Genomic DNA, 72,089 nt, shown 5'->3' with positions numbered 1-72,089 from the left:
TAAGTGTTTACTGGATAAAGAAAGGAATAGGAATGATCACTTAGGTCACCGTTTCCCACTTCCTTTTATCACTGCAATCTTTATGTGTTTTTTTTAAGATTTACTTATTTATTTGAGAGAAAGGAAGCACATGCATAGGCAGGAGTTGGGGCGGGGGAAGGGCAGAGGAAGAAGGAGAGAGAGAATCCTCAAGCAGACTCCCTGCTCAGTGTGGAGCCCAGCAATGACCTCCATCCCAGGCTCCATCCCAGGACCCTGAGATCGTGACCTGCGCAGAAACTGAGAGCTGGCCACCTAGCCGACCTAGCCACCCTGGCACCCCAGATTCCTTTTTTTAATCAGCCATCAAGTATGTTAATGAGCATTTCTCCTATAGATATTTTAATCATAGTTTTCTCTAAGTCTTCTTTAGAGGGATTAGCTTTAGTACGCTTATAACAATATGAATTTAACTAATAGTAAAACGACGTGTGTCTTAATGAGGGTGCGACTTCTTTCTGTCAATATTGAAAAGAAAGCATCAGATCTTGAACTCGCATACAATTGCCTCAAAGTCTTGAAAACAGCAGAAGCTCCTCCAAGCAGCACAGACCCTCTTGGGTGTTCACTTGTACTACTCTGGCAACCACGTCCATGGACATTACATAGTAAGCAGTACTCACAGCCCTGCTGCCTACTGCCTTGTTGGCAAAAAATTTTGTAATTCTGGAGGTACCATGCCCAGAAGAAGCTAGACCTTAGTTGCAATGGGAAGCACTGGGAATTCCTAAATCTGAGAAAAGAGATTAGATCCACCTTATTGAGAAACCACTTACCAAACAGGAATTAAATATTTTTTAAGATTTTATATGTTTATTTGACAAACAGAGCAAGAGAGAACAAGCAAAAGGAGCCATAGAAGGAGAGGGAGAAGCAGGCTCCCTGCTCAGCAGGGAGCCCAATGTGGGGCTCCATCCCAGGACTCTGGGATCAAGATCTGATCCGAAGGCAGATGCTTAACCATATGAACCACCCAGGCATTCCCACAAGTTGTTTTTTTTTTTTTTTTAAACACTTGGGGCTCTCTAGTTATTCATAACTCTCACAAAAAATTTGGGGTCTTTTTTTCCCAACAGATACAAATAAATTAGCCTGTGGCATTTTAAGAAAGAGTGTATCAAAACATTCAACATTTATAATTTAATTGTTTTTGTGTGTGTGTGTTTTCATGCTTTGAGACTATAAAGAATTTCACAACACATAAAATATAATAGTCAAAAATAAAATCAAAAGTAGGACCAGATAAAATAAAAGTAAAGTGCAAACACACACTATTCCCACACCCCTACATAATTGACTATGGGTGGCACACAAATTTGGCTTTGAGCTTCCTAGAAAACACAGCCTATGAGAAAAGTCAGCTGCATAGAATTTATTGCCCAAAAGAAGTTAACTTAAGAGTTTCTAAGGCCAACCAAAGACTTTATAGCACACAGTTCTGAAAGAAATTACCCAGTGGACTGCATGTAAGGAACACTAAAAGATATAGAGATATAGTACATAATGACCTCAGTCATATCTTTGTAGCAAATATAGATATCAATTTCATAAGGCTACTTGTTGTTGTGTCTTCCCCCCAAAATCAATTTCATGATAGTAAAAAGCAACTCAGAGAGACCAGTTTCCTGTGAATCATAGTGGTGCCCAAGGATGTTGTTTTCTTAGATTTTAGTTCAAACCCTGAATAAAATCTGCATTAAAAAAAATCAGAACTGATGAATTACTTCACCTTAGATCATTCTCTCTCAATAGGTACAGATACAAAGTTACATTAATTGATAGAGGTCCCAGCCGAATACTTGAAGCCGAATACCCACGAGATAGTTGGTGCTGATATTCTTTAATAAAATCCAGGGTTAAACTAATGTATCCTGATGAGCTGCATGCATCCTACCATGGCTGCATGCAAGTTAGAAGGTTGTTCAAGCAACAATTTGCAGGCTACATTTGAACCAAATTGTTTAAAATACAGTTTTAAACATAAGGAATAGCATGGAGGACTTTAGGAGAAGGAAGGGAGAAATGAAGGTGGGGGTGGAAATCAGAGCGGGAGAGGACCCATGACAGACTATGGACCCTGGGAAACAAACTGAGGGTTTTGGAAGGGAGGGAGCTGGGGGAGATGGGTGAGCCTGGTGACGGGTATTCAGGAGGGCACGTATTGCATGAAGCACTGGGTGTACTACACAAACAATGACTCATGGAACACTACATCAAAAAACTAATGATGTACTGTATGATGACTAACATAACATAATACAAAAATTAAAAAAATAAAACAAGATATAGTTTTAAGGGTGTCACATTATAACACCTGACAATGGTAAAAGGTAAACCTCTAACCAAATGGGACAAAAACATTTCAAAATTATCCAATGAATGATAGCATTTGGACTAAAAATAAGTTTGCTAAAAGTTAGCTTCCATGGGTGACAATAGGCTTTGGCTAAGTTGATCAGTATCTCTGAGTTTATTCCCATTTGGAAAAACAGGAATATATAACTAAAGATCAAAGATCAAATGCCATAACTAACTTGAAAGGGCATTGTACATTGTAAAATACCAAGCAAATGTGTAAGATTATTATGATATCTGTTAACATTTTGTTAAGGACCATAAGAACTTTGTTTAGACTAAATGTTCCAATTATAACCCTACTAATTTCCCCCTAAAATTCTTTACCTATTCAGTTTAACAAATATTTATGAGTACTTAACCAAATGCTGTTGGTGGGATAACATGAAAATGTGGCCCCTTAATACACAGGGGTTAGAAGGCAACCTCTAGAACAGTGTGCTATTAAATGATGCAGCCAGTGTCCCTGCCAAGAACTTCTCTGCCTGTTGATATCTGTCAGAGCTGAGAGCAGCACGGGGGGCCTGGGAAACCTCTCAAAGCAACAAGACACCATGAAGTCTTAAGCCCTCTGTGATCTTGTCATACAGTTTTCATTAATACGTACCTAATAACTGATAAAATGTTCAAAGAAGAATTTTTTAAAATGGTCCCAGGGTTGCGAGCTGTATTCCAGTTTCCATATGAGATTAAATTTTATTACCTGAGGCTCAGATCTTAAAAGATAATGAAGTTTGATGAGTTCAGATGTTACATGCTAGCCAAGAATGATCTTTTCGAGTGTTTTCTGAAAGCAACAATGCACAGCGTAGATTGTTTGGGCATCTCTTAGTTCCTCTCCTGTCTCCAGCAGAACACTGGCCTCTACAATCCTGCTGATCCATAGGCCACTTGAAACCAGTTATTCATAGTATAAACTGTTTAATGCTTATTTATGTGTTCCACAACCATCCTGTAATTGTTAACGTCAAATAAATTAAGTAGGAGTGTGTCACGGCCTTGCTACAAAAGAGAGTTCTTTGTTCTTTATGCAACCAACTCTTGCCTAAACAGCACCGAGGGAACGAAACCCCTAACTCACGTAGGCGAAGACCAAGTGATAATTATAATGAATGTTTATATCCACTTCATCACAATAGTGTGTCAAGCTATTGATAATTAAAAACAAAAAGTGATGTTCAGTAGGATGCTTTGAAAAATCCAACTGGTACAACTAAATATACAGGCCTTAAATCAGTACGTGTAATAAATACATACGTAAACATTTTTTGTTTATTTCCCACTTAATGTCTGAAGTGATTTTCTGGGCTTGTTCACAGTTGAATAGAAGGTAGAAAAAAGGAGCTGGCCAAATGTGTCAACACCACAGATAATAAGGTATGTATGAGAATGTTTAATCGAGTTAAGATAATTTAAGGCACGAGACTTTAGTAGCCTCATCTAATTGCATTCACTGGTGTTTGATGTGTCAATTATATATGAATTATTTTTAAAAGTTCAACTCTTTTGGTTACTATTGTACGTGAAGGTAAGAAAGCAACATTTCCTTGAATGCTTTCATAATTCACACTTTTCACTCCGACTGGCCTTCCTCCAAGTTAGTGTGAATTGGTGAGCTGTTACTGCATGTGGATTTTTCCATTTGTCCTAAGCCAAGGAAGGCATCGCATTTACATGGGAAGTGAAAATCCATTAAATTTAGCTACTCACCTGCAAGAGTTATTTAGGTAAAGCTGGTCAGTACACACTATTTTCTTCCCTTTACTCAAGTATATAATTATTTATGAGAAAATAAACACCAGGGACGCCTGGGTGGCTCAGTGGGTTAAGCCGCTGCCTTCGGCTCAGGTCATGATCTCAGGGTCCTGGGATCGAGTCCCGCATCGGGCTCTCTGCTCAGCAGGGAGCCTGCTTCCTTCTCTCTCTCTCTCTGCCTGCCTCTCAGTGTACTTGTAATTTCTCTCTGTCAAATAAATAAATAAAATCTTTAAAAAAAAAAAAAAAAAAAAGAAAATAAACACCAGTTACTGAATTTAATTTCTCAAAGAAAATTATTTTTAACTACTATAAAACAAAAACATAAAGTAAAGAAAAAGACATAAATTTGCAACACATTTGAGCAAAAAAAGACCGACAGTCTTAATATAAAAGGAGCTTTTAAAAGTCATTAAGGAGGAAAAAAAAAAAAGAGAGGGACGCCTGGGTGGCTCAGACTGTTAAGCTCTTGATTTCCACTCAGATCAGGGTTGTGAGATCCAGCCCTCTGCACTGGGCCCCACACTGGGCATAGGGCCTGCTTAAGATTCTCTCTCTCTCTCTCTCACCCCTTCCCTCTGACCCCAAGCCCCCGCTCACATGCTTGCATGCTCTGACTCTAAAATGAGAGAGAAAAGAGAACAAAAGATGGAAAAGGAACTTGATGAATTTAAAGAATAAATATTAAATACATATGGCAGTTGAATAAATTTTGGGTAATGAGAGCCAAGTTTCTTGCTGTTCAAAAAGGGAGTTACAGATAAGGAAAAACAGAAGGTTTGATTGAATTCTTGAATTCAGTGGGATTAGATTGGAGCATTAGTACAATCCTGTACATTTAATTGGTAAAAACTTGTGATTTTTATAATATTTTCAGATGGACAGATACAGGAATAAGTGGTGTGTGTCTGTATGTGTGTGCATGAGTGTGTATATGTGTGTGTGTGTATATACACTTATTTCTTAGCTCAATGAGGTGAAAGAGCCCAGAGGGGCAATGATTTCTCAGTACCAATGGGCACTACTAGCACACATCTTGGTTTCCACAGACCATTCTAAAATAAAAGTACCCAGGGCTCCTTGGACTAATGGACAGGATAATAGCAGGAAAATACAAAATGAAGTATAAGATGAACCTGGCATGTCTTGTGGTTCCAGAAAGGAAATGCTCAATAAATGTGGGATCCATGGAACCAAAAGTACAAGAGTCAGCTTAAAACATTGGCTAAGGGGTGCCTGGATGGCTCAGTGGGTTAAAGCCTCTGCCTTCAGCTCGGGTCATGATCCCAGGGTCCTGGGATCGAGCCCCGCATCGGGCTCTCTGCTAGGCAGGGAGCCTGCTTCCCCCTCCCTCTCTGCTTGCCTTTCTGCCTACTTGTGATCTCTGTCAAATAAATAAATAAAATCTTTTAAAAAATTGGCTAAATCTGGGGTAATCTGAGCAACAAAATAAATAATAATAATGTCTTAGCTCAGGCAGCTATAACAAAATACCATGAGTGGCTTAAACAATAGACATTTATTTCTCACAGTTCTGAAGTCCAATATCAAGCAAAGTAGATTCCATTCTGAGGCTTTTCTTGGCTTGTGGTTGCTGTTACCATCTCAGTGTGGTATCACATGACCTTTTTCAGCATGTGTGCGGACAGAGCAAGCTTTCCAGTGTCTCTTCTTATAAGGGCAATAATCCCCTTATGAGGGCCCCACCTTCATGACCTCATCTAAACCTAGTTACTCCCCAAAGTCTCCTATCTACAAATGCCATCCTCCTGGAGATGAGGGCTTCAAAATACGAATTTTGGGGGGACTGCAAACATTCAATCTATAATGGGTAATGGATTATAACCCATAATGTAAGAATCCATCAGTCCATGGTGATATAAATAATTGAGTAACTAAACAAGTGGGAAAGAAATTAAAGTTCTTCCTTAGAATAGAATTCTAAATAATATATGTAAAAAGAAGTTGGAAATAAAGAACTACCATTTGGCAAATATCATGGTAGTCAATGTAGTCATTCTTGACTCAATATAGTCAAGAATTACCAATGGATACTAAACTTTAATGGGTCAAAGTTGAAAAAACAGGATGGTAGTCAAGTATCACCCCCCAAGATTCTTACTAATTACAAAGAGAAGAATAGCAGCTGGACAGTGGAGGAAATTGGCAGATGCTACTTTAGCCAAGTGGTTCAAGTCAACATCCATAGTACTGTTATTGGCAATTGACATCACATGTTTTCTACTACGATATATTGGAGAGGATACAACATTGCTTTTGTGGTATTCTTACAAAAATGCAAAACTTGAATTCAATCAGAGGAAACCTCATAAAATCTAAAATGAGAAACCCTAAAAGTCTAAAGTTTACAAATGACAAAAACTAAAGAACTATACCAAGTTAAGAGAGATTAAAGAGAAAAGTTCATGCAATCTGGGATCCTAGATTCATCTTGAGTTAAGGGCCGTGTTCATATATTATACTTCTGGGTCCCACATAAAAAAGAGCATAGAAGCAAGCAATGATTTTTAGTAAATACTTGCTGATTATTTACCAAGGAATCTAGATGAATAGATTCCTCTGCCTTCATCAGCTCCCCTCTCTCTGAGTAAAAATATGTTCTCTGAACCATCCATAGAGTATAGGTGTAAAAAGTGGACAGTTGCCTTGAAACTGCTAGACTCTGCCAAGTAAAAATGTATCATGATCTCAGAGGTGACTCTGACTCATTTGTTCTTGATTCTGGAGAACTAGAGAGCCAGGCATCCTTGCTTATTTGTCCTTAGTCCACATCTTAGAATGTCCACTGCTCTTTGAAAGGAAGATAATATACAAAACCACCTTCAAAAGCCACAGGAGCCATAAGAACAAAGGAAAAGCCATTAAGTCCAGCTTGCCAAGAAATTGTTTATTAAAGGGACTTACAAACAGAAGCTTGTCTTGGGTGGCCACAAGATGAGTAGACCTCCACAACCCCATCTCTTGGAAGACCTGCTGGGAGACTACCCAGGAGGAAATATTTGAGAATCATAGTCCTATCTCCAGAGTAGATCAAAGATACTGTGCTCCCAAGGTGTTCTTCAGGGTATGACTAAACCATAAAAAGTAATGGGCTGGGGACTGTGCTCAGGAAGATTTTAGGTCCCAAAGTGGTCATGGTGGGTTTGTCCAAGATGGCCTTAGTTTGGTTGACATGTCTGTCCAGAGAGTGGATAACTTTTCTATTTCCCTTTTGAAAATGTCATTGGAAAGATCAAAAATGAAAATTCCCACTGTAATTTTCCTGAGTGCTCTCAAAAAACCACCTGCAGACCTCCAGTTTTCAAGAATGGTAGCCTAGGTTATTGAAATCATTTCTCTTAATGAAAACAATTAAAAATAATGGGCAAAACTCACTTCGAAGAAGTGGTGACCCAACATGACAGTAAAGAACTGTGAGGCTAAAATTCAAAAAGAGAATGGGAACCTCAAGGAGTAAGCTAGAGCAGAAGCTGCTTTTGTTCTGGGGCCTTTGACAGTTCTGATAAATTTTAACTTTTGTTTTGACAGCCTCCTCTTCAATTCTGAACTTTATATATGCCCTGAGTTTTGATTTACATCTACTTCAGTCTACGGGACTGTCACTAAGATACTTTTGACTTTAATCCCAAAGGGAGAGGAGAGAGAATATGAGGCACAGTATGAGACATGAACACATAAAAATGGTGATAAATTTTCAACAATTGATAATATTAATCTACAGATTCAAGAAGCCTAGCAGATCTAGGGAAGATATATAGAAATCCACAGCTAGATAAAGCACACTGACATTACAGAAAGCCAAAGTCAAAAAGAAGAATCTTAAAAATGACTAGACAAATACCCTCCTTCCTCAAGAAATGCCTTAATGGGGGCGCCTGGGTGGCTCAGTGGGTTAAAGCCTCTGCCTTCGGCTCAGGTCATGATCTCAGGGTCCTGGGATCAAGCCCTGCATCAGGCTCTTTGCTCAGCAGGGAGCCTGCCCCCGCCCCGCCTGCTTCTCTACCTGATTGTGATCTCTGTCAAATAAATAAATAAAATCTTTAAAAAAAAAAAAAAAAAAAGAAATGCCTTAACGGAAATTTACATTAATTAGTCCCAGTGCTTTAGCCCAGATATTTTATTAAAAACAAAACAAAAGAAAGCAAAACAAACAAAAACCTTACCATCTCTTAAATTAACACACTTTTGGTTTCCTTTAACAATTACAAGGAATCGATACTCAGTGCCAATTAATGTGCAGACACCCTAAAATTCTTCAGCAAAAAATAAAATTTTGCTCTTAATTTTTGTTCAGTTTCTAGAGAAGTTAGACTTTGAGGTTATTCATCATTTGATAGAACAAATAACAAGAAAGCAAATACTAAAACATAAAATAAAAACTTGGTTTGATTCTCTGGATTTGGGTAAAGAACATGATGAGTTTTTCTAGAGATTCTTTGTCAATTTTTTGAGTGTGTGTTTCCCTACTAATCAGGCTTAGTGTATGGAAAAAGCTGAACATCCCTTTAATCCTTTAAAAGCTATAGGGTGACTGCCTCACTCACAAGAATGAAGAAGTCTTAACGGTGGAGAGAGATGGCACACAGAAGCAGGAATAACAGTAGAAGAATCCAAAAACGTGGATTCTGGTCTCAGTTTACATTTGCTTAGTTGCGTGGTTTGGACAAGCAACTTTATCTCAGGGGTCACAGTTATTTTATATGTCTATCAATCTATGTTCTGGACTTCATTTTTCTCGGAGTAAATCGGTATCCCAATAATGTGATCTAGCTCTCTGGCTCCAGTCTGTACCTTCAGTGCAAGACAGTAAGTCCCTAAACTCCTTCTAGATGTCTCCCAGAGTTGGCTCATGTGCTCCTGAATCTACTGATTTTAGTTCTCTGTGATTTCTTTCTTTTTTTTTTTCTCCCTATTTTAGACTCTCTTTAGTATGTAGCTGCAGCCATCAAAAATGGAACTTAAATATCTTCCCTTGACTCCAAAGCTATATAGTTCAGGGTCCCATTGGACACTGTGTGATATCTTTGGAGACCCCAGGGGACCAAAGTGGGTAGAGCTCCCAAGCTCCCGCATTTGAGTTATCCTCTGTCATCTGGTGGGATGTGGCCTTGAGCTCCCTCTGCTCCTAGAGAGATCAATAATGTCATACTTTGACATTTTGTTTTCTATAGCCTCCCAACTGCCAGGAGCACTGCTTCAGGTCTGGCTAGGTGAAGAGAGAGAGGAAGACAGAGAGGAGGAGATTATAAACATGTAGTCATGAAGCAACATGAAGCAACATGAGTCAGACTTTCCAAGTAAACCTTTTTTGGTGGCCACCCAATTTTCTTGGACTTCTGGTGTGCCTCAAAAGGTTAGGAGAGTCATCATCCTGAGATATGACTGGGTAACTTACCCAGGAATCATCCAGTGTAAACTGTTCCATAAACTCAAAGTGTTCCAGGAGCAAGCCCATCTTTGCTGCATTGGGCTTAAAAAGTCTGGGCAATGTACCTTAAAATCATTCCCCTAGACATTCAGTTCTTTGAATTTTGTGTATTTTCCAGTCCTGTATAATAGTGCTAGGAAGCCCAGGCTTCATGGAGTCTTTCTTATTTGTTAGCTGGCTAAGGAAAAGTTCATGTAGAAATGGGTCATAGTTTGGAGCCTTAGAAAGAGGAAAAAGGAGGGGTGCCTGGGTGGCTCAGTGCGTTAAAGCCTCTGCCTTTGGCTCAGGTCATGATCCCAGTGTCCTGGGATCAAGTCCCGCATCAGGCTCTCTGCTCAGTGGGGAGCCTGCTTCCTCCTCTCTCTCTGCCTGCCTCTCTGCCTACTTATGATCTCTGTCTGTCAAATAAATAAATAAAATCTTAAAAAAAAAAAAAAGAAAGAGGAAAAAGGATAGAATATGAGTGATGTCATTTTTTGATTCATCTCATCATGCAATTTGCTTATTCACCTTCCTTCATTATTGTAAAAGCATTCATTGAGGAGAGTAAAGGGTTGAATTGTATTTCCCCCAAAAGATATGTTGCAGTCCCAGTCTCTAGCACCCCAGAATGTGGCCCTATTTGGAAATGGTGTCATTGCAGTTGTAATTTGTGAAGATGAGCTCATCCTGGACTAGGATAGGCCCTGTGCTCTTATAAAAAGATGGGCGTGTGAAAACACACTGACACAGGGAGAATGCCAGGTCAAGATGGAGGATTAGCGTGACGCATCTACAAAACAAGGAATAGCGAAGATTGCTGAAATACCACCAGAACCTAGGAAGAGGCAAGGAAGACCTCCCTTATTGGTTTCAGGAGGAGTATGATTCTGTGACACCTGGATGGCAGACTGCTAGTCTCCAGAATTCTGAGACAATGGATTTATGCTTTCTTAAATCATCCAGTTTGTCGTATTTTGTTATCATAGCTGTAATAAACTAAGACGAGGGCCCATGTGCCAAATCTCATCCTCATGGCTTTGGATCATAGTCAAATAAGATGTGGTCCCATCCTCAAGGAAATATCAGATAGAATTTTTAAAAAGACAGAGAAAGAGATTGGTTAAGAGGTTTGTATTGTTAGGAAAAGGGATTAAACAACATTACCTATAGAGCATATATGATATATATGTATATTCTAAAATAAACAAAAGAGTTGGGCTGGGAAAAGTGGGGCTCTGAGGGGATGATGTAGGTAAGAGGGCCCCTGTCTTCTTCCTTTAGAAGTCCTGATATGACAACTTCTGAGACTGAAAAGATGGTTTGTGTCTATAGCAAGAAGGAAGCAGGGATCACCAGACCTCATGATGTTTTCCAAGAATAGTACCTGTCAGGGTTGATTCATTACTTTGACAGGGAAGTCAGACTAGTAGATGACAAAATGTAGCAGACAAAGGTTGGCAAGAATTCATAGACATACCTGGTAGTTTTCCCTATGGTGCCCTTATGGACAATGGTCAAGTGAGTTGAGTGAACAGCTATGTATGGATGGATAATTAATGGAGCTATGCTCATCTGAGCTGAGGTTTCCAGGGGAATGCCAAGGAACTATTACGTAAGTGCTGCCTTGTTCAACATTTTTATCAGAAGTTGGAAAAGCCAAGCATTACCCATTTTGTCTTTGATGAGCCAGACTGACTCTGTCTATGCCTAGATGTGTGTGCTTGGTTCTGCACAGAGCCACATATTTAAGGAGGGCAGAGGGAGGTCAGAAGATGTTTTGAAGAGAGTGACCGGGTGGTAACCTGAAGGAGAATAATAGTCACATAACAGAAAAAAACCAAGTTAAGTATCTGGAATATTCCAGCTAACCAACAGAGGACCCAAGAAAGACATGGCAGTCAAAGATAGTATGTTTCACTTGGTTTGAAGGGTTGTGATCAATGGATCAATTAGGAAGACAATCTCAGCTTGATAGAAGAAGAGGAACTTTCAAGATGTTAGAGTACAAAAACATGCTGAAATTTGAAGGAAAGCAAATCTCTGTGGATTAACCTGCAAATTTAGTAAAAATTCTGGCAGAATTCTTTTTTTAGGAACCTAGTAACTTATTCTAAATATATAGAAGAAGAGAGGCCTATAGGTAGCTGAATTGGTTTTGAAAATGAAGAACAAAAATGTTATTCTTGGCCAAAGACTGGGAAGATACACCACACAACCATGACAATAAAACAGTGTAGGCCTGGTGCTGCCACAGGAAGTCAACCCATGCAACAGAAGAAAGAACCCAGTGACAGACTCATGCTTTTAGGGGAAGCTGACACGTGAAGGACACACAGCTCAGTGAAGAACAAATGGACCACTCAGAGGTTACTGTGGAAACTGGAGGACTACATGGGAAAATAGAGTTGGAGGATTTACACGGTGTAAGAGTGGATGTAGAACGAAATATGAAAGAAACTGAAGCAAACAGAAAAAATATAGAAATCCGTATTTGTGATTTGGGGGCAGGAGGGACTGAAATGAAACTGCCAGAACACAAAGCACAAGGGGGAAACAGTCAATTATCCACTTCAAAATGAAAGATTTTGAGTGATAACATATACAAAATTATGAGATTAAATACTGACAGATTGGAAAGTTATTTGCAACACGAACACCATAAGAAGTTGAAGCTTCACTATACAAAATACCACAAGTAAATATCTAGGATATACAGACAAATTCACAAGTGAAAATAAGAAGCCTCGTTAGAAAATGGTCCTATAAAACGGACTGGGGAGTCCTTGGTTTCCCCATTCTCTCTTTCAATAGGTATTTATTGAGTAGGAACACACAATATTGAGTGGGAACAGGGCTGTTCTCAGCTCTTGGGAATGATACAGCCGACAAAATTCCTAGCCCTTATGACATTTAAATACTCCACAATATTCTCTTTCATCAATAGGAAAAAGGCATTAGATTCAACTCAAGGAATTCTTTCCTTAAATGCCAATGTTATCACTTTAAAGTTGGAGGAATTTTTAGGATGCATCTCTCTTAAATCCATAATTTTTCCTGATGATAAACAATATCCAGGGACCCACAGATTGGACGGGTACAGAGACCTGACACTTCGCCCGTGTTTGGACTATAAACCTAATGGTTAGATGGACCCAGAATGCCAGTGACTCACAGCTCTTCCCCTACCACCTGTTGGCATCAGGCAACTTCTCTGAGCTTCAGTTTCTTTACCAGTAAAAATGGAACTAACAGTTAGACCTGCTATAAATTGGTCTAAGACGTGTGCCTGGGTGGCTTGGTAGGTTAAGCATTTGCCTTCGGTTCAGGACCAAGCCCCACGTTGGGCTCCCCACTCAGCGGGGAGTCTGTTTCTCCCTCTCCCTCTGCCTGCTGTTCCCCCTGCTTGTGCTCTCTCTCTCTCTCTCTCAAAGAAATAAATAAAAATGTCTTTAGAAAAAGTAAAATAAAATGGGTCTAAGGATTCAATGAGATCATATCAAAGAATAGCCTCTGGCACATGAAAAAACTTAACGTTGGCGATTTTTACCTCTGATTCTGATATTACGATCCCAAGAATTGTCATTTTCCCTGCACACTGTATTTCAAAATTCGTACGGTAACATCTTTGGGTTCTTAGTCAGGTCATTCTTTTTTTTCTTTTCTTTTCTTTTTTTTTTCAGTAATAATGAGAAAAGGAAATCCTATGCTTTCCTGGATACTATATGCTGGTGATGTAGGAGGCGTGTCTCATGGATTAGCGATTAATCCCAATGTGTGAGACCTGCTCTGGGCTGCAGGGTTGGAAGGGATGTGAGAGACCGACTCACCAGGCCCAGCCCTATTCCACACTGGATTCAAAGGCCTCAAGGAGGTGGAGCCCTGCCCTGCAGTTCCACAGCTGGAACCATGACACTACGTATGTGGTTATGATTAGTTGATTGTGGTTAGAAAAGATTATCCTGCTTAGGAAATCGAGGCTGTGGTTAGGAAAGATTCTAGTCGTCCAGCTGACTTTGTAAAATGGAAGTGAGCTGGTGACATGAATAAGCTCCCTTAATTAGAGATCTAGACTCAAAAGACTCGTGGTTATTCCAGGTATGAAGAATTTGCAAGACTTCAGCCTGACTGTGTTTCAGTGCAGGGGGTGGAGCCATCCTTCCTAATTAGAATAAGGTAAACAGATTCAGCCCAGTTATAAATGGAAAAAAGATGTGCCCTCGGTCACTGAGGGCTGCAGAGAGTGGTGTCTGGCTGGAGAGCTCGGGGCAACGGAGAGAAGGGGCCAGAGCATGAGTTCCAAGTCAAAATTTGTAGGGGTCATTGGCGTGCCTTTCTCAAAGGGCCAGGTGAGTACCAAATGTGTTCTTGAATAATTGAAATTCATAACAAAGTCTCGGACTTCAGAATTAGTAAGGTAAGGTGTTAATGTTAATGTCTGCTAAGCTCTGTTCCCTCGGACAACTGGGCCTGAAATTTATATATATATTTTAAAGTCCTTTTACCATTTTGCAATGTTGGAGAATTAGGGTCACAAACTCACTTATTCTTGTGGCTCCTAATCTCAGCCGCAGCCAGTTGTATTTGAATTTACTACATTTTTTTTTTGATTCTTTGAGAGAACATATTTTTATTTGAATGGAAATGGACTGTGTCTGTATTATAGCTACTCATTGAAATTCCCATGTTCTCGTTGCTTTGGGTTTCATAGTGCCTATGCAGAAGCGAGAGAATTTTAAGAAAACGCATTGGTTTAGTCATCTGTTAATGCCTGGAAACCTCTCATGGATTGGCAGCAATTTTCAGACTTCTTTTAGTCTGCATAACCTAAATGTGATTGCTTTATGCAACTTGGTGAATGATTCGTGTTATTTGAGGGCTTTCACAATCCTATGAAAGTGTTAGTTCATGCAATAGGTAGAAAACTTTATGTATCTCTTTTTGAGAGAGGAAAAAAGAAAAAGAAAAGAAAAGAAAATCCAACTGGAAGTTGGCAACATTGAAGGGACTAATGCATTTATGAAATCCCCAGATTGCCAACACTTTCCAGCAGCCTTGAACTTTGCAGCCTTTTCTTCTGGGGAGTGTACTCATTCTGGAAAACATAGTGTGATTAGAGACCTCAGCCTTCAGCAGGTGTCTGTGCTTAAAGGGGGAAAACAAGGAACAAAAACAAAGCAAGTAAAACTCTGAGGGTTGATATTTTGTCATTGTGGTTGTTTCAAACGGGGTCGTCTCCGTCTTCCAGAATTCTCTTTGCCCATCTGGGCAGCAGTTCACTCCTCTTAGTTTTGAGCTCATGCTTGGCACTCCGGTGTGTTATTGCAAAATAGATCGGGAGAGGTCAGAGGGTAGAGACCCAAATTGCATTTGGACTATCAGTAAACACTGCTGCACCTCTCCTGGTCATCCTTCAAAGCTCTCTTCTGGAACACAGGGACATTTTGCCGACATGGAAGTGTCTAGTGCTCAGATTAATCGTAAAAACCACAATATACTCACCTCTTCTTGCAACAGGTTCTAAAGAAGGCAGAGTGAAAATAACTGACTGAAAGGAAGGAAGGAGGAAGGAAAATAAAAATTTAAGAAGGAAGAAAGGGAGGCAGAAGGGAGGAAGTGGGGGAGGTAGCGAGGCAGGAAGGCAAGCACAGCCTGAATATACCCTGGCCCTTGGTCCTCACCAGAAGATTTTATGCTACGATAATAATGGCCCTTTGAAAGGATAGTATTTTGAAACACAGCCTGACACTATTTTCTATTCTTAGTATTTCTTTTCCTCTACAGCTCTTCCTCTATTAAAACTTGCTCCTGTGAGAAAGCAGCTTATGGTCTCCTGACAGGAAGGGCTCGAGAGAGGGGTTTCTACACTAAGCCGTAGCATGGGAGAAAATGGCGGCCAACGTGTTAGCATCTCTCCTCACCTAAAGGAGGCAGAGGTTTACAAATAGGCAAAGGAGAGGATTAAGGGCATATGGCTTAGAAGGTTGGGTCTGAGAAAAGATTCCACTCCCTTGCAAGGCAGTGAGTGATGGGGGAGAGGAGAGTTAATGGCCAGAAATTAGAGAAGTAGGATATTTATTGTACTGTTCACTAAGACTCAGAGAGGCTAAGACTTAGCAATTGGCTAAGTTAACTCGCCTCGACTGTGTGATTCCAGACAGGATTCCGTGATCCTGAAGCCTATGCCCCTGACTGGCGTCGATGCCTGTTGAGCCGCCGCAGATTTGACACTTGTGGCCAGTTAGGGCTGGGGGCCCAGCTTTGAAGTCAGTAGAGCTAACAAAGCGATTTCCAAAGTGGGCAGATAAACCAAGCAAGGAGGAAAGACTGATGATGAGCAGCAGTTTGAATCAAACGAATACAAAGAATAATGGGAAGTATCACTCCCGGAAATCTTTTTTTTTTTTTTTTTTTCACTCCCGGAAATCTAAGCACTGTGTTGGTGCAAATAGATTGTCAGAGGGAAAGTCTGTAAAACTTGTTCCAAAGCTTGAAAAGAAGAGGGAACCAACCAGGGGGTCTTCTCAAGGTGACCAGTTTTTGAGCATCTGACAAACACTATGACCCGTAGCCCCCTTGGGCTGAAATCTAATCACCGAGGAAAGACAAAGTAGAGGAACAGAAAGCCAATGGCAAAGTCTGAGCCAAGTGGCACTCTACTGAGGTTCAAAGAAGAGGCAATTACATCTGCTCTGGGAAGGAGGTGTCTGGGGGTGGTCACACTAGAAAGCATGCATGGGGCAGAAGGGTGGTGGAAACTTGCCGCCTGGAACAGGAATGGGACACCCACCATGTGCTTGGCCACGGAGGCAAGTCAGCTGTCATCGGAATTAGATAGACATAGCTGCTTTGTTTGGGGCCACGGCCCCAATCTTAGGGACAGACACACGTGTCTTTTGGCACCTCTTCTGTTGGGTAACCCAAAGTAGCTTCCTGTGTCTACAAGCCTTGCTGGAAGTCAGAATCCGAGAGCTACAGAAGAGAACTCTCTGTTTAGGCTTCTATTCTGCCAGGAAGCTGGAGAGGATGTGTGGCAAGGAGGAAGTGTGTTTGCTTCTCTGACCTGTGAAAACAGCAAGGGGAGAATTCTTGTCAGTCGTGCCGAAGCAGGTCAGAACCTGAAATACCGGGTTGGTCTTTGTGGATTCAGCTCCCAGGTGATGAATTTCTGTGGCCTCTTTTCTCCCCGAGAGCTCTCTGACTTATCGCCGTGTGGACACTCACGTAGGGCTCTCTAATGCAAGGCTCAATTGTTTTCTTAGGCTTTTACCCAAGTTTTTCTCTGGGTTTGCAAAGTAGCTCCACCACGCCATCCCTGTTCCTGAAAGCTTACTCATGTAGCAAGACTCAGCTGAAATGTCATCCACTCCCTGCAGCCTCTCCTGGCACCCTCTGTTTCGGTCCTGTTTCTGGGTCCTGTTTCTGTGGTTGCGACCTCTTGTACCGGCCCTGAAGCACATCTCCAAGGACTGTAATTGGGGTTAAATATACAAATTCCCCCATTAGCTCATGAGTTACTCAGAGTGCTTTAGCACAAGATACGCGTTCACCATGTTGATAGCGTGGTGTCTGTCACAGAAGAGGAGACACGGGTTCTGGAATCCAAGGATATGAGCCGAGGCTCTGCCGTTTGTTAGCTGCGTGCCTATCGGAAAGTGAGACGGCCTTTCCCATTCGAGATCCTCATAGCTGACCCGGGACTCATTCAATCTGCCTGACTTGGAGATGGGGTAAATTCCTGGCTCTGGAGGAACTCTGAAAACGATAGTTACTCTTCACCCGATTAAAGAATGAATAGAGTTTCCGTTGTGGGCATCTGATCATGTCTGAATTATTTTGTTTTTTTAATCATTCAGCCGCGAGGAGGGGTGGAAGAAGGCCCCACAGCGCTGAGAAAGGCCGGCCTGCTGGAGAAACTGAAAGAACAAGGTAATTTTTCCACTGGAAGATGACCAGCCCGCTTTCCTTCCCACGCTGGGGAAAGCAGCAGGCTTCTGCTAAAAGAGGGGGTTGTATGTGGAATGACATTTCTCACACAGAATGGCAGCACTCGTGGTAACTTGAGAGGTACAGCCTATTAAAAAAAAAAAAAAAAAAAAAAAGCAGTGTATGGAGAAAATGCTCCATAAGTATTGTTGGATGAATGTTCTCACTCAGATATTTTGTCTTTCCAGCCAGGAGATATAAAAGAATAAAAGAGTATAAAAGAATGTGTGAGCTAGAACTGCAGTTGGGTGAGGGGTAGGGGCGTCAGGGGAATCGCAAAGGGAAAGTAACGAGCAGCAGAAAGTACCGGGCTAGCAGGAGGACTCCTGTTTGTCAAAGGAAATAAAACAGTGATGGTGATGAGGAGGAGGAGGAAGAGGTATGTGTGTATGTGCATTTGCATACATGATACATACACGGAGTGTGAGCTTGCAGATAAAAAATCACATGGAGGGGCGCCTGGGTGGCTCCGTGGGTTAAGCCTCTGCTTTCAGCTCAGGTTATGACCCCAGGGTGCTGGGATCAAGCCCCACATCGGGCTTCCTGCCCAGCGGAGAGCCTGCTTCTCCCTCTCCCCCTCTCCCTCCTTGGGTTCCTTTTCTCGCTGTGTCTCCCTCTGTCAAATACATAAATAAAATCTTTTAAAAAAAAATCATATGGAGTTTAAAAGTATAGGCTAAAGCAAATACTGTCTTTATATATAAAATCCTGATGAAGTGTTGGCAAGAACACAAAGCCACTGGAACTATCACGTTTCTGGGGGGAAAGCTTAATGATACAGCCACTCTGGAAATCAGTTTGGCAGTTTCTTGAATAAACATCCAACTGCCTTCTGGCCCATCAGATCTACTCCTAGGTATTTCCCCAGGAGATATGAAAACACATCCACACCAGGACTTGTATCTGAATGCTTCTAGCAGCATTATTTATAATAGCCAAAAGAACGGAAACCACAAAACATCCACCGACTGGTGAAGAGATAAATGATGGGAGGTACACCCATACTGTGGGCTAGGACTCAACCATAAAAAGGAAGGGGTCACGGACATGGGCAAGAACAGGGATGAACGTAACAGACATGCTAAGTGAAAGAGAGCAGACACAAAAGACTACCTACAGTATGACTTCTTTTATGTGAAATTCTAGAAGAGGCGAAAGTCTAACAACGGAAAAGCTCATCAGCAGTTGCCTTGGGGTGGGCACAGGGAATGAAGAGGGGCATGAGGGAATTTGAGGGGGGTAAAGGAAGTGTTCTAAATCTTGATTATGGTGGTGGTGTCAAAACTGTAGATGTTCCTAAAACCCATTGAACTGCAGTTAAAATGGGTGAATTTTAGTAAATAAGAATTATAGGTCATGAAGCTGAGAAAAGGAGGGGGATAGAGAAGAGAAGGGTTGCGTAAATGGACTGGACTAGTCTCTCCGTCAACAAGCATCATCTGGTCAGATTTTACATCGGGTTCAATCTCTTAAGGGTGTTACTGAATCCTGGATACGCACAAATACATAGTAAATACATCAGATGATGAGGTTAGTTCAGAACACTGAACTGATCTCATGTCACAGTTCTACCGGAAACTCTGTGCTTTGAAGCCTAATGCAAGGCCTTCTGGGAGGTGCACCCAGGTCCTTAGGAACCTTGGGTTACCTACAATTTCTCCTTATTAAAAAGGTATAGTAATTAGGCCTTTATTTCTTGAGCTCAGTGAACTGTTACGCTCGTTGCTATCATATGCTTACTGAATTCTAACAATACCACTTTGAGGCAGGTACAATCCAGAGGAGGGACCCGAACCACTTCAGCACAGGTAACAGATTGGATTGAAACCAAGGACTGTCAATCGTAGTCAGAAAATTGAGAAAATAGTGGTATAACAGGTGTATTTCCTTCTGGGCATCTATATAATACATAATGCATAGTACATAATATATAATAAGTAATCTATATATTCTTTAAAAATATTATTTGTTACAAATACAAAACATGATTATTGGAGAAAGGTAGAAAGCACATAAGCAGAGAGGGCCACACGGAGATAAAGACAGCGAGGCCGCTTATTAAGCCCCAACCGGAAGATTATCATGGCCCTACTCTGGTGTCCAGCCTCCATGGATGGATCACAGAAGTATTTGCCGAGAATTTAGTGTACAGATGAGATGATGATATCAGGCAAAAACAGACACGGTTTCTACCTTTGCAAATTTTATGGTCCTTCTCGATGTTTTCTCTGCGTATCCTTATAAAAAGTACACTGTTTTGTAAATTTGGAATCATCTTACACACACTGTTTTGTAATCTTTTTTTATGTGGTAACGCGAAGCTTTTGGTTTTAACTACAGAGTGTGATGTGAAAGATTACGGGGACGTGCCCTTTTCTGATGTCCCTAGTGATCCTCCCTTTCAAATTGTGAAGAATCCGAGGTCTGTGGGAAAAGCGAATGAGCAGCTGGCTGGCGTGGTGGCGGACGTCAAGAAGAGTGGAAGGACTAGCCTGGTGCTGGGTGGAGACCACAGGTCTTGTTTCATGATCCTCTCTCTGAAGTCTGGCACAAATGGCGTAAGGGAGTATAACCAAAACCCCAAGAGAAGAGAAAATGAAAGGGAAAGCACGGATCCATACTTGATACCAAAATTTCTGCCTTCTCTTTTAATTGTTTCAGTTACTATTTTCTTTTTTTGTTTTTCCCACTTAAAAAAGTATTTTTTTTTTCAGTGCTCCAAGATTCATTGTGTATGCACCACACCCAGTGCTCCATGCAATATGTGCAATTACTATTTTCTTTTGGAAATAGAGAGCTCTATTTGAAGTCTTGCATTATCTTTATTACAGCAGAAAGTATATGACATGAGTGGATTTCAGTAAAATCCTCAGCACAAATTTACATTCCTAAATGAATAAGCATGAGGAAGTTCTTAGCCAGGTTATTGTACTTGATTCCTGATAGCAGGAACAACTCATTTAAGTCAGTATTTTAAAGTATGTTTCCTGTTATAAAAGTAATCATTTCCAACTCTTTGAAACACACACACACACACACACACACACACACACACAAAATAGTAGTAATTATATTTCCCAACAAGCATTTCAAGTGAAATTGCAAATCAGGCATATTTCCTTTGCCATACTGTTTCCCTTGTACCCCTCTTTGTTTAACATCCCTGTTATCTGATACTTTGTTCTTTTTTTTTTTTTTAAGATTTTAGTTATTTATTAGACAGAGATCACAAGTAGGCAGAGAGGCAGGCAGAGAGAGAGGGGGAAGCAGGCTCCCCGCTGAGCAGAGAGCCCGATGCAGGGCTCCATCCCAGAATCCTGGGATCATGACTTGAGCCAAAGGCAGAGGTTTAACCCACTGAGCAACCCAGGCACCTCCCGATACTTTGTTCTTAACCTAAAGTACAGATTTCCTTATGTTACCTCATAATGTATATAAGCATAATTTTTATTGTTGCATACATCAGAGTATTAAATCACTATACATATCCATATTGTCACGTACTCATGTAATTTAAAAATTTTCTTGATTATAAATAATGCGGCAAAGACCCTTTCTGCGTGTGAGCCTTTCTGATGTCTACTCTTGAGGTCCCCAAATACCTCACGAGAGGGCTGACCTGATCAGAAAGTACAAATGTGACAATGGCTCTTGATGCCCGAGTCAATCACTTCAGCTCCCTGTTCTCCTCCACAGCCAAGCCATTTCCAGGGCTCCGGTGTGACAAAACTGTAATTGAGAAACTGGGGCTCAGTGGAAAAATTTGTACATGGAAATGTTAAGAGTGGCAAATAGCCACAAGACAAGAAATCTGAAGGGGAAACAAATATTACGCTGGATAAGCAATATCTAAGCTTCAAGGCAGGTTGCCTTCACCTTGAGCATCTACAAGTTCACAATTCCCTGAATGACACCTGACCATCCGCAGGTGGGAGAACACAGGCGCCAGATGGCAAATCCTGATCTTTGAACTTTTATGTAAGATGTTATTCAGCGCTTCCATCCTGGTAAATTTTCTGGAGCTTGGAGTGTTTGAGGTGAACTTTGAGAGTTCTGGACTTGGCTAAGAGTGGGTCGTTAAATGTGTGGCAGGCTGGGGCGCCTGGGTGGCTCAGTGGGTTAAGCCGCTGCCTTTGGCTCAGGTCATGATCTCAGGGTCCTGGGATCGAGTCCCACATCGGGCTCTCTGCTCAGCAGGGAGCCTGCTTCCTCCTCTCTCTCTGCCTGCCTCTCTGCCTACTTGTGATCTCTGTCTGTCAAATAAATAAATAAAATCTTTAAAAAAAAAAAATGTGTGGCAGGAGAGTAGAAAGTTCAAGCAGAGCCTCTGAGGGTTGAACAGCAAGTGAGCACCTAGGAAATGCCGGCTGAACTGGATGCAAGGATTTCTGAGTGGTTCTCCCCAGTTGTACAATAATTGGATTTTAGGAAAAATGGACTCCGTGGTAATTCGCTTGAGAGAATGAAGTACTTACCAAGACACATGAGCATAAAGGAAACGAGCCTGATTTAATCTTGAGAATTAAATAATGTCTCATGCTAAGGAATTTCTTGTGGGCTAGTGTTTTTATATAGATTTAATTTCTGGTTAAAACAATACTTTTATTAGAAGGTGGTTTCCAAAAAAAATAAAATCACAAGTTTTTTAGTAAGACCATTAACGGAAACTTAACTTGTTAGTAAGTAAGCATAACCTATGCTTTTCTATTGTTATAATTATTTAATTGGCACCTGCAATTAAAAACCCATTAGAAGTACCAGCCATTTTGACTTAAAGGAAAACCAAGTGGGAGCTGAGTTAATAATATGTTGGTTGGAATAGTAGTGCAAGCCTGATGTTCACACAAACTTTTTTTCCTCTCAAGTATGGCAGTCGGAAGCATCTCTGGCCATGCTCGGGTCCACCCAGATCTCTGTGTCATTTGGGTGGATGCTCACACTGATATCAACACTCCACTGACAACCACAAGTGGGAACTTGCATGGACAACCTGTGTCTTCCTCCTGAAGGAACTAAAAGGAAAGGTAAGGGGCTGGTTGGTATTCTATTAGAAAGAAACCATCTTCTCTTCAGCAGAAGTTCAGGAGATAGAAGGGAAGGAAGAAACTGGTGCCATCTCATTTTGGTGTAATCTCCAACTATTTTCTCAGCACCAATAAGCTAAGGGTTGATAGATACATAAAGGAAGTGAGGGTCTGTGCTTCTACCTTACATGATACTTTGCAAACTGACTTTACATATGTCTTCCCTTTTGATTCTTAAACTGCCCTTTTTAGTACATGAGGCAGAGAGTAATCCTTTCTAAGCAAGTTAGCATACGTTCAGAGGTTAACTGACTTGCTCAAGATCACATGCCAAGCACATAGCGAGGGAAGGGCCAGAACTGGTCTATAAACTACCTCTTTCTACATGTGCCATACGGCCTCTCCTGTTTCCCAAGATTCCCCTCCACATCATGGGAACTTTTTCAAAAATGGGAGTTTTAAAATGTGGATTACAATGGTTTATTATTTTACATCTTTACTGTGTAAAGTTCATATCTACATCATAAGAAGAAGAACTAACTCCTTGCTCCATTCTAAAAAGATGTGAGATGACATTCCAGATTAAGATTTAATGTTGTGGTTCATATTCACTAATATTCTGTAGCATATCGATAAAATGATATTAAATCACTATCCATATCCATATCCATATTTTACCATTTATCATTCCAGCTGTAGAGTCTTGGTCCTTATGATGATACCTGGAGATTCAAACCCCCTTGTTAAGGGCTCAGAAGTAACACTTTCTGAACTGATGACCAAGTGCTAGGTTTATAAACTTCCAAAGTGTGTAGTTAGCACATGGGAACAGCCACCCTTGGCTCCAGGACATTTGGAGAGTAACAGAAGGGCTGCTTGAAAATCTCCCTCACTCTAAACCGTCCTTGGGATTAAGTCCTCACTGAGAAGAGGAATAAAAAAGGAAGCCCAAAGAGTCATGAGAGCACACTGATCTCTTTATAGCAGAGTTTTGGGAAAGCAGGGTGCTCTCCCATTCCCAGGGTACACAGCAGGTAAATGCTGACAAATGATTCAGGTCAGGTCAGGGCTACAGGGTGAAGGTGAGGAGGCCAAAGTCATCTAGAGTAGCACAAGGAGAGGCAGGCATTCTCTTCTGAATTTTCTATGGTGTTTTAATGGTTTCTTCGAAACTTATAATCTAAATATAAGATATATGCAATCCAGTAAAGGCCCTTAGCTTTCAATGTAAGATTTGCTCAAGAATCATATATTATAGTCAAATGAAAACATTGTAATTTTAGATCCCTGATGTACCAGGATTCTCCTGGGTGACTCCCTGCATATCTGCCAAAGATATTGTATATATCGGCCTAAGAGACGTGGACCCTGGGGAACAGTAAGTTTATTCCTTGGAGTGAATTACCTTCATTTTCTCTCTTTTGCATGCTAGGCAACCTGGCCAAGCCTATGAGAAAAATTATTTTAAGCACCAAGTATATATATCAATACCTAAATACCCATATAAATATTTGTCTATAAATCAGGTGATTTTTATACTAATTGCCTTGCTGTTAAAACACATTGATATAGGGACACCAGGGTGGCTCAGTTGGTTAAGCATCTGCCTGCCGCTCAGGTCATGATCCTGAGATCCTGGGATTAAGACCCACGTCAGGCTTCCTACTCAGTGGGAAGCCTGCTTCTCTCTCTGCCTGATGCTCCCCCTACTTGTACTTGTGCTCTCTGACAAATAAATAAATAAAATATTTTAAAAATACACTGATATAGGGGCGCCTGGGTGGCTCAGTGGGTTAAAGCCTCTGCCTTCGGCTCAGGTCATGATCCCAGGGTCCTGGGATCGAGCCCCGCATCGGGCTGTCCGCTCCGTGGAGAGCCTGCTTCCTCCTCTCTCTCTCTCTGCGTACTTCTGATCTCTATCTGTCAAATAAATAAAATCTTTAAAAAAAAAATACACTGATATATACATATAGTTCATAGGACTTATTTTATGTATCTTACCACAATCATCTTTTCTTTAAAAAGAAACAAGAGAGCATAGACTCTTTATTAATTGCAGGATTATCTTATTATCTCCTCTTTCCTAGCTACATTTTGAAAACTCTGGGTATTAAATATTTTTCAATGACTGAAGTGGATAAACTGGGAATTGGCAAGGTGATGGAAGAAACACTCAGCTATCTACTAGGAAGGTATGATGCTTGTGTGTATGTAACGTAAATATTATTAAAAGGACTTACTACTGATGTTAATGTAAATTATTAATAAAGCCTTCATGTAAAATTATGGAACGTCACTGGATTATTACTTTTTATAAAGCAAGGCAAGAACTATATTTATGTGCTATGTATTAAACCACCAACTTTAAACTGAATTTCTTTCCCACCTCTTAAAAGAAAAAAAAGGCCAATTCATCTGAGCTTTGATGTTGATGGATTGGACCCATCTTTCACACCAGCTACGGGCACACCAGTTGTCGGGGGTCTGTCTTACAGAGAAGGTCTCTACATTACAGAAGAAATTTACAAAACAGGTATATATTTATACCCTCTGATCTGAAAATCAAGCCCCATTGGATGCTTCCAGAATGCCTATCACATGATGTAATCACCACCTGTTTACACTCCTGGAGTGTACAGAGTACTGAGTGGACAGAGTTAAAAATGTCAATTATTTAACAAATTATATTATTTTCCATTGTTGTTGCAGGGCTACTCTCAGGATTAGATATTATGGAAGTGAACCCATCTCTGGGGAAGACACCAGAAGAAGTAACTCGAACAGTGAACACAGCAATAGCAATAACCTTGGCTTGCTTTGGAGTTGCGCGGGAGGGTAATCATAAGCCTGTTGACTACCTTAACCCACCTAAGTAAATGTGGAAACACCATGTAAAAATCTCACAGCTAATGTCATAATTAGCCAATCTAATAATTTACTTAAGCTTACAGTTATCCTCCCCCAAATTTGGTCTTTCTGAAAAATGTTCTGCCTTGGTAAATACTGGTATAATTAATATGAACTATCAATTCCCTCTTGGTGTGAACTTCAAGATTTGGAAATTTTAAGTTTTGTATAATTAAAGACACACACAGAGGCGGACTCCTGATATCAGGAGATAGAACTATCCCACCTGAAAAGGGACCATAATCCCATGTTGTTCAAAAGATGTGATTTTTATAATAAAATCTTTATATTAAGGTTCTATTATGTTTATATGTTTCTAAACACACGGATTTACTAAGGATTTAAAAAGCCCTCAGTGAAATCATCATCCCCAAAACACTGTAAAACTGGTGAGACAAAACTCTGCCTCCTGGTTTCTTCATCTCTAAAACAGGTAACAGTAAGGCCTTGTGAATCTTCAAGTTCATAAATGTTAGATGACCATGATTTACTTTTTCTAAACCTCAGACATGATATTGGCTTACATTTGAAGCAAGCCTGCTCTTCAGGTAGCCTTTTTGGAGGTAGAAAAGAAATCAAACTCCTATTTGCGTCTAAGACCTTAATTCAGACAGGAATTTCACCTAAAATTATCTTTGGCTTTCAAACACTTCCCTCTCCGCCCCTTCACTCATTGCAATTAGTGTCTCATTGGCTGCAATCTTTAAACAACCCCAAAAACTCATCTCAGCTCTGGAATATAGTAGGGAAATGGAATAAAATGAATAAAGAGTAAACTACAGTTGACCCTTGAACATGGATTTGAACTGTATCTGCATGGGTCCACTTACACACGGACTTTTTTTTTTTTTTTTTAATACAGCACAGCAATGTAAATGTATTTTCTCTTATGATTTTCATAACATTTTCCCTCTAGCTTTATTATAAGAATGCAGTATGTAATACATATTATATATGTATGTTTCAATAAAATATGTTAATTGGCAGCTAATGTTATCAGTAAGGCTTTTGGTCAAAAACAGGCTGTCAGTAGTTAAGGTTTTGGGGAGTCAAATGTTATAAATTTTCGACTGTGTGTGGGGGTCAGCACCCCTATCCCCTGCGTTGTTCAAGGGTCAGCTATATAATCAAAGTCAGGGAAGTAAACTCTTCCCCTTTTCCCCAGCTTATACAGAACTCCAGAGGACTCTGTAAAGAAGCTGGTCCCATGAAAGGATTTTTATTGCTGTAATGGCTATGTGTTAAAGAGCCTCTATAATCTGATGTTTCAAATGCAACCCAGAATCTTAAACCTAAGTGTTGACACTAAAAACTCAGTAAGAAATATCTTACTGAATTACTTATATGGAACTTAAAGAATAATGTTCAGTAATGTAGGCACATGGGGTTATTTAAATTAATTAAAGCTTAATAAAATTAAAAATTCAGTTCCACATTTCAAGAATTCAATAGGTACGTGTAGCTTCTGACTCTGTACGAGACAGCACAGACACAGAATATTTCCACCACTGCAGAAAATCCTGTTGGACAGAGCCACTCTGAAAATGACTAATAATTTTCAGAAAGAAAAACGTTTAGGATGCAATGAATATAAAGGCATTGTTCTCCCCTCAGGTGCATTCCAAAACCAAATAAATCTATCTCCTTCTAATGTCTGATTAATAATTATTTTAAAAGCCTATTTTGGAAAAAATCATATTCCTATATTTTTAGTAAGAGAGGAAAAAGGGAACTTTTAATAAATTAACTGGAATGTATTTGTCCTTGAGAAAAATGGTACTGATTTTCACTTCCTTTATTCTGTTTGTATAATACCAGTGTCACAATTATTCCTATTCTATGATCTCAACGCAATACATTCTTCAAGGCAGCAAGAATATATTGAAACTATGTTAAAAGTAATACCTGAATTCATTTCTAGCATTAAACTTCTGGAGAATTTTAAGAATATCATTAACACAGAAAAATTACTTACACTGTTATAGAAATTTTAAGCTGGACTTGCATGGCAAATAAAGATTTAATGATCAGAATAATATGAACCACAAGGAAGACAAAGGTCTAAGAGGAATGTATTTGGATATAAAGATCTGAAGTAGAGTTCAAACTTCTCTGATTCTTTAAAAAAAAAAAAAACAGTAACTCTTAAGTCCCAAGCCAATGTTAGTCACCAACTGTAGTGTACATCTCATAGCAACGGCCCAGTCTCTACAGTCAGCGCACTGCCTGGAACACAGCAGACACTCACTCAGATTGAGTAAATCATCAGTTTATTCATTAAGCAGATTTTACTTACTTTTCAAGGCTTTTACAATCTTAATGCCATTTCCCCCCTCCCCAAATTAACAGTTTGTCTCTCAAAATCTGATAAACCTTAAAGAACCAAAATGTATGCTATATTTAAAAATATAAATACTTAAAAATTTTAAGATTATAAAAATTTAAAGAATTGCATCATTGGCTAGATGAAAGTGTCAACCTGGAAAAGCAAGTAATTTATTTTTAAAAACAGAGATTAGAGAGCACCATTTAAGCATAATTTTATTAAGTTTATGCATTTCTACGGTATTTTCTTACAAGGCTTCCAACTCATTTCATACAGTAAGTTTGAGTCCACAGCAAAGGCAAAAACTTGCCAATCTGCCTTGATAGAAACATTAACCCATTTCTTTGGAAACCTATGGTAAAATTTTTAAGTCATTTTTAAAAGAATATGAAACTGTGCTCCTGCAATGCAATGAAATCTAGAGTCCTTCACTTGACAAAAATCTCTTATCCCAAAGATACACCAAGAGGTTTACGTATAAAATGATCAGATAACTATTTTACATGTGTGGTGCCTTTAAAACAATGTATTTGAAGACTGAAGTCATTAACAATAAAAACTGAAAATAAGACCAGTGGCTAGAATAGTAAAGACTGAAAGTATCTACAAAAGTCATTTGATCACAGACACCTCCATATTCCTAGGCAGATCCAATAAACTATTATGGATATGAGCAGCACGCAGCTTACTTGATCTCTTAGAGACAAAAATATAGATAGGGAGATGGGAGCTATAAAGTATCAATAGATTCATCATTAGAATCAAAATAAAACAATCTGAACATCACTGCTTCTACTACACCACTATGTAGCATGACCATGTTCAGATTTAACAGGTTTGAGTCCACTTTCAAAGACAAATGTGTTTCCATTTTCACCACCATACACCCGGACTTCACGGAGTTACTGGTCAAGACCCTGGCACCTGATTCGCCTGAGGTGCCGGAGACCCACTACTCATGGCCTGTGGAGGCACGGCAGCTGGTTCCATCTTGCTAATGTGTGTGATGAATCGAAGACGGAGTTTTAAAGCTGGTTTTAAGTTACAGATAATCTTCTCTACCTAAGAAATAAAAAGTTAAAAAATATTTCAACCAGGGACACCTGGGTGGCTCAGTGGGTTAAAGCCTCTGCCTTCAGCTCAGGTCATGATCCCAGGGTCCTGGGATCGAGCCCCGCATCGGGTTCTCTGCTCAGTGGGGAGCCTGCTTCCTCCTCTCTCTCTCTGCCTGCCTCTCTGCCTACTTGTGATCTGTCAAATAAATAAATAAAAATCTTAAAAAAAAAAAATTTCAACCAGAGAACTTCAATTTCCCACCTTTAAAAAAGTGCTTTACTTCTATCTGGAGATAATAAACTAGGTAGTGGAACAGGCTAGATGAGAAGTTTCTTTCAGCGTTTTATGTTTTAACAAAAGCAAATACAATTATTTCTCTCTCACATGAGTAAAAAACCGTGATCTCCCTCACACACATTATATGTGTGCATATAATCTATGTATCTCCACATTTACAAAAACATACTCACTCACCTAGTTAGCCAGTTATCCCACTGTCAAATGCTATTATAGTTTACACTGGAAATTTTATGTATCCAACCAGTTCACCATCCTTTTCTTTTTCTTTCTTTGACATATATTTTTTTAAGATTTAATTATTTGAGAGAGAGAGAGAAAGAACAAGTGGGAGGGGTAGACGGAGAGGGAAAGACTCTGAAGCAGATTCCACACTGAGCACGCAGCCAGTCACAGGGCTCCATCTCACGACCCCAAGATCACAACCTGAGCTGAAACCAAGAGCTGGACACTTAACCGAATGCACCACCTAGGGACCCGGTTCACCATCCTTTAAAATGCCATCATCACAGAAGCATGAATCATGATTATATTTTGAAGTTCTTTGAATAACTTAGGTCTGTAACATTTACCTACAAAGCTAATTTTTTGGTTTTGATTTATACTTGGAATTCAAACAAAATAATATTAGATCTACTTTTACTTAAAATACTTAAAAAAAAAAATAAAACAGCAAGCAGTACCATGGCTTTCTTAGCTTTATTCAAATGCTCTTTGACCTTACCAGGAAAGAGCAGCTCAATAATTTTTCCTTTCTGTATTCCCTTGTGTCAAAGTTTCTCAAGCCCAAATACAAAGGATATGCTAAATCAAACATTTCTGTACTGGTTTTCACTCAGAGAACTCTGACAATCCTGCTGAGGAAATAAAGAAGTGAACACCCTCCCCACTCCATGTCCCTAGCTCCAAGGAAAGAATCCAGTAGACTGAGGTTCATAAGTTTATACATCAGTTTACCTTCCTTTCCTGCCAGAGAAAGAAATAACATTAAAGTATGGAGGAGAAGTCACCTCACCTATCTGCCCTACCTCCACCCTTCTAAAAGAGCCAACCTTTTTGTTTCCCACAGATAGGACACAGTCATGATTCAAGTTACGATGCCCTTTCCACTTACAGACGACTTTACCAGAAAGTGGCTCTTTATATGCTGAGTCAGAATGTGCTTCCCTTTAACTTCACTGGAGTTTATATGCCTTTTGAAGTGGCACAGAACAAATCTAATGCCAGTTCCAAATGGCAACCCTCCAAATAGTGAGAACATGTACAATTCCCTGGGACTTTGAAAATTTAAGTTAAGTATCTCCAGTTCCTTCAAATACCCTTTATGAATTATTCTTTTAATTCCCCTGGCTTCCATCTTCTAGTTATGCTGTAATTTGTCCAATGTCTCCATAGTGTACCCTAGTCACTGTGGGGAAAAGTGGGATCTTCTTCACTCATTACACAGCACCTCTCTGGTCTTAAAAACGTAGCCATTCTGTACTGTTTCTTCCTAATGAGATTACTGTTAATCAACCACCTAAGTCTTTTTCAGATGACCTGTTGCAAATATCAAAGCGAAAAAGTGTGAGAAATTATAAAATATATTCACTAGTACTTGAATTATATATGCAGAATAATGTGTTCACATAGTCTAAAAAGGTCTAATAATATCAATCCAAAGGTCTAATAATATCAATCCTTTCCCCTAAAAGAAAAAAAAATAACAAAAGTACTCAAAAGTTATCATCATATACTGAAGTTTTCTAAACTAAACATCATTAAAAGATAATTAACTTACTTGTTCTTTTACGCTGTCACCAGTAAACATATACTTCATATGATACAGGAAGTCACAGATGGGATCCATGTAATTTAAGTGGGCACTACACTGGTCTACATTCAGCAACATGTCATAAAATGCCACTCCGATCTATTTAACAAATAATATAAAATTATTTAAGTGGGCAAAAAAGGTTCAATTATTTGGAATGATGTAGCGGGACTCCATAATAAGACTAATACAGGGATAACACATTTGTTGAAGAACTGTCACTGATTACAGAAATCTGGATGGGCTATACGATAGGATCTGCATTTTTTTTTTTTTTTAAAGATTTATTTATTTATTTGAGAGAGAGGAAAAAAAAAGTATGTGAGAGTGTGCATGTGAGTGGGGGGAGGACCAGAGGGAAAGAATCTCAAGCAGACTTCCCACTGAGCAGGAAGCCTAACATGGGGCTCGATCCCACTACCCCGAGATCATAATCTGAGCTGAAATGAAGAGCTGGATGCTTAACTGACTGAGTCTCCCTGGCACCCTGATATGGTCTGCATTTACAAAAGAATCCAGACTGCTACAAAATGTCCCCTAAGAGGGCTTAAATGCAATTTCTCTTCATAACTCAGTAATGTCGTTTAAAATATAAGAGAGAGACGATTTCCATTCTAGAAACCATTTCTCCATATCTGAGATAACTGCAGTCTCAGGGTTACTCTACGTTGTATCTTCTTGGTTCATTTGTTGGCTCAGACTTCAAAGTTCTATTCTTGTCTCATTTTCTTTTCTCTGTCCTCTTGCTAGGTGACTGATTTATCCATTCCCATGATTTTAATTAATTCCTCTGTACTACAGCGCAGGCTCTCAAATGCACCTCTCCATCCTTAACTTTCTCTTCAGCCTTAAGAATGAGTATTTCCCCTGCATTTCCAATTTAATACATCCCACATCAAACTCATTAGAGACACGGGCACACTAAATCCCTTAAATTGTTCTTAGATCCTACTAAACTAATTTCACTAATGGTTATGATGATATACAGTTTGGAAAACCCTGGGAAAGAAACATCAATAGATCTTTATCTTATCACAGACAACACAGGTTATATTTTACCTCTATCATACAACGTGTTCTCTCTTGCTGAAATCTTTGTAAAAATGGTCCCACAAGATGGTACACGTAAAGCAACTGGAATTCAGTCTTCACTATAGGAAGAAGGACTTCAGTGAGAAACCTAAAATTTGAAGATTAGAAATAAAAATTTCTTGTCACTTCAAATCAGCTGAATTGTTTGAACTTTGTTGATACAGCCTACCCAGGCATTTCCTAAAATTTGTAATTTTTTGCAAAGTTTCTTTTTCTAATTAATCTTAAATTCACACTGGCTATGGTTTTCCTTTGATTATCAAAATAAATAACTTCAGATTGAGGAGTCATTCTCAACAGTAAAAGTACTGAATGTGAACCACAGTTATCCCCTGCCTGCTTTCTGAAAATTTGTGTTATGCCACTTTGCTTTTACAAAAGGCCTACATTATTATAGCAATGGCTTTTCTCGTAACAGCAAAAATTCTCTTTGGTTTTCTTTAGGTTATCAAAAAGAGATACTAATGTAGGTTTTCTGTACAAGTAAATTGGTATGACATGAACTTTCAGAAAGGGCGGCATGTGCTTCACTTTATGTCAGTTTGGCTTATGGAAGGTTTCACAGGAATACTTTACTTTTGAATAGCAGGAAAAACCTGTATTTGAAATAAGAAAGAGAATAACCAATCTAATATAAATGTCATTCTCAAGAAATTTGACTCTAATTACTACCAATTTTATAGTCAAGAAAAGTAATCAGAAAATAGCTATTATGAGTTATTCAGTTCAAAATGCAGCTTTTGGGATATATTCTGGAAAAAGCATGCATTTGACTAAACCTCCTGAAACTGTAATGGAAAACTAGATGCCAGACTATTTTTTGCTCATACAAATTAATTTTTTTAAATCTTTTTTTTTTTTAAGATTTTATTTATTTAACAGAGAAAGAGATCACAAGCAGGCAGAACAGTAGGCAGAGAGAGAAGGGGAAGGAGGCTCCCCGCTGAGCAGGGAGCCTGATGGAGGGGCTTGATCCCAGGACCACTAGACCATGACCTGAGCTGAAGGCAGAGGCTTAATCCAGGGAGCCACCCAGGCGCCCCTATACAAAGTAATTTTTTCAAACAATTTTGAAATATGAGAGCTTTCTCATTATCTAGAAACTCTACTTAATTAAAACTCACTTTGAAAGCTACTCTATTGAGATATATACTTCCTGTGTAAATGAGATTAATAAACACAAAATGAAAAAGGTCCAGTTTACTTACGAAATCACAATACCTACTTGGGAATGAGAGAGAGCTGTCCAATGCTAGAATGGTGCCACACAGCATGTGCGAGAGCTAACGTATAGCTGCAGCTCATCTCAGAGTAGGACTGATGACAAGCAGTGAAGTCAAAGAGGCGGAATGGATAGCCAACCCACTCTGACTCAGATGTCAGGCTGGGACTGCTGATAACACTCACAATTCGATCATGCAGGACAATCCAATATGGTTCCTTTAAAATCAGAGGAAAGCCTGATGAAAAATATCCCTTATCAGGTATTCCACCCCATTTCCAATACTCCACTCCAAAGCCTAAACTCATGGCACTTTATTGTTCTTTAAAGTTTTTTACTTCTCTAGCACGTTGTCTTGTGTAACGGAGATTTTGAAAGCAAAAGTGGGTGTCTTCATCATTAAGTCAAATTAAGTCAGCAAGAACCTGGGGATAAGTGTCTGTGAGTTAAGAGGGCTCTATACATGTGTCTGCCTAGTTCGTTTAGTATCTGGTATTTACTACACAGTAAATTGCTTTTACCAATACCTATTATATAGACAACACTACTACACATAAATAACTCAAATAAATATATATATTTTGGAGGCATATAAGGAAAAAATGACTGATTTGGAGAGGTGAATAATCAAGTCGTAGAGCACAGAGCTAAGACAGTGTTACTGATACTGAAAGATAACTGCAACAGTCAACTGTGTAGTGCCGAGTAGACACAGGTGGTCACAGAAGGGGGACCTCACATGAGGGAAGGTCAGGGAATGGCTCACTGAAGAAGCAGGACCTAAGCTGGCAAAGAATGAATAAGCTTTAGAAAAACTGACAGAAGGAAAGGGGTTCTGCATGTCTTATTATGCAACACATCAGAAGTACTTAAAACATATCTCAACAAGAGCTATTAGCATGAGCAAAGACTCTAGATACATAACATGTTAAGTGGTCAAAAGTAGATCAGACTTTAATGTCAAAGCAAAGTTGGATAGATAAGGTGGGACCAAAGGATGCAGGGACTCATAGGTCAGACAGGTTTTTAGATCTCAGGGAGAAGGCAAACAAAATACTCACCGTAGGTTTCTGAAGCAGTAATACCATAAAAACTTAAAAAATATGTAAACACTTAATTGTGTGATGTCCTTGTACAGGCCATCTTACATGCATCTTATTTTTGTGACCAACAAGGACAACTGCATTCCATTACTACATATAAATCACAGTTGTTAACTCACTGGTAATGCAGTAATGATCAGTCCAATTGCATTCATCCATGCTGTAATATTCTCTCTTGGCACTAATGGCTGACTAAAAGTGAAGAAAAAAAATTAAAAATGTGAAATTACAAAAATATTTTTATATGGTTGATAATGGATCTTATTTTGAGAATACATATAATTCAGGGCTAACAACTGACCTACTTCAATAAAACTACAATGGAATTTTTTGGGGGTGCCTGGGTGGCTAGTCATTGGGTGTCTGCCTTTGGCTTGAGTCATGATCCCAGGGTCCTGGGATTGAGCCCTGAATTGGGCTCCCTGCTCAGCGGGAAGCCTGCTTCTCCCTCTCTTACTCCCCCTGCTCATGTTCCCTTTCTTGCTGACTCTCTGTCAAATAAATAAATAAAATCTTAAAAAAAGAGAAAAAAACAAGCTATACTGGATTTTTATTGAGTAAAAATTTAACATACCCAAAAGCTAAGTAAGGCTTTTCTTAGTTGTCTCCTTTAACAATGGTTGCTGGGATGAAAGACTATTTCTACTTATTTATACTTTTCCAATCATTACCCTCTACTTTTTGTTGATCTTCAAGAAAGGAATCTTGAAGGCTATCTTCAGTGAGATGTTAACATTATTCCTAAATTTATTAAATGTCAAATAGCTGCTGAAGAGTAGAGGTGGGAACAAACCCAGGTCTTCTGACCCTGTCCAGGGCTCACTCCATTACATCTGTATCACAAAGATAAAATCTGGGACCAAAAGACAGTTACTATCCCATATGCAACAGCCCTGGGAAACAGGTTTGTCTAACAGTTCCAAATAAAATATCATTCTTTTTTTTTTTTTACAAATAAACAATGAATGTTATTGCATGAAACAGGATACATACCTTTTCAGGACGACATTTAGAAGAGCATTTCCAACATCTTCACCTGAAACGGCCAAGGCCATGAGCTCCACACAAGTAACATGCAGTGCATGCGCAGCTGGGTTGGGAAACTCATTGAATCTCCAGTCACAGTTTGGAAATGGACCAGGAGATTTGCCAGCCATCGGTGCAGATGGTTAAAGCTATAACTGTTTGTTTATTTTGAGATTAACGGCTCACATCTGTAGTACTTTATAGTTTTAAAAGTGTTTCCCATGTAAACATCTCATTTTATTACCAATTTACCTGATTATAAGTCCCCAAGAAGTGACTGAACAGAAATTAGGCAAATAATAGGAACCAAACACACATCAGTTTGACATAACTGAAATGTACTGACAGCAACAATGTGATTAACCACAGGTATAAATGGTTGTTCTTATATACCTGTGGTTTTGTAACTGTGACAAGATAGCTAGAGAGGCAACAAGAGTAGCCCCAGGCTGCATCCAACCATTTCTTTTAATAGTTATAAGACAGCTGATAAGATTACTTTATAATGAGTAATTCTTTTACTTCAGGAAACAAATGCCTTCATGTAGCAAAACAAATCACAAAACAGTAGCATGATGTACAAACATGATAAGCACAGTGTGCTAATAACTTAAAACAAGAAATCAAAATAAAGAAATAAAAATACATATATAGCAGCCTTTTCATTATAAAAGAGAGAAAATAAGTTTTATTATCTATTAATATTTTTAAAAAGCATTTAAGGATTTATTTAAAGCAAAAAAATTCTATGTTCTCCAGTAGCAAACAGATACATTTACTATAATACAGAGTATTTTTTTTTTAGGAATATAATTTTTTTCTTTGAAACAGCCTCATTAGGTCTATTTTTTAGATATAAAATTTAATGAAGTGAATGTGTGCCTATCAGGCAGCTAACCTGATGCTAATTTAAGCTTTCAAAATCTTTACAAAAGTAAAAATAAAAATAATTGCAAAAAAGAACTGAAGTTTTGGAATATATAAAAATATTACCTTGAAAGGATAATATATATTCTCACAAATCAACCTTTAGTTATTTCTGAAGGGTCTGGAAAAATCACAATGAAAAGGATATTATCTACTAGTCTGCCAATCAATCTGCAATAGTAGGAGTCATCTGGGACCCAAGGATTTTCTTCCCGTGCATTCATGCCACACTTGAGGTATGTGTCACTTAGACACCAGCCTTGTGGTCGATTATCCTTGAGTGAGCCAATGATGGCATGGACAAGCTTTCTCTTGAGATGTGGGCGTTCTCTCAGATGCATTTCATAATAGTGCAGAGTATTATACAAATAAGTCACAGGGCGATCTGCCAAGAAGAAAACACATCATCACAATGTTAATCTGGCTACCCACAATGAAAAACTAACCCTCTGTTTTCAAGATTACCAAAAAATAGCTCAGAAACTCATGAAACTATTTCACATGCTGGGCAATGGCATACAATGAGTATTTTTATTTTAGGACAAGGCAGAAAGCTTCTAATAATATATACATGGCACATAAAGGAATATCCACTGCAACGCTGCTTATATTAGCAGAAAGATTCGAATAGTCCAAATGGTCAAAACAAGGTAAATCATGGCATGTGTGGCATGAATGAGTTTTTTAGGTACTGATATAAAATAATCAATCCTGACACATTATAAAGGCATTAAACACAACATGCAGAACAATGTGTATATCCTATATTATTTGTGGGGGAAAAAAAACTAACCCCAGGATATCTAAGGAAGGATACACAAGAAACTGGTAACAGTGGTCTCCTACAGAAAAAGAAACTGGGCAGCTAGAGGTCATGATGGAGTTAACTACTTTTCACTGCATACCCCTCTCTACCATGTGGATGTTACCTAATTCTCCTGCCCCTCCAAAAAAATTTTTTAAAGGAATGCTTGCTTGAACTTCATACCTATTCTGTAGTGCTAAAATGCAATTCAGACTTCTGGTTAGGAGGACGATATCTAGACAAAGGACTGAGAAGAACTGCCCCCAGAGAAATTTGCTTTGTCCCCACAGTGGCTGCTCCAGGCCTTTCATGCTCCTGTGGCTGACTCCACCATTCTCCAGTCACCTGGTTTAAAGCTCCACAGTTGTCTTTGACATCTTCTTTTCTATAGTCTCTCCATGAGCAGCTAATCAAGCCCTGTTCTTCTTCCTTGACTATCTGTCCCTTCCTTCTCATTTCCAATATCATCATAGCTGTTCAGGTACTAATCATATAACTGAATTTTTTGACGGAAGTCTTTGAAATTGCTTCTTCCTTCCGAAACATGCTGCCAACTACAGTTAGATTTATCTTTCTCAAGTAATGCTTTTTATCTGCAGGTTATAAGATCAAAACTTCTCAGCCTGGCACTGAAGGTGATTTATAGGTGGGTACGAAGTTTAAATTCTCAATTTAGCCAACGAGGAGACTGTCTTCAAAATGCTGTGATTTTTTCCAAAGGATTCCTTCTGTCTAGAGTGTTCTCTTTTTCTGCCTGTTTATATAAATCACATATATCAACAGCTTGAATCCTATCATCTAAGGAAGCCTGCTGAGTTAGTTCAAAGTCACATCAGTCTCTTCTGAGCTCATATCATACCATTCTCCTTCTCCACTTATTTGGCAACTAATCATACTCTATGTAAAAGGGGTCATCTCTTGCATATCACTTTTATTTCTGCTATTTAATACATTTGCCATGACCTACCTATTCATATTTTTATGTCAACTATTTTATACTTCACAGCATCACTATATAGCACTATTGTCAAAACACTTTTATTGAAAAACAATTAAAATATAATGTTTAAACCATGATTACCCATATGGTCATGTCCAGACTACTTTTGTTTATTGAGTTATTAGATGGAATTATAATTTGAAAAAGCTTACCGTGAAATTTATATAAGCCACCAAGGTGATCTAGTAGAGTTTCCAGTGATTTGGAAACTGGAAGCAACTCTAAAAATCTGTGGATGACTATATCAAATACTGGGAGAAATCGAAGACACACATTTCCAAAATAGATGGGTAGATAGGGAGACTGGATCTGCACAGGAGGATCAACCTGCTCCGCCAGGCCCTCAAAATACAGTTTCTCAGGGTATTTCTATGGAAGTGAATAAATGGCAAAAGTTCAGGACATCTTTTTCTATTCTCTTAAAAAAATAAAGCTAAATAAACTTGTCATTTTTAAAAGAATATGAAACCATTTTTGTTTTTATAATGCAATGAAATAAATCTAGAGTGCTTTACTTGAAAAAATATTATCCCAAAGACATAGCAAAAGAGATTTATGTAAAAAGAATTTATAATAACCCTTTCATTTTGTAACTATTCATATCTACTAAAACTGCACTTTCAATAAATTCCTAACATAGAGCTACTCTAGAACCTTGAGGCAGTTTAGAGAGCTAATTTCCTTCTATATAGATTAGAGGGAAAACAGAGAACCAAAGAGAAAACAACCAAACCAATTAGCCAAATTCCTAAGAACAGCATAAACAGGATTCACTGAAGCACTGAACTGAATTAGTACCTTGTGATAACTCATGTGCTTGGTGTGCCAGTCATTCTGTAGCCAGTGTTCTGGAGAATTTTCTTTCACAAAGTCACTTACTCGATTTCTAAAATCATTTGGTTTGAGTAACAGCAACTGAATTATGAAATAACAAACCTGGGCTTCATTTCCTTCATGACTACGCATGGCCTTTGAAGAACAACAGAAAAATGGTATTAAAATGTCTGACCTGTGCAAAAGCATGGGTCTGCTACTAGATAGTCTATATGTGCTATAGTAATATCTCACTATTATTAGAATTTTATTATATGTCTAGTCTACCCCTAACCAACTGTTCAGAATTCCCTAAACATATTTGACTTTCTTGCCAATTTTTGGTTCTCACCATTGCCTTTGCCCAAAATGTCCCTCTTTTTTGGTTGAAATTCAATCCATCCTCCAAGATCTCTCACCTAGATAGAGACGGTCTCTTATTGCTGGCAGGCAATATTTTCCTTACACCTCTATCTTAGCCTTCTATTTTACTGATTTATAGATTTAGCTCATTTCTCCTACTATATCATAACCATACTTATATTTGTGTTTCACAGCTAAGAGGTTAATCAACTAAGTCACTCCAAACATCACCATTATAGTTTTTAAAAAGTAGCATTTTCCAGCCTGGTTCTGTGTCTTCTCTTAAAATTTTGCCTGAAATAGACATCAAGCGAAGAGTAAAAATAATATGGGGAATATTGAGTGGCTATGAGAAATATTCAGTTCTGAATATGGCTGCCAAAGTGTAGAGAAATGATTATTAGCACTCTGCAAAAAAATACAATGACTTTTTTTTTTTTTTTTTTAAACCACTTTCTGCCTCTAGTGGCAGCCTTTGGAAGTCAACTCAGGGGCTAATTGCTTGTACTTTTACAGTATCACAAGGCCAGGACCATGACTGTCTTATTTATTTATATATTTTCTATGCATAGAACACAGTAGAAATTTAATACACACTTGCTGAATGAATGAAGACAGACAATGGGAAATCTCTAGTTCCTTAGGGAAGTGATAGCAATGCTTGATAATAGTATAATTTCATTAAATCCTTAGAAGCAATATAGCTTGATTAGCGCAAGATCTGTCAGTAGCACACCTTGATCCAAGAGAATGAAGCAGCTTAGAAACTTATTCTCAAATAAGCATATTCTTACCAGGCAGAGAATTAATCTGTCCAGTGTAACAATGTTATACTTCCATACCATGTCATTAAGAATTTCAATGCATTTGTTGAGTTGCTGACCCCCAGCTGATGTAGAGAACTCATATACTAAGAAATCTGCAAATGTTCTCACATGGGCTACCAGGGCCCTGGCTCCAATTCTTTCTAATACTCTAGAAAACAAAGAGTAAAAAATAAGTTATATTGCTATATGGTATAACAGTTTGTCAAATGGAATGCAGATCTAGGTTTCTGGCTTACCTATAGCCAATTTGATTAATATGATCTGTTTCTAAGAGCATTTTCCAGAGAAGACAAAGGAAGAGAGGAGGAGAGCCTTGCATAGAGAAGTGGGTAATGATGTCATTTTCATTGGTCATTGACTTCCACTTCCTATATTCCTCCTCCACATTTTTTTTCAGATTAAAACGGCTTTCCTGAGGTACATTATTTTGCTTGAAGAATGCCTAAAAGGAAGATCAGAAGTTTACGTCAAGGGTTATATTAAAAAGAAGAGCACTCGCTATAGAGTCAAGAAACCAGTTCTAGGCTTGATTCTGATACTAATAAACTTTGTGTGACCTCAAGCAACTTAGTAATCAAGACCTGAATTTCTATAATGGGAAAATACACAGGCTTGAGGAGATTATCTCAAAAATTCCTTTCCTAGATTTCCTAAGCAGAAATTCCAAGCAGCCTGAATTCAGAGCCTCTTCAATCATCTGATGATCTTCTGTTCATCTTTGAAAAAGAAAGAAAGAAAGAAAGAAATGTATGTACATTTTCGTTACATATTTTGTTATCTCTATAAGGAAAATCCATTATACTACCTCAGATCATCAGTATCAGTATCACCTGGGACCTGTAAGAAATGTAGACTTGGGCCCCATTCTAGACCTAACTGAATTCTAAGTTCAGCAGTCTATCTGAACAAGCCCTCTAGGTAATTCTGGTAAGTTTGAGAACTACTGCTCTAGCCCTATTGGCAGTTTTAAAAAGCAGATGCCCACGGCGCTTAAACTTTTCTCTGAAAAGTAGAGGACAAATGAGGTTTTCCTTTCTCCATATCATAAAAGCCAAGTTAATAGTTTTTCTGTGTGATTAAAAAAAAAATTCAGTCAAGTGTAACAATGTGTATTCTGTGAGGCTCTGTTAAGCTGTATTTCTCCCTATTTCAATTCTAAGAGAGAGACACATTTTTTCAGGTAATGTGTTAATTCTCACAAGATTCCTAAACTGTTAACTAATAAGATAAAACGAAAATTTTATTTTTAGGAATATATTTAGTTCTGGAGTAGGAGAGGGAACAACTCAAGAGACTCTGGAATAGCAAAGATTTTTTAAAAAGGAAATATAAGCTAATTTCCTTTGGAAATCACTTAAACAAGCTCTCTAGAATAACACTAAGTGGGAAGAAATGAGTTAATGGGGAAGAATGATTTCATATATATTAAATGGAAAAATGACTTTGTATACATTCAATATGTAATTAAGACCAAATTACCTGTAGTGGGCCTGGAAAACAGCTAAGAGTGTGTGATGCCCAATTATGAGGAGTAAAACTCATGATGGTCTGAAGTATGTCTTTACACCAAGTTCCTTGAATTGAATCAGAGCCTGTAAAAAAATCTAAACATAAACAAATAGATGTAATCCAGATATAAATGACCCACAATTTATAAGTGATATCATAAGGAAAGTAACAATTATGTACACCCATTGAATTGCATAGCAATACACTCACTGCTTAACTAGTTATATTCAATTTAAACTTACGTTCTCTTAGTTTATAAATAATTTGAATGATTAATTAGTAAATATGAGCACAATTTATGAAAAGAAGACAAAGGATATTGCAATCTTTTTTTTTTTTTTTTAAGTAGGCTCCATGTCCAGTGTGGAGCCCAACATGGGAACTGAACTCATAACCCTAAGATCAAGACCTGAGCTGAGACCAAGAGTTGGACACTTAACTGACTGGGTCACCCAGGTGCCCCTGCAATTTTTTTTTTTTTAAGGTTACAGAGCACCAGTGGTCTAACAGTGATACAAGCCCTCCATGACTGCTCATGTAGTTCACTCTGACAATGAGGTATCACCACTTTCTTGAGCCAAGGAAACAGAATTAAGAAAGTATCTTTTCTAGTGGTTGAAATAGCTACAGACTTTAACTCTCTAAATCAAGAAGGTTAATTTATGTAAAATAAGATAGTTCACACAAATGTATTTGAGGTTACTAAATTCAATAACTACTTCTTTAAAACAGCAGTTTTCAAAGTATGGTCTGCAGATTCTGTGGGTCCCCAATACATCCTTTCAAGGATTTGATGAGGTCAAAACTATTAAAGTAATAAGAAGATAGTACTAACCTTTTTCTGTGTTGATATGTGCACTGATGGAGAAAAGGGAATGGTAAATAAAACTGCTGGCCCCTAGAACATTCAAACAGTGGCACCAGACTATACTAACAGCCACTGTAATCTTCACTACGCTCTCATAGGAGAGAGGGGCTGTAGAGGGGAAGTGCCAGTTTTATTCAATAATATCCTTGAAGTAGTGAAAGGAATGTATCTTAGCCCTTAAGTACATCTAATTTTATGTTATGATAAAAATGGAAATATGCATAAAGTGTCTTAGCTACCCTTCAAAAGATGATGGGTATCTTAAGGAAAAATACTTGCAATTTTGTTTAAATATTCAGTTAAATCTCTTCTTGGCCTTTTGGCTAAGATCATGTGTGGAATATTGAGTTAAGTTAGCTCCTTTTTTTTTATTGGAATTCCACTTTTATTTGAAAGAACATCTGACAGAAAACTACAGTTATTCGGATTTGGGCATTAAGCAGAAATTTTCTTGAAAATTAACAAAGGGAACTTGTTACTTCAAGGAAAACAAATGACAACATCTTTTGCCAATGATAAAATTTGACTTTTCCAGTGAAGAATCAAATTTTTGGAAAACCTGTATCCACTACTATAAGTCTTATAGTTTTCCAAAACTTAATGATTTTCCTAATGAAATGTGCAGCGATATTAACAAATGTGATTTTAAGATACTGCATAGTGAAGTGTGCCCACATTTATAAGATCTACGTAACACAGTAAACCAAAGCTTTCCAAAAACTAATTCATGAAGTTATAAAATACACGTTTTTTTTTTTTTTTAAAGATTTATTTATTCGACAGACAGAGATTACAAGTAGGCAGAGAAGCAGGCAGAGAGAGGAAGGGAAGCAGGCTCCCTGCTGAGCAGAGAGCCCAATGTGGGGCTTGATCTCAGGACCCTGGGATCATGACCTGAGCTGAAGGCAGAGGCCTTAACCCACTGAGCCACCCAGGCACCCCAAAATATACATGAACTTAAAAAATCCACTAGGTGTGCAAAAGAGATCACAGGATTATAAAGTAAGAGTACACAAAGGTCACTGATAGAACTTTGGATTCTATGCTGCAACTAATGTTTGAGAAACCATCACTTGTCCAATTTTGTGTGACATCAGAGAATATTCACAATTATTGGAAAAGGCCATTAAAACACTCCTCCCCTAAAACCTCTTACCTGTGTGGGGCCATATTTTTTTTTATTTCTAAAATAACATATTACAGTAGATGATATGTAGAAGTAAATATGAGAATCCAGCAAAGCTTCTTTTACAACAGGTATTAAAGAGAGATGCAAAAAATGTGAAACAATGGTGCCTCTTCTCATTAAAGTTTTGTCTGGAGAATATATAGTTTATTTTTCACAAAAAATATGCCATTTATGTTAATATATATTAAGTTCATTATTTTTAAGTGAGTCAAAAAACATTAAAAAAGCATCCAATTAATAATACAGTGTATATTACCTAAATTGAATTTAAATGTAAAAAATTTTTAAAAGCGTCTATCTTAGTATCTAATAAAGTAAATATTGATAGATAAAATCCATATAAATAGAAAATCTTTGGGAATTTCATTTTTTATTTTTAAGAATGTAAAGTGGTCCTGAGACCAAAAACCTCAAGAACCACTACCTAAAAATGATGTAAAATGGCTGAAAACTGAAGCTCAATTCAGTTAAAATAAGAGTACACAGAAGAACCTACATTAATGACTAAACTGGTGAAAGTATTAAAACAAGCATTATTTTTTCCAAACAAATGAAACGGGTCTTTTCAGTATGTTATCCCCTAAATAATCAGTAGGGACACTGCATGCTCTAATTCATCTGTTTTTGTCAGTGGTAACCATCATATTCACTGTACCTGTTACGTGAGTTGCTCTAGCTAAGGTCAATATCAAGGCTCGGTTCAGCTCTTCGGATTCTGCGGACAGCACTGTTTTGGGATCACTTAGGAAGCGTGTGAACTGTGGCTGGACCTCCGAGCTCCCTAATGCTGTTATAAGCCTAAGTGCAGTGCTCTCAACACTGAAAGGTGGGAAAAAAAAAGAAATGAAAAAGTTAAGTTACATATAAAGTTTCAGAATTATAGATTTAAATCTAATTCTAGATTGAGTAAATGGAAAAACATGAAAACCATGAATTTCTGTTCTTTGATTAAAAAAACACCCTCCTCCTTTGTGTGAGAATGAGCTTTGTTTAGTTTTAAAAACCTGAGATGCCAAAATAAATAAATAAATAAATAAAAACCGAGTTGCCAAATTTTATAGCAAAACCATCTAACACTACTCATTTGAAAAAGGTAGCTCATAGCTTATAGGATTACACAATTTCACCTGGATATACAACATTTCAAAAATCACATTTTTCAATCTGAAAATATATTTTCACTTAAAGCTAAATCAAAGTGACATGATAATTTAACCATAATCTGAAATGTATTTAAATCAAATACTCTTTTTTTTTTTAATTTTTTAAATTTTTTGTTTTTAATTTGACAGAGAGAGAGAGATCACAAGTAGGCAGAGGGAAAAGCAGAGAGAGAGGGAGAAGCAGGCTCCCTGCTGAGCAGAGAGCCTGATGTGGGGCTTGATCCCAGGACCCTGAGATCATGACCTAAGCCGAAGGCAGTGGCTTAACCCACTGAGCCACCCAGGTGCCCCTAAATCCAATATTCTAAAGGAATAAACTGGAACATTTTGTCAAAGGCCTTGGAAGTACTCATTCTCAGGCCAAAGATCACCAGGAGAGGTCCGAATTACCTTAATAACTTCCTATTTAAAAAGCTGTCCTCGGGCGCCTGGGTGGCTCAGCTGGTTAAGCAACTGCCTTTGGCTCAGGTCATGGTCCCGGAGCCCCGGGATCGAGTCCCGCATCAGGCTCCCAGCTCCATGGGGATTCTGCTTCTCCTTCTGACCTTCTTGCCTCTCATGCTCTCTCTCACTGTCTTCTCTCAAAATAAATAAAATCTTAAAAAAAAAAGCTGTCCTCTATTTCTTCTGTATTGGAAATAAAATATCCTAGAAGCAGAGGAGATTTATGACACATGAATACAAATACTATAAGGGATTAAGTTCCCCATGTCCAACACAGTTTCTAAGAAATCTTAGGGAAAGACCGTCATCCCAGAACTCACCAGAGATGGAGCTGGTTCTGGTTGGTTTGTGCAACGGCGGCTAGAGTATGAAGATGGCTCAGGAGCTGCACCCTGTAATGCGGCTGGATGTGGTGCATCCGGTAGCTGAACATCTCAAGAAGTGTGTGTAAGATTCCCCAAGCATGGGACTTGAAAACAGTAGGCAAAAGTTGACCTTGAGGAACAAGACAATTTAAGGTACCAATTATAAAAGCTATGTTTAAAAGACATTGAAGAAAAATCACATGGAGTAAAATCTGTGTCAAGATTTGATCATGAACACACACATACACACTTTTTCTCCACTAAATTTTCTCCATTAATTTTTCCTTAATGGTAAGGAAAAAAAACCCATATCCTAATTAGAATACTAAGTTTGCTTTTTTCTTTTTTTGTTGGACTATGATAAATGGTACTCAAGCTCATCTGAAAAAAATGAGACAGCATATGAAAAAAAATTACCCTTCCTCACTTATCAGTTGTTTTTTAAATTACTTTCATAACATTAATATTCCCAATCTTCTGAAGCATGAGGATCATTTTTTAACATACAAATTGCATGACACCCACTCTTATTCTTTCCTCTCTCCCAAAAAAGCTATATTCAACCCTCAATTATCTGGGAAGAAAAGTAATTATGTTCAAATTAAAATTATACTAAACTATAACTAAAAAGTTGTAATTACCATGAATCAGAAAAACACTTCTATATTAGAAAGTATCTATTATTTAGAACTGCATAACAATTAACAGACACTATAAGCTATCTACTGAAATGAAGAAAACTCCTTTGCCAGTCAGATATAGCCCTAGGGCCAAACCAGCAGAAGCAGCACATGGGACCACACATTCTTGCATGAGAATAGGGACCATGTCTGTCTAGCTCACTGTATCCCAAGCACTTAACAAAATACCCCTTTTAAAATATCATTTTATTTTCTTTTCAGTGTTCCAAAATTCATTGTATATGCACCACATCCAGGGATCCATGCAATACGTGAAAAATACCCCTTTCTTATCGTAACTTTAAAGTACAACTCACTCTCCTGACTCTTACACTCTTACCCCTCTTTTTTGCTTGGTTTTTCTCCATAAAACCTATCATCTGACATATTCCATACTTCATTTATTTTTCTGTCTCCCTCATTAGCAGGTAATCTCTATGACAGCAATGACATTTGCACACTATTGTATCCCCAGGGCCTAAAAGAATCCCTGTTGAACTAATGAATGTGTTAATGGTTATAAACACCAGAAGAGTCCTGTCTTACTGATAAATCCCTTTGATGCCAAGGACTCTATTTCCATATACACCAATAAACGACTGTAAGTTTCCACTAGGGCTGGAGCCAAGGCCACGCTGGATTTTGCATGAGCAAGTTTTATCACTCTGGTAGCAATGCTGTGGATAAGGCTGAGGAAAAACAAAAGAAAAGAAAAAATCCATATTTTTGAAATAGATAAGCAGTTACTCATAAGGAATCTGGTATATATCTAAACTTAAATACATGAAATGCACGAGTTCCATTTTAATATTTAAGTTGTGCAGGACACTTGATAGTGATGCATTGAGACTAATTCTGGTTTTCATGGTGCTTTCAATGTGCATCAGGATCCCTTTGCTCACGCAAAAGCAAAATTTGGGTATGACTCATAAAAACATACTTGAATTAAAAAAAAAAAAAGACTAAAACACACACAAACCAAAAACCCCAAAATCATTTAAACAAAAAGAGCATGTATAAATAGTTTTAGTCTGGTTTTCTTTTTCAAATATGTAACTAAAAACTATTTGAGAAATTAAATGACTTTTATTACAGAATTACTTAAAAAAATCACTGCTAAGATCCAAACTCAACTCTGGCACACAGCAGGTAAAGCACATGTATAATGCCATGACAACATTTACCATTAGAAAGAGTATGATTCTTCTAGAACCGATGTCCCACAAATGCATTCTCTTGTATCTACAGAGTGTCTGAACTCTGAGCCAATACTTAAGAGCTAAAAGACTAGAAATAAAAATCTGGATTTCTAGGGTGCCTGGGTAGCTCAGTGGGTTAAAGCCTCTGCCTTCGGCTCGGGTCATGATCTCAGGGTCCTGGGATCGAGCCCCGCATCGGGCCCTCTGCTCAGCAGGGAGCCTGCTTCCTCCTCTCTCTCTGCCTGCCTCTCTACCTACTTGTGATCTCTGTCTGTCAAATAAATAAGTAAAATCTTTAAAAAAAAAATCTGGATTTCTAGCCCTTCTCAAAAAAAATTAGAAGATCAAGCTACACTAGTCTACATTCTTACATTATAGAAATGAGCTAAAATGGCAACACCACGAGGTAAGCCTTGCACGCTTCAGTCAGCGTCAATTCCTTCTAGATACACATACTTGCATGTGCATGAATATCTGCCTCTCTTTCACTCAGCAGCATGTGGGACTCACCTACATCGTCAGCTTGGCTCTTAGGGGTACTTGAGTTCTAGAATCACAACCAACAGAGCCATTTCTGTCTTTTTAAAAAACGATAATATCAATTCTAAAATCATCCCTGTTTATAATCAATATAGTATAGGCATTACAATTTTCGCATCCCTGGACTCAGCAATTCTACTTCCAGCAAATTATTGAACAGAAATATAGGTAGGTTTTATAGGTAGGTGCAAAGACAGTCTTAAAGGTAGTTTAGACATCATTATAATACTAAGACCTTGAAAATAATTCATGTCCAACAATGTGGAACTGGCTAAGTAACCATATATAGCCACACAAAAGACTTCTTCACAGAAATTAAAAACAGACATTTTTTTAAAAAACATCTGGAAAGAGTTGTTTGACAGACCCTTATAGGCAAATGATGGTTATGAAAGAGTACTGCAGGGCGCATGAGTGGCTCAGTTGATTAAGTGTCTGCCTTCTTCTCAGGTACTGATCTCAGGGTCCTAGAATCAAATCCTGCATCTGGCTTCCTGCTCAATGGCGAGTCTGCTTCTCCCTCTCTCTCTGCCTCTCCTCGCACTGATATCACGCTCTCTCAAATAAATAAATAAAATCTTTTAAAGAAAAAAAATATCACAGTAAGAATCCATTTTGTTAAAAGAAAAATCTCAACCATTAAATGCATATATTTATACATAGAGGAAAAAAAAAAGCCTCAGAACATACACCAAAAAATTTTATAATGCTCATTTCTCATGAAGAGATTATGATAATATTTTCTTGAGGTTTATTTGTATACTTCAGAATTCCTATAATAAATATTATTTTTGTAATAAAATAAATCTAATCATTTTTTAAAAAGTATACCTGACCATAAAACACACACACAATCATGAAATAAAGCCTATTCTACACTGGTATCAATTTCCTGATACAGGACCAAATAAAAAGAACATACCTCATTTTGGCATGAACTGTCAGTGAATCCAGGAGGTTCATGGGTAGGGGAGTAATAGATGCTGAAGCCAAACAGCTTGTTCCAGGAAGAGGTACTCTCATAATTCCATTTCCATAAATAGTTTCTACCAGAGCTCCCATGGGTAATGTAAAACATTCTGAATTTGTAGAGTATGCATTACACAGCAAGGCAATCTTATAGTCATTCATTTGTAAACTTTTATTTCTAAGACTCTGCTGTAGGAACCTAAAATTTCAAGTACCATTAAACAGTAAAAAATGCAGATCATTTCCAGAAAGTTAAGTCTGTGCTTTAAAAACATTTAATTTCATGAAATGATTTACTAATACTATCTTTATTCCTACAGGTATTACAGTTTCTGCCCCAAATGCAGAGTGGAAACACAGAAAAGTTTGAGTAGAATTTCAAAAAGAACTTAGGTAATCACAAGTTATCAATTAATGGATATTTGCTAAGTATTACTACATACATGGAAGATTCAGATAATGAAGAAATAACTCAAGAGTTCATGAACTTGATTTCTATTTATTATCTATCTGGTTAAGTACAACAATGTGGCATCATTATAGATGTCACTGTGAAAAGATATTAAGGAATATCTCATAAAGGGAAAGCCAAATGAAATGTGAAGTCTGTGTACCCTACAGTTTTCTATGAAGAGATTCGGCAGTTCTTGTCAGAAGTTCTAGGTGGGAAGTTCAGGTGTTCCTAACACCGGTGACTGTCTAAAACTAAATCTATCTAAGGGGCACCTGGGTGGCTCAGTGGTTTAAGCCTCTGCCTTCAGCTCAGGTCATGATCACAGGGTCCTGGGATCGAGACCCGCATTGGGCTCTCTGCTCAGCTGGGAGCCTACTTCCCCCTCTCTCTCTGCCTGCCTCTCTGCCTACTTGTGATTTCTCTCTCTGTCAAATAAATAAATAAAATATTTTAAAAAATAAAATAAAATAAAACAAATAAAATAAAACTAAGTCTATCTAACAAGGGAATCTTCTCTGGGTAATCACAACTCTGGAAATGGTGTAAGGGAGCACACCAGCCAAAGCAGCTCACATAATCCCGGCTGCCCAGGGAGTGAAGACATCTGTCAGATCATTCTCAGATCCTGAGTACTTAAGAAATTTTGAAACACTTTCACATACTTTTGGAAAATAAGAACTTTAATTAAGGTAAAACATGTAAAAGCAAAAATCAGACCTGGAAATTAAATATATATATGTCTGCATACATATAAAAATTTTCTAGTTGTTTTCTGATACAGGTATTGGTCAATTTTTCTTGGTAGGCCATTGCCCATTAAATATTCACCTTTACCCCCAGTCCGTGTGGGAAGATTTCCATACTTGATACAAATACTGAGAATAAGATTAGCCTATAATACAGTACTTATTAATTAAAAAAATTAACTGCTGGGGCGCCTGGGTGGCTCAGTGGATTAAAGCATCTGCCTTCGGCTCAGGTCGTGATCCCAGGGTCCTGGGATCAAGCCCAACATCGGGCTCTCTGCTCCGCAGGTAGCCTGCTTCCTCCTCTCTCTCTGCCTATCTGTGATCTCTGTCTGTCAAATAAATAAATAAAATCTTTAAAAAAAAAAATTAACTGTTAAGCTACAAATTACTTACTCATGGTGAAGCTTTAGGGAATGAGGTATTGGAATCTGCAGCTTAGAGTTGTCATTTTGGGCTTTTCTATTGAGATGAATCCAAATGCAAGTCATTGCAAAGGCATGAGTTGACTGGGGTTTGTTAATATCAGGAACTGGGATATACTGGAAAATAACAATAGGCATATGATAGGAAAGAGAAGAATTAACTAATTATATGTATTCTAATAATCACAATCTAAATAAGTATGATAATATACATGACACACAAACATATATTGTAAACTGATGGGGGAAAGGACATGGATGTCTGCAATTTGCTTTAAAATTGTCTAGTGTTGGGATGTCTGGGTGGCTCAGTGGGTTAAGCCTCTGCCTTCGGCTCAGGTCATGATCTCAGGGTCCTGGGATCGAGCCCCACACTGGGCTCTCTACTCAGCCGAGAGCCTGCTTCCCCCACTCTCTCTGCCTGCCTTTCTGCGTACTTGTGATCTCTGTCTGTCAAATAAATAAATAAAATCTTAAAAAAAATTGTCTAGTGTTAACAAAAATTATGAGTGGAAAGATGAAGCAAAGATACTTCTTAAAACTACAATGAGCTATCCCCTCACATCTATCAGAATGGCTAAACTCAAAACACAAGAAACAAGTGTCAGTAAGGATGCGGAAAAAGAGGAACGCTCTTGCACTACTGGTGGGAATGCAATCTGATGCAGCTACTATGGAAAACAGTATGGAGGTTCTTCAGAAAATTAAAAAAATAGAACTACCCTATGATACAGTAATTGAACGCACTACTGGGTATTAAAATACAAAAACACAAATTCAAAAGAATGCATGCACCCTATGTTTATTGCAGCATTATCTACAACAGCCAAATTATGGAAACAGCTCAAGTGTCCATTGAGAGAGGGAATGAAGAAGATATGGTGTGTATGTATGTGTGTGTGTGTGTGTGTGTGTGTGTGTGTGTATACATAAAATGGAAAATCATTCAGTCATAAAAACTACTGAAATCTTGTCATTTACAACAACATGGATAGAGCTAGAGAGTATAATGCTAAGTGAAATAAGTCAGTTAGAAAAGACAAATACCACTCCAGGATTTCACTCCTAGGTGGAATTTAAGAAACAAAACAACTGAGCAAAGAAATAAAAAAAAAAAGAGAGAGAGAAACAAACCAAGAAATACTCTTAACTATAGAGAATAAACATGGTTACCAGAGGGGAGGTAGATAGGGGGATGGGTGAACTAGGTAATGGGGATTAAAGAGTACACTTATCATCAAGAGCACAGAGTAATGTATAGAATTGTTGAATCATTCTATTACACACCTGAAACTAATAAAAAACCAAAAATATTTCTTGGTAATGAGTACATAGCTTATTTTTCTATTCACTCTACCTCTTAGTGCATTTAAAAATTTCCATAACAAAATGTATTTTAAAAAACTGGCAATCATCAAAATATACCATAGATTACTCAAATACTTATATATTAAAATAGGGGGAACATACTCAATTGGCAAACAAAAAAGATATTAATACTGATGTCAGTTGATCTTTCAGTAATGTATACAGATTAAAACAGCTTAATGCTTTCAAAACTGTAAACCTATTTAGAATGTAGAGAAAGAGCTTGCTATACAAGATATTCAACTGTAATTTAAAATAAACTTCAGAAATAATCCAGTTCAATTTCTTCACTTTACGTATGAGTAAACTAATGTTAAGAGGGATTGATGTCCATCCCAATTATGGTTAGTCACAGAATTGGGAAAGAACTCAGGTTTTCAGCTTCCAAATCCAGTGATCTTTTCACGAAATCACACTACATATAAATTAGACATAATCCAATCATCATACTGTTAACTATTTTATAAAACTTACTTCTTTTTCTGGGTATAGAAGGTCAAAGAGCTTCATGACAGGGAGAAAATCAGCTAGTGCATTTTTCTGAATACTTCCAGAAATGAATTGCAGGAGAACCCACATTAGATGATCTCTGCCTTTAATCAGTCCTCGCCCTGCTAACTGTAAAAGATGTTTAAATACACATCTACACAGCTGGTTAAAGAGATGGATGTAGTAAAATTTAAAGAAAAACAAAACAAAACAAAAACCAGGAGAAACCCTGGTGTCCAAAAGTTAGCACCTAGCTTTGGCATTTATAAAGTATTTAGTTTCAACTCAAGACACACCAAGCAAAGCCTTTTAAATTATTTTTATATTCTATATATGTTTCCTCCCTGACTCCCAAAACAGCTGTGCATACCAAAAGTTAAATGTTTTAGAAATAGGATTAGGACTAGGTTGACCATGCATCCAAGAGAATCAAGTTTAATATGAGATAATTACTTAAAATAGCTCATCAGGGATGCCTGGGTGGCTCAGTTGGTTAAGCAGCTGCCTTCAGCTCAGGTCATGATCCCGGCGTCCTGGGATCGAGTCCCACATTGGGCTCCTTGCTCAGCAGGAAGCCTGCTTCTCCCTCTGCCTCTGCCTGCCACTCTGTCTGCCTGTGCTCGCTCTCGCTCCTCTCTCTCTGACAAATAAATAAATAAAATCTTAAAAAAAAAAATAAAATAGCTCATCAAACACAAGCAATACCTCATGATACCAAAAGGATTTTTTTTTTTTTTTTAATTTAAAATCTTCAGGGTGCCTGGGTGGCTCAGTGTGTTAAGCCTCTGCCTTCGGCTCAGGTCATGATCTCAGGGTCCTGGGATCGAGCCTCGAATCGGGCTCTCTGCTCAGCAGGGAGCCTGCTTACTGCACCCTTACTGCACCCGCCCCCCCGCCTGCCTCTCTGCCTACTTGTGATCTCTCTCTCTCTGTCAAATAAATAAATAAAATCTTTAAAAAATTTTTTTTAAATCTTCAAGAAGTTGTTATCAAAAACAATTTCTTGTTTCCAGCAGATTGTAACAGAAATAAAACATCATGGGAGTGGCAGTGGGGGTAACTAACTGGTGGCTGGAAGGATTTTAACAATGCTTACAAAAAAGTTTCCCCCAAATAATCCATGTTGTAGAGATGTTACAATATAACAATATTTATTTCCATTCACCGTGTCTAAAATCTTACAATAAAACCAACTTTTCCACAAACATACTCTTCTACTTGTAGTCTCTATTTTGGATTCATTGTCCCACTTTTTCATTCACTGCCAAAGTAGAAACAACCGAATGATCCTAGACTCCTGTACTACCTCTGTTACCTATCCATGTCCAAGTCCTATTCTCAGCATACCTCTATCATCATATCTGGTCTTGGACTCCTCCTCTCTGTTCTGGTTTGGGCCATCAGCATCTCCCACTCATACCACTGCAAAGGCCCCCTTAACAATTTCCTTGTCTTTGATTTTGTCCCCCTCCATCTCTTTATGTCACCCTCTACCTACATGTGGCAATTAGCAGTAATTCTTCCCACTTGTGTATGATGATGTCATTCCCCTCCTCATTTGCCTTCCAAAGAGGATCTAAACACCTTTAGAACAAATATGTGGCCATATAAAGTCTTCCAGGTCTGGTCTTGCCTTCTTGCCTTCCTGATCTCACCAACACTTTCCTTTTTATATTTTTCTTTCTAGTTCTCACACACATTAACCTTTTTCCAAATGGTCATCTTATTGCAATGAAAACACTTTCTTATCTTTTCCTCTTGGCAAATTTCTACTTGTCCTTCAAGTGCTAGCTTTAAGATCTCTGAAAAAGTCATACCTGACATCTTGAATAGGAACTATTCTTCATACCTACTGCAGGAAAATATGCTTCTGTTATATAAAATATTAATTTATAATCAAATTGTTTACTCTTATATCTTCCTAATAGTAAGCTGCTCCTTAAGGGTAGCATGGAGCCTTTTCATTTTGTATTCCCTGGTCCTTGCACTATGAATATGTGGAAGAGATGACTGAAACCAATATTTATAGTGACAAGAAAGTGAAAAGTTTAGAAACCACAAAAGTACTGCACAAAACGGAAATTAGGGCTCAGAATTTCTGTTGTTGCTGAAATCACCAGGCAAAGTCCATTATCAGTCTAAAACATACTCATCAACAGGTGAAGTTGACTCTGATGGAAGATTTAGTACTTACCTTCTGATGAAGAGAAAGGACCATATGTGGAAAACTTGCAAATTGGAAAAGCACAAAGAAAATGAGCTGACTTGAGAGATGCTGCCATAGGAGTTGGCTTGTGCCGCCATCATCAAACTTCTCCTCGGTCTCGGACCGCTCCATGGCATAAACCACCAGATCCACCAACTGGTCCTCCAGCACAGGGCAGCGCTGCTTGTGCTGTAGGGCAGAGATTAGATACAGTATTCCAAAAGCCTCCCGGTTAGTTTTAGAAGTTACTGGTTAATGGACATTAATTGTAACAAGAGGCTGAGAAGCATGGAATGAAGTTGAACTTAAGTTGAGTTAAGGTTAGATTTAGTCTATTAAAGCTGCATCATGTTACATTATCATAGAGGATAAGTTCCATAAAAATAATTACTTTCCAGATCTCATAGAAAACAGACTCCTAATTAACTTTTGACTTTCACTCACACGTCATTGTTTCAATTTGACAAGGGGCACTACACAATAGAACATTTTGTTATTTATCCTTTGAAAAAAGATAATTTACAAAGCGTAGGAAATGACGATTAGCAGTATTAATTTTGCATTCTAACTCAAAATATAAAAAAACATGAATCTCGAGAATCAAATATTGTGATGAAAGCAAACAAAGCAGAGAGAATCTATGTATTTTAAAGCAACCGCCACAAGTTTGTACTAACTTTACATACAGAGATGTATCTAAATAGCTGCAATTACTCAGTATCTGTTTTTCAATGTGTGTTACTGATCCTGATACTGAAATGGAAACTTCCTCTACAAAAAAACTGATCTCACAGTTAATCTCTGCTCTTCCTTCTTAGAAGCCAAACATAATGCAGCTTTAATTTTAAATTAGACTATTTTAAAATCTAAAACAAGAAAAAGAATTGAATTTAAACACTAAAAATGAAAATGCAACTTCCCTTTCTAGAGGCAAAAAGATTTATGCTTTTAAAAGTGATTTAAAAAAATATACTTTTACCAAAAGAAATATGTTAAGCCATATTTTAAGCCATTTTCATATTTCTTTTATAAAATATGTTATATGACTTAATGGCCAGGCAGTTGGAAGTCTTTCTAGTGAATGCAATTACTAATACAGATGCTTTCCCTCTAAACTTTAGACATGATTATTAGTCTTTTGCCATGAAAAAGGGATATGATTTCTTCAAATTTAGGGAAAAAATGCAAAATGGGGACGGATTTGGAAAAAAAAAAACAAAACATAATGAGTAGCATCCCCTCTTTTGCATGCTCTTTGCCAGCTCCAAACTTGTAAAGCTCCAATATAGCTGCACTTTCTTAAAGCATGCAAATAAAACAAACATCTATCCAAAACAGTAAGCATCAATGGTTGTTTCATAGTTTTTCCAAAAACACAATGCCATGATCACAGTTCAACCACATTACAGATTTACAAATAGCAATATTAACACCACCAGTTGAGACTACAGTACTTTCCCTCCAAATGTAATTATCATTATGAAGCAGAGCAAAGTGCAACAGACAACACTACAAACTATTTCTTAAATCAGCATGCAAAACTACTGTGTACAGGGCTTGAAATTCACTAGTTCTGCCAACCACCAACAACCTAAGAAATGTGTCAGACAACACAAATTTAGAGTGAAATCATTCAAAGTATACAAGAGTCAGAAAAATTTGTGAAAAGAAGTAAAGCCAGGATTTCCAGTAGGAATTTTTCATTAGTGATGGGAATTTGCCTCTATTTTGGAAACTAACCAATTTGTCATCTATTCCTCCATCCACAATGGTCTTCCGTTAGTCTACTTCAGGAAAAAAGAACAAACTAAATAAAATTGGTTTTTAGCACCTGAGTCATTTTGGAATTTTCCTTTTTAGTATTAGTTATTTATTTTAAAAAACTAAATGTTTACCTACATATCTTTAACTGTGTTGTAATAGTCATACAGTTAACGATTTAAAGAGGAAAACCAAAAATATTAAGATTTTGACAAAGTAAGGACTGGGAAATTTACAGTTAAAGCTGATGATCTTTCAATACATACCACAACTTAAATGACCTCTAAATTTTCTGTTAAGAATTACATGAGTCCGGAATCTCTATGGCATCCAATGCCCTGGTGTCTGAGTGTGGCAGAACATCTATCAGGATTAACTCTATGTTTCCCAGGTGTTTTGGTTAAAGCCAAGGATATTTCTCAAACTGAGTTTTGGGATAGCTTAGTTCTTTGTTTATTCGCCAATTTTATTAGTACAAAAATAAAAATAAAAAAAAGAAAAAACCCCGCTGAAATATAAAATGATCTGTGTTAACTACTTAAAGGTAAGTTTAGCTTTAGTTTACTTCACTAAAAAATAAGTACACTAAAATTAATATTCTCCACCACGTAGATTATTTTATAAAGTGGAACAAATGAAAATTTGTAAAGCAGTTTAATAATCTAATGAAGATTAAGTATCAATCACTAGGCTATGGTAATTTGGTAGGCCACTGGATGCTTTGTCTATGGCTATTTACCATGTGCTTTCTGAAGCTTTTGTAAATTTAAGTCTTCAAGGCAACAGGCATGTTAGTGAAACTAGCTAGTTTACATCATATCTATATGCAAATTTAGTTAAAACCTGTTTAAACAATAAGAATCCAAGCTCAATATTTTAACAATTTAACTTCTGCATAATAGCTCAAACTGCATTGGAAACTTATTTTTCAGCTTTGGTAAAAGCTGAAAATGAGGCACAGGCATTAACTGAGACACCAGCATTAACCTCTACTCATGACCCTGATTCTTTCCCACCACTATTCCAAACAACAAATGGTAATGCTTTTCAGTCTAAATAACCATATCCTATATTAAGTGGCCCTGACAATTTTGATTTAATAGTTCTAGTACTGCTTTTGTGGTAAAACTTTAACATATTGTAGTTAGGTGGGCTTAAGTTAATTTCAAATCATTATTTCAGTGCTAGAAATCAATTTTAGAGCAACACCCATTCAGGACAAGTTGGGAAGAGAAATCCCTTTGTATGCCATTTATCATATTCTCTGCCAATTAGAATTGGAACCCTATGCCAGTGAATACCACTTTCAATGGCGCCTTTCAAAAATAACCAAGTGATTAGTCTAGTACTTTACTGTCTCAGGGTAGCCAAAGTTTACACACCACCACATAAGAGCTTGAGGAGCATATCTGTTTTGTAATATTCTTATTTGGCAGAAAGAACACAAAGTTGTGTAAAGACACAAAACAGGATTCTTCCACTGTGAACACTCCACCTTGATGGTCACAGAACTGGGCTATTTATGACTTTATGAATGTGACCGACTTTAGATTAAAATATAGCCCAATTCCTACTGGAAAATGCAATATGGACAGCTCTTAAAAGGTTTCAAGCTTTAAGTAAATTATTGCATTGCTAGAGAAAGGATAAGAAAGTATAGTGCAGGATATAGTTCTGTAATGATAAAAGATGTGATAAGATAACTTGTTTATTTTTAATCATATATTTATACTCTGTATTCTCATTTTCTACTCTGCTTTCTAGGTGGTAAAAATATCAAGTCAATTCAGCATATATCTTTCATCTACAAGTTCATTCACTACAGAGTTTTCTACCAAAACAATTATTGATGAATTGTGAGCTTTTGACAATGTTTACAGTGGGACCAATACTTATAATGTTCTGTCAGCATTTCCATTATAAACTTTATTTTTTATGGATTTATGTCTTAGTCATAAACTTTTTTTAGGTTGAAACTTGTTACTAAAATAATCAAATCAGAAATACTCTTCTATGAATTGTTTTGTCAATTTCTACTTTAAGAAGAGCTGCATCCCAAGTGAAAAAAGCTAATGATAACTAAGGATATCTGGGGGAAGGTACTCGCAGCTTGAATGACCACGGGTACATTTATCCACCGAACTGTAAAAAAAATTGAGTCAAATATGACTTAAAGTTCATTGCAAAAATTAGTTTTAAGACATAGCATGAAGCATTCTTTCAAAGTTGACTAAATACTTACCTCTAACTCAAGTGAAAGTTGATCAGTATTAATGACTTGGTATTTAAGATGTTAAATTGACAGGTTATATGAAGTAACTGTCAGATACTGTAGTGTGAAGCAGTTTCAGTTTCACATGTACATAGGCTTGTCCAAACAAGGAAACTTGGTAAATTTGTCAGAAGAAAAAACTTAAAATAATAAAAGAGATACTGCTACTAGGGTGAGGTTTGGCATGCAAAGTTTCAACACTGAGCAAGTTTTATGGCCAAGCTATATGTCCTTAAAAATAGGGCTTTATAAATGGAAGCACTGGCACAACCTTCACTATAGTATTGCAAACAGTAACGCTATTTTATATAACCTAGACAAGAACGTCTTTTTAAAATCAAAAAGCTGGTCTATTTTAATATGTTGGGCTCAAAAATTTTTAACAAAAATAATTGGAACCACTATTTTGTTTAAAATCTCAAAGGTGAAAAGTCCTGGAACAGACTTGGGACCGTATAAGAGTTTGGTTTATAAAGTTTGGCCACAGTGTTTTTCTCCCACTACAGGTGAGCTTCAATTGCAAGGAGCCCACTCTAGGAGGAGGACACTTCTGGCAAAGACTGACAAAGAAGGGTGTTTGTCAAGCAGGTGTGGGGTCACCTAAGAGTGTGACATTTCTTAGTCAATCCCCATGTTTCCAAAAAAACCTTCCCTGCATAAAGTTTACCACTCCAACTTTTAAAATAATGCATCTCTATTAAAGTTTTTCCTCTTTGTTTTGTTTTTAATTTGTTTTTGTTTTAAGGCAAAGCAACATAAGTACTTTTATAGATGTTATTTATTTATGTTTTAATAATCTGGAAAGATAAAGGCCACCATCCATCTTTCCATCTCTGAAAATTCCACAAGGCGAGTTTTGGCCCTAAAGTATTTAAAAAAAAAAAAAAAAAGTAAAATGGAGTGGGAAGGAAAAACAACCCATCAAAAAGTGACAGGCGTTATTGTGTGCCAGGTGTTGTCTCTTTGTTAAAAAAAAAAAGAAAAAAGAAAAAAGAAAAAAGAAAAAAAAAAAGAATATAAAAAAACAAACACCAAAAACCAAAACCAAAAACAATCCACCAAAAACAACTCTCATATCCCAAGAAGAAATTCATTTTAGTGGCCTTGGTCTCAGCATGGTCCTGCCAATTTCAAGCCCCGACCATACATGTATTTTCTAAATGGAATCAGTGGCTACAAAGCGGCCAGCGTATCGTTAGTCACAATACAACAGTAAGGTTGTGAACATACCTGAGCAATGTTCAAGGTCTAGAGCATTGGAGGATGGGCAGGACAAGACAGGACAGAACAAAAATAAAGGAAGAAAAAAAGAAAAGACAAAACAGTGACTATGAGGCCAGCCTCAAGGAACCCAGAGTCAGCACAAACCCTCCCACATGTTAAACCACCAAAAATAAACATATACCAAAAAGGGGGGAAAAATCAGCAGTCAGGCCACGCTGAAGATACCAAGGGTTAAAAAATAGGCACCCAAACAACAACAACAAAAAAAAAAAATAAAAAAAATATGGTTAAGTCATGTGTAGGTTTCTCTGGCAAAAGGTATACTTGAAACTGGCCTTATAGAAAAAAAAGCAATGCAAAATAAACCAACTTTTAAAATATCTTCTTTTTAATTTAAACATTTTTAAAGCAATATATAAATGGTAGGAACAATACATTGTTTAAAAAACCATATATTAAAAAAAATCACTGAATAGTTCTTAACTGTTTTGCTCAGTTAGCTCTAGCAAAGAAAAGAGAAAAGAATAGTGCAGATTCTATGCAGAATTTACTTGGTTTCCAGCATAGTACAGTACCTGCTTATTTAAACCTAGCATATTGCAGACCATATCCCTGGAATAAGGCTGCTCCAATACATATCTCAACAAAGCAGTCTGTGGTTCAAACAGATCCTTTAAAGAAAATAAAAAAAATTATTGCTTCAAGATCAAAGTAAATGTTAATTCAAATAATTTGAAATTGGGATAAAAAAAATCTGCTAAAGGCACCTGTTACCTTCACACAGTAGGCAGTATCTAGTGGAAAAAAATCATAGGATTTTAGTGCTTACAGTTAATCTGATCCCACCCCTCAACTGATAGGAGATATAACTGAGGTGAAGGGACTAGCCCAAGTTCATATAGAGGCTCGATTTAGAAAGACTTTAGTTACTGTCATGGAAGAGTCTTAAGCATCACTGTAAGGAAAGGATTTTCTGCTCAGAAATCTAACCAAAGAGGAAGGAGGTAGTTTCCAATCATTTTCATACAAGTGTAAAAAAGCAAACACTACTTCCAAATTTGGAGAGGACAACTGACTTATAGTACAGGGGTTAATTAAGAGTGTTGATCCTGGAATCAGACTGAGTTCAAATCCTGATTCTACCAATTCGTAAACATAGAGCCTTAGTTAAGTTACTACCCTGCTCAGTGTCTCTGTTTCATCATCTGTATAGTGGAGATACTAAGATGACAGTTGAGAATAAGGGCTACTGAAAAAAGTTTTTACAACAGTGGCTGGCATACAGTAAGTGCATAATGAATTGATCTGTTTTCAATATTATTCCTATCATGATAATTGCAAATTCCATTTAGTTGACCACTTTTTCACAGTCCCAAGTTTTGCAAACTAATATGCCAAGAGTCCAGGATTGTGACCTTAGTTTCGCTATTTCCCTCACTTCTGGACTAGTTTCCTAATCACTCTGTACATCATTTTTGACACAAAACACTTACATGAAAAATCTCTAGTCCTCCTCATACCCTGCTCTGTAACTATTTCAACTCCCAAGATACTATAATGAATATATCAAACTTCATTGTGGCTTTATTTCATGCTTCATTTTATCGATACTTGGAGATTTTTTTTTCTCTTGAGAATATTCTACTCCACTTTCGTGTTCTCCAACATCCCTTCAAAAACTCTAACACAGTAGAGGCACCTGGCTGGATCAGTCAGAAGAGCTTGTGACTCCTGATCTTGAGGTCTTGAGTTCGAGCCCCAAGCTGGGCATAGAGACTACTGAAATAAATTTTTTAAAAACTTAAAAAAATTAAAAAAAAAAATCTAACAAAGGAGAGACACACTCTTCAAATTTTAAGAAAAGTGCAAATTCAATTTTGGTCCTCACTTTGCAAAGGAAAAATAAAAAGGTTTCCATTATAAAGATTCAGTTTTCTTAATCTAAGTGCTTTGTCGGGACCAACTGGAGCATAAACACCCAATATTACAAACCACAAGGTATACGTGGATATGCGAATCATATGATAAACCATAAACTATTTTTCATTAAATATATACTTCTTCATTCTGTGAAGAGACAATTTAGCACAACACATCATATAATCCAGGATGAAGACTGTTAGATGGACCAAAGTTCCATTATATTTATCAACATACCTTATCGTATGGCAAAAGGCCCTTCAAAGGAAAACGAAGAGTTGCAGGATCCAATTTCCATGAATTACAAATGGCTCCCGAGTTATTTACAACTGGCAGAAGACTGCAGCGGCCTGTTTTACAGAAAATGTTTTAAAGTAAATGTAAACACAAATGCCTAGTCCTTCATTCACTCTATGAATATTTAATAAGTATCTATTCTGAATCAGGCACTGGTTTTAAAAAGGTTGTAATCAGATATAAATTTTGGGAATTTTCTTTGATTATTTTAAGTCCAGATGGTTGGAGATCAATTTACAGGCCTTCAAAACTCAAAAATGTTGGCATTTGTCCAAGCATATAGGATAAAGATCAGCAAAGTATAATCCATGGGTCAGATGCAGTTTGCCACCTATTTCTGTAAAGTCTTATTGGGACACTGATGCTTTCCCACTCTAATGGCAGAGCTGAATAGTTGCAACAGATGGTATAGCTCACAAAGCCTCAAATATTTACTGGATCACTATTTATAAAAAAAAGTTCACAGATCTCTAGTCTAGGGTCACCATAATTGACTTTATGCATGATGTTCCTAGAGGCTCAGATGTAGCATATGACCATCAACTCATATACCCAACTGCCTAATGAATACTGTCACTTGGCTGTCTCCCAGGGACTTCAAGCTTAACAGATCTTAAAACTGAATTCATCATCCTTCTCAAACCTGCATCACTTCCAGAATTAAATTAAATTAAATGATATCAATATCCACGCAATTCAGTCACAAAAGCCAGAAGTCTGAAAACTATTTGTCTAGAGTCTGCCTGTTTTATATTTGCATTTCCAATCTAAAATAGCACCCAACTCACAAGAAGTGTTCAAAATTTGGTCACTGACTAAAAAATGGTCTATATACCCACACAGTAGTGGGCACTGCATAAATTGCGAAATCACATGCTTGTTTTTAAAAGCAAATTCTGAGAGTGAAACAAAACATGGAAAAACGAAAAAGAAAATAAATGAAGTACAGAGCAAAAGTGTGAATTGGAATGAGCTTAAAAAAGCCTGATAGTCTTGTGCACTATGGCCACAGAGGAATGGTCAGTTGAGACTTCTAGTTGCCTGGACATTCCATGGTGCTTTACTAGCTCTATTAAAAGTTCCCTCTATATGAGGAAGTGGTGATGCAACATGGGGGCTTAAGTGGGTAGGAGAAGAATAAATGAAACAAGATGGGATTGGGAGGGAGACAAACCATAAGTGACTCTTAATCTCACAAAACAAACTGAGGGTTGCTGGGGGGAGGGGGTTTGGGAGAAGGGGGTGGGATTATGGACATTGGGGAGGGTATGTGCTTTGGTGAGTGCTGTGAAGTGTGTAAACCTGGTGATTCACAGACCTGTACCCCTGGGGATAAAAATATGTGTTTATAAAAAATAAAAAATTAATTAAAAAAAAAAAAAAGTTCCCTCTAATCACCAGGAAATGTATCTTCTAGAATGATTCTATCTGAAGCTTAGACTCAGGCAAGATAGTTGCTTTTCCCCTCCCTATACTGTGCAAACAAAGTACCTGAAAACAAGTAAATGGCTATTATTTAAGCTTCTACAAATTACCAAAATGACAAACCACCAAAACATGTGTAAGATACCATCTGCCAACGCCGAATAGTTCACTAAAAACCAGGTACTATTTTGTATATCTTAAATTATAATCCTACCACAAATAGAGTTTATCCTTGCTGTGGGCCTGAAGGTATCCACAAAGTCTGATACCAGGTTTCCAAGTAACTAAAAACAAAACAAAAAATATGTAAGTATAAAAATAAAATCAAGATTTCTTTTAATATAACCATCATTTATGTAAAATGAGACAGCATGTAAAAATCTAATATAATACCTGACATGTAAAAATTACTCAAAAGTCAGTCCTCTTTTACTTTCTTTCAAACAATTCCTTCCCAGTCCATCTGTTTCTAAATTAAGACAAATAATACCACCACATCCTGTGATATTTCATGAAGCTGGCATATTTTCACACATGATACAGAAACTGTCATGGGGTTTTTGGGTGGCTCCACCGGTTAAGCATCCAACTCTTGATTTTGGCTCAGGTCATGATCTCAGTGCTGTGAGATCAAGCCCTGGGTCAGGCTCTATGCTCAATAGGAAGTCTGCTTGAGATTTTCTCTCCCCCATTCCCTCTGTCTCCACCCAAGGCACATTCTAAGAAATAAATCTTACAAAAAAGAAAAAAACAAAAAGACAATAAACTGTTTTAACAGGATAGCAGAGAAATAAAAGAAACACATTATAACGATAAAAAAGTACATTTTATCTCAGGATAAAAGTGACCATTTTAAAGATAGGCACACAAAAATAAGATCAATATAGCTGTTTTTTTTTATTAGAATTTCTACCAAAAACTTGGAAAATATCATATTTACCCAGTGTGGAAGTTTTCCCTCAGGATATAGTTTCCTAATCTCTGTGACTGCAAAGTAGGCTGGCAATAAACAGGCATTTCTTTCTAAGATGTATGCTATAACCTAAGAAAAATAAAAGAGCAATGTTATTCTTCCTGGTTTGTTCCACATATAAGCTCTTTAAACGCAACAGTTACAACAACAAAGATATTTAAAAGCAAAGATATTATTTCATGAATTTACTGGGCTTAATCTGTAGCACAAAAAGTCCATTTATATGTGAAGACTCTCTAAAAATGGAGATTAATGAACAATGAAATGGATGTTACTAAGTAACATTGCTTTAAATGTTGACAGATTCTAACAGGAAAGCAACAGACCAAAGTAGTAATTCTTGCAATATCAGTTATAAAACACAAAGAACTTTTAAGCAGTCTATAGGCTAAAGCCTTATAGCAGCTAAAAATATTTGAATGTCTATATTGTTATTTTCTTAATTAAAAACCATGACTTAATCAAAACTTAAAAAATTTTTTCTGAAATATAATACAAGCAAAACAGCATCTTTAAAACTACAAGTGGTTTTTGTAGAAGTTCCCAAATGGAATAGTCCACAAACTACCACAGTCCACAAACAGTCCACAAGCTACGTTTTAAAGGCACAAAACTATATAAAACTAGACTTTTTTGAGGTTATGATCAGTGAATTGCAGACATATCTAAATTACCTCTCTTGCTGCTAGAAGCTGCTGTACAACCGCTGAGCTCACTGTATTGGGAATTGTCAAGATTTTCTCCAAAATCACTTTTAAGAGATCTCGAACCCCCTGTTACAAGAAAAAAACCCACAGGTTAAAACTAAGTAGTGCCCCCTGTCCTAGCTAAAACACCTAAAGGTTTCAACACCTATATGCTCAGGAAGAAAGTGACCTCCCAGATCACATTTGCAATCAAAGCTAACACTCAAGTCCCTAACATTAGCCCAAAAGAAGAGTCATGTTCCAAAACAGAATTCTAAAGAATGTCTAACAATATGAATGAACAAAGAAGTCTCTTACAAATAAAAATTAATCTTGGCCCACTCCGCTTTCTGGACCCTCACATTACAAGAGTTTCCATTTTTACAATCGTCCAAAATGTTTAAATTGGGCAGAGGGGCAAATAATTTTAACGGGATTTGAAAATACTCAGACATGGGCCTTAATGTTAAACTTTCTGGCAGGTGATTCCTTCTGCTCACTCCCTTTGTCATATTCTAACTTTATTCCCCCTTCTCATTCATCACATACCTAATCACTCAAACTTATCCAATAAAACTATTCTGTTAAATTGTCATCTCTGCTAATCTATTATCAGTTACATTACTTCAGAGAAGAATCTGATACATGGAGAAGAAATTTCATTCAACATGCATTTACTGAGTATAAACTGTGTGATCAATCTTGTAAAAAAGATAGACAAAACATAGACATGACAGGAATTATAAACAATTATAAAGCACCATACAAATAAGAAGGTAAAAACTTCATGTTAACCTGCTAAGGAAACTAGGTGGGGGAGAAACAAAACAAAACAAAACAACTTCTTAGATTTAATTTTGTATTAAATCATAATTCAAATTAGTAATTACCAGGTAAGTCATTTAGACTAGAGAAAATAGAGACATAAAGCACTGGGTCAGGCACTGGCAATTATTTCAAAAAGGACAGCAACAAAAGTGATTTGAATGAAGGAGAATGGTTGTGCAGCAAGGAAGATCCTGAGTTGTATTAAGATACACAGAGAGTATATGCTATGCTGTTAGTTTGGCTCAAGAGAAAGTGCTGAAGGACACGTCTTCAAAGGAGGTCAAAGCAGAAGTGAAGCAGGACTTTCTCCCTTTATCAGTTGATGCCGACAACACTTCTCAGTTCCACACACCCCTGCTCTGAGCTCTTTCATTTGCAACAGGCCACCACATTCTCAATCTGTGGGATGAAGGGGCCCAGAGTTTGCCTGGTGACTTCTCTATTCATCATATATATTAGCCATCTGCATTTTAAAGACTTTTGGGAGGAAAGCAGATAAGCTGTGGGAAACACTAAGCAATTTTAAATCCCTTTAGGAAATACGACAAAATAATTTAGGAAATACAACAAATATAGGAAATTTGTTTAGAAAATTTGTTTCCTAAATTAATTTAGGAAATACAACAACAACCAGATTTTGTAAACACTTCCATTTCATTTCTCTCATCAGAAATTAAGATACTACTGCATAAGATAAGATACTACTACATAAGAAATTAAGATACACACTGAAAAATTACTCATGTCTGAAAGTGATTACTTTTTATAATCAGGAAAAAATACCTTATAATCCACTCCCCCAATTATTTTCCGAACCAGTTTAAATGTTAAGGCCCAAAGTTGTGTTCTTTCCCATTCAAGTGTGTCGGAGTTTATCAGGGATTCACAAACCATCCTAGAAAATAAGAATACCCATTCCAGTTACAAGACACAATTTTGCCAAGTTCTCCAATAGCCAAGGTCTGTGTACTCTAGATATTATATCTGTCATAATGTTCTTCAGAAAGGTATATAACTATTCAATAATACTTTTAAAAAATTACATACATAGTATACTATGTGTTTTATTAGTGTGAAAAATAGAACACAAAATAGAACTAAATAATATTATATTTTTACTAGAAAGAAATTTACCAAATGCTATTGATTAAATGTTTACCATCTATCAGTTTGTGGTAGATTACATTTTTCCAAGATGGCTGCAACAAGACTTTCAATCCCACATTTCTTCTGAAGGGTGGTAATGATACTCCTCCCATGAAGAAGTGGGAGAAGTATTGACGTTCTCTTCCCTTAAACATGGGCAGGCCTAAGGTTATGGCAAAAGGGACACTTACGACCCCCAAGACAAGATAATGCAACTTCTGCCTGGCCTTCTTTTGAATGCTTGGTCTTGACACCATCATGCTGTGAAGAAGTCCAGGTCACATGGACAGGGCCTATGTAGGTTCCAGCTGATAGGCCCGGCTAAGGCCTAGATGAGAGTCAGGCATCAACCACCAGATATATGAATGGGGAAACCTTTGTCCTAACTACAGCTATAACCACGATCAGATTGCAATCACAAGACCCTGAGATAAAACTGCCTACTGAGCTCAGTCAACCACCATAACCATGAATGTTAATAAAATTTTATGTAATCCTAGCCATTGGACTGAAAGGCAAAGCCTGCCTGGTTTTGAGCCTTTAAGTATACAATTCTAGGAATACTATATGCTAGAAACTAAAACCTGAGGTTTTATGAAGGATTATTTGTTGAGCCTAACTTCCTTCTTCATTCCTTCATCCTTTTATAACAACCATCTAGATCAATTTCCAAATATTAATTTAAAAAAATTCTTTGGATTGCTCATATTTGGCATTAAACATACCTGGGTGGAAGAAGACCAGTCTCCACTGCCATTGCTAAGCAGTCATAAAGAAAAGAAATTCTTTTAGGACTATGCTGGCCATGAATAAATTTAACAATCCACTGGATGCATTGTTCATGAGATTCCTGGAAAATTAGAAAATGATTACACTTTAGATCTAAAGTGACATTTTAAAACTGACAAATACCTAATACTATGTCTGGGAGTGTATCAAGACTACGAATTAAATACTCCACTATAAACATTAAAGGACGGAAACAATTTTTAAAAAGTGGAAAAATTCAGATTTAGTGTTTCAGTTATATTAAGCATAAAATCATACAGTTCTATAAACTCCCACCATTTTTATTACATGGACCTCCAAAAGGGGTAAGATTTTATTAATATACCCATGGTCAACAGAAAACTCTAACAAGGATGTGTCAATGGGGGGAAATATCCACTATGAGTATATAAGCCTTATGAGAATTGTGTGAATCTAATCCCTAAGAGCTCAATTGTGAATCCCAAGACATCTTAAACTTCTAGACCTGTATAGCTTTAAATCTGATACCAAAATATAGTCCCCACATCAGTCTTACTTCTAGGATGCCCTCAAGAAGAACCTACATGTCCCCTTGGTCTGCACTGCTACTGTCTCTCAGACACTGCTATTGTTGAATGTACATTGCTGATTTAGAAATAGCTATTTTCTTCCTGGCTCCCCCATTAGAATACAAACTTCTTGAAAACAAGAGCCATCCTTAATTTATAAAATGTTCAATGGATTAATTAAAAAATTAAAATATGTTGAAAAGATGTTCAACACCAAAGAAATGCAAAATAACCTATGAGATACAATTTCTGTTTTAGATTGGCAAACATCAAAAAATTCAAGAATACCCTACTGTGAGACCCTAGGGAACAGATACCCCTAGACACTGCTAGAGAAGTATAAATTGCTCTGACTTTTATGGAAAGCTATTAGGCAATTTCTATAAAAATTATAAGTAGACATACCCTCTATCCTAGCAATACTACTTCCAGGAATTTATTCAATGTCCTGTGCATAATATTGTTCATTATATTATTGTTGAAGGTGGATAAGTTAAGAAATAACCTGTGTCAGTCAGTAGGGGACTGGTTAAATAAAGGAAGGTACAGCCACATAATAGATTCTGCTGCTATAAAAAAGAAGGCAGAAGTAACTTTCAATGGACTGATGTAAAATTACTTTCAGAAGTGAACAGGAGGAAAAAAAGATGCTAGTGAACAGTGAACACATTATATGAATGTTCTATAAAACTGGAATCCTATACGTGTAAAATATTTCCAGAAGGCAACAAACTGGGGATACTGGCTGGTGATATGAAAAAGAGCAGTAATTAAGCTAAGGGAGATGGAGGTGGATTATACATTGGGTTCTCCTTTTGGTACCTTTTGCATCTGGAGTCATACAAAAAGATTACCTATTAGAAGATAATTAAAACAAGATTTTAAAAAAATGAACGTATGCCATGATGTGAGCCATGTCTGAGTAGCAAGTCTTACCACCAGAGGTTCAAATGCAAACAGTTCTCATTTTCCTACCAAGAATACACCATGAAAAGATAATAGACTACTGAATACCAGCTCTTTAAGGATCATACATTTTGTCTTTTTCATGTACACATTTTCTGGTGACTGTTCTTTGTTACTAAGTTTTACTGCTCCTTTCCTCACTTTTGTTAGAGTATCTCTGTAGAGACGCCTGGGTGGCTCACTCAGTTGTGTCTGCCTTTGGCTCAGGTCATGATCAAAGGGTCCTGGGATCGAATCCCAATCTGGCTCCTTGTTCAGTGGGGAGTCTGCTTCTCCTCCTGCCTGCCTTTCCCCCCACTTGTGCACACACACTCTCTCTATCTGACAAATAAATAAAATCTTAAAAAAAGAATACATTTGTATCTTTACTATAGTATCCTTATTGTAGCATCTTTGTTTCTTTACTATAGTATCTTTAACCAAAATATCTTTGTATCAATGCTTTAGCTAGTTGCTTTGTTGAGTAAATTAATGTAATTTATATCTCTTACAATCCCTACCGGAGCTGTTCTCACATGCACCAAATAAATCAGAATAGGATGAAAATGGTTTTATGTAAGGTAACACGGTGGAGATTATTTTAAAGACACCTCACATTGTGCTGTCATCAGTTTGAATTCTTACTACCAGTTCTCCACTGGAAGAATGCAAACTGAGGGGCGCCTGGGTGGCTCAGTGGGTTAAGCCTCTGCCTTCAGCTCAGGTCATGATCTCAGGGTCCTGGGATGGAGCTCCACATCAGGCTCTCTGCTCAGCGGGGAGTCTGCTTCCCCCTCTCTCTCTGCCTGCCTCTCTGCCTACTTGTGATCTCTCTCTGTGTCAAATAAATAAATAAATAAATAAAATCTTTAAAAAAAAAATCTTCCAGGGGCACATGGGTGGCTCAGTGGTTTAAAGCCTCTGCCTTCGGCTCAGGTCATGACTGCAGGGTCCTGGGATCAAGCCCTGCTTCGGGCTCTCTGCTCAGCGGGGAGTCGGCTTCCTCCTCTCTCTCTCTCTCTCTCTCTCTCTCTCTCTGCCTGTCTCTCTGCCTACTTGTGACCTCTGTCTGCCAAATAAATAAATAAATAAATAAAATCTTAAAAAAAAAAAAGAAATCCTCTAATAAAAAAATAAAATAAAATAAAAGAATGCAAATTGAAACAAATGGAAACCAGAATAAATATACAAACAACAAATGAGGACATTTGTCCGTCTCCCTTTCTGGAAAAACCCTAACAGCAACATCAAAGTAATGTAAAAAAGAAGGCGTCAAAACCCCTCGGCTGAATGTGGTAACAACGCAGTACTCACCTGAGAAAGACCTCCCCAGAACTGTCTGAAGGCCCCCAGACAGCTAATTAGTTTTGTTTTTTCATCTTCGGGGGTGTCCATAAACATTCTAAAAAACAAAAATCACAGTATTTGCTACTAGTTCTAAAAGGGTCATTCCACATAACCAAAATGTCTCATGCACCTGAGCTACCTCCGAGACAAAGCTTGGTAAAATCTGACAAAGACACACTTCCACACGCACAGACAACTCACCCAGGAAAAGCCTCTTCTATAATTTCCGTTTTCTGTAAAAAAACAAACACAAGAACAAAAAGTCCGCGATGTTAAAAACAGAAAGAAAAGAAAAAAGAAACAAAGCAAAACCAAAACAAAACAGGGACCTCCCTGAGGAAACTATCACAATGTAATAACACAGGACAGGCCACCTCAACCGCCGACCCGCACAAAATATCACTTCCGGCCTGGCCTGTCACGAAGGGCGCTGTGGACTTGAAAGGCGACTTTGAATTTGACAGCATCTTGGGACTCGCTAACCCCCGGCAGGCACACGAGGTGTTACAACAAAGGAAAGGCAGGAGAGGGGTCGGGGGGGTCGGGCTCCCGGGGTCTCCCCTCGGCAGCCACCGCCCCGCATCCCCGGCGACTCCACTCACCACCACATCCTCAAAAATGCTCTGCAGTTGCGTCTCCATCTGTACCATCGCCCCCGCCTGCCCTGGACGCCCGGCGCGCGGCCCGGGTGAGGCCCGAGCTCCGGGAATTGACCGGCAGGGGGGCGGAGACGCCCGCAGGAAACCTCCGCTCGCGGGGGTTGCTTTTTCTCTCAAGCGCCCCGCCGAAGAGGATTCCCCCGCCCCGGCCCAGCGAGCCGCCGGCGCCCACACGGAAGCCGGAAAGCGTCTGGTGCGCGCAGATAATGAAACCTGAAGAAACCAGGATTCAGCCCGTTGGTTCTGCCGGGGAAGGACGGCCCGCCGAGTTAGACGAGAGCGCCCCCAAGTGGAGCCTTGAGCCTACGTCACGCTTAGGCATCGTCGGCTGCAGGCCGCCACCTCCCGGCTGGAGCGGGAGTTGCTTCCTGCTCTGTACTAATACTTTTTGCCTGCCGGGAAGGAAAGAAGCTTGCAACCCAGAGAAACGCAGGCAGGGACAAGAGCTCCCTCCTGCAACCTAGGTCAACCTGGTTGGTGTCTGTGAGCTGCTGACTTTCCGGAGCCAG

The 72,089-nt window shown here is 37.8% G+C and overlaps 2 protein-coding genes across 5 annotated transcripts; one reads left to right on the top strand and one right to left on the bottom strand.

Moving 5' to 3' along the window:
* Nucleotides 1–13,487: 13,487 nt before the first annotated feature.
* ARG1 (arginase 1) lies at nucleotides 13,488–25,477 on the top strand. Its single transcript, XM_032339510.1, is given in 9 exon segments — nucleotides 13,488–13,926; nucleotides 17,434–17,506; nucleotides 19,904–20,078; nucleotides 22,429–22,556; nucleotides 22,559–22,587; nucleotides 23,871–23,965; nucleotides 24,675–24,779; nucleotides 24,984–25,120; nucleotides 25,297–25,477. Coding segments are annotated over 9 exon segments (966 nt in total). The 5' UTR covers nucleotides 13,488–13,869; the 3' UTR covers nucleotides 25,464–25,477.
* A 2,139-nt stretch (nucleotides 25,478–27,616) lies between these two features.
* Nucleotides 27,617–71,762, bottom strand: MED23 (mediator complex subunit 23). Of its 4 annotated transcripts, XM_032339506.1 has the most exons (30): nucleotides 71,524–71,761; nucleotides 71,123–71,154; nucleotides 70,889–70,976; nucleotides 68,036–68,160; nucleotides 66,948–67,059; nucleotides 65,325–65,423; nucleotides 64,618–64,719; nucleotides 63,892–63,961; nucleotides 62,193–62,305; nucleotides 60,611–60,706; nucleotides 60,042–60,059; nucleotides 54,767–54,967; nucleotides 52,558–52,701; nucleotides 50,687–50,832; nucleotides 49,044–49,289; nucleotides 46,929–47,071; nucleotides 45,658–45,832; nucleotides 44,386–44,549; nucleotides 41,644–41,768; nucleotides 40,401–40,606; nucleotides 40,132–40,312; nucleotides 38,960–39,130; nucleotides 38,314–38,530; nucleotides 36,505–36,741; nucleotides 35,397–35,562; nucleotides 34,523–34,595; nucleotides 33,304–33,518; nucleotides 32,046–32,166; nucleotides 30,954–31,085; nucleotides 27,617–28,882 (listed from the first exon to the last, which is right to left on the bottom strand). In XM_032339506.1, exons 1-30 carry the CDS (start codon nucleotides 71,569–71,571, stop codon nucleotides 28,730–28,732), a joined length of 4,119 nt encoding a protein of 1,372 aa, XP_032195397.1. In that variant the 5' UTR covers nucleotides 71,572–71,761; the 3' UTR covers nucleotides 27,617–28,729. The 4 variants fall into 4 exon arrangements, with proteins under 4 accessions (XP_032195397.1, XP_032195398.1, XP_032195399.1 ...); XM_032339507.1 differs by lacking the exon at nucleotides 60,042–60,059 and having other exon boundaries at nucleotides 71,524–71,760; XM_032339508.1 differs by lacking the exons at nucleotides 60,042–60,059; nucleotides 60,611–60,706.
* Nucleotides 71,763–72,089: the final 327 nt, after the last annotated feature.

This window comes from Mustela erminea, chromosome 4 (assembly GCF_009829155.1).
Source record: "Mustela erminea isolate mMusErm1 chromosome 4, mMusErm1.Pri, whole genome shotgun sequence".
Classification (NCBI taxonomy): Eukaryota; Metazoa; Chordata; class Mammalia; order Carnivora; family Mustelidae; genus Mustela; species Mustela erminea.
The sequence above is the reverse complement of the archived record's forward strand: the minus strand, read 5'-3'. Positions and strand labels throughout refer to the sequence as shown.

Coding starts and splice junctions, on each gene's coding strand:
- MED23 (XM_032339506.1), bottom strand. CDS start 71,571: ATGGTACAGATGGAGACGCAACTGCAGAGCATTTTTGAGGATGTGGTG. Junction 68,161..70,888: donor TCTGGGGAGGTCTTTCTCAG/GTGAGTACTGCG, acceptor CTAATTTTCCAG/GAATCTCATGAACAATGCAT. Junction 50,833..52,557: donor TTCTATACCCAGAAAAAGAA/GTAAGTTTTATA, acceptor GTTATTTTCCAG/TATATCCCAGTTCCTGATAT.